This window comes from Magnolia sinica, chromosome 13 (assembly GCF_029962835.1).
Source record: "Magnolia sinica isolate HGM2019 chromosome 13, MsV1, whole genome shotgun sequence".
Classification (NCBI taxonomy): Eukaryota; Viridiplantae; Streptophyta; class Magnoliopsida; order Magnoliales; family Magnoliaceae; genus Magnolia; species Magnolia sinica.
The window spans coordinates 2,457,475-2,529,563 of record NC_080585.1 but is presented as its reverse complement, the minus strand read 5'-3'; the positions used below and the strand labels follow the sequence as shown (position 1 = coordinate 2,529,563).

The following is a 72,089-nucleotide window of genomic DNA, read 5'->3' as shown; positions in this document are numbered from 1 at the left end:
CTCTTGCAATCACGAGGCTATCCTAGTTCTCTCGATTGCAGACTCCTCAAGGGCGACCTTCGTTGCCTTTAGCTCGGCCTCCGCAGAGGCTGCCCGAGACCCAGCGGATGATAGCCGAGCCTCAACCTCTCCCACCCGCCTATTGGCCTTGGCAAGCTTGGCACGGGCCCTCAGCACATACGGCGCGAATTGCACAAGAAAAGAAGAAGATCAGCACTAAAAAGATAGAAGTCGAACGAATAAGGACTAGCGACAGTTACGCTCTTACCTCAAGAAGCGCCGTCTTCATCTTAGCAAGTGTCTACTCCATGGGCGATTCAAAGAGGCCGATGAATTCTTCCTCGACCCCTTGGCGATTCACCCAGGGAATAATCCCTTCAACATGTCGACGGAAACTCCCCCTCTCTTCCTCAACTGTCTCCCTCCTCGAAGGCTCTTCTTCCCTCCTTGGGGGCCTCCCGAGGCTAGCCTTCCCCTTGCTTTTGGAGGACATCTTCTGCTTCTTCGAAGCCCGAGGGTCGTCCCGAGGAGGGGCTCTAACTTTGGAGGGGGGACGAAGTACAGGCGGAGCCTCAGACATCTCTACATCAAGACAATATGACCAAACGTCAGGAAAGATACTATGAAAAATCCTAAGTTTAGAGGCATCGGTTGAAAGTCTTACCATGTGTCGTACCTATCAGAACTACGTCCAATCCCAACTGAAGAAGACGCTCTGTTTGGAGAAGCCTTCTCCAAGATCTCCTCTCCGGGCTCAGAGCTCGCAGGTCCCTGATCCGAGCTATGGAGCCAAAGCCAAGCTTTGGTGGTTGTTTAGGGACGACTAAAAAGAAAAATATGCAAACAGTCAGAAGATGCAAAAAAGAAGACTACTCAACCAACCATAACGATAAAAAGGAATTAATGATAAAGTCACCTGGCTCGGAAAAGGCTCGGGGGACAAGACGTGATTGGTCCTGGCTCGGAAAACGCTCAGGGGACAAAACGTGATTGGTCCTGGCTCGGCCATCTCTCGGTGGCCACAGGCTCAGAACCACTTATCCCTCCAGTTTTTGTTGGAGGAATAAGGGTCGGTTATCAGAGCCTCGCCAGTGTTCCGCCAGGAGTAGAAGTAGTACCAGCCGAGCTGCTGTAGGTTCGACCGTACTTGATATAGATGGAGGAACTCATCCACGATCAGCTCGGGTTGCTCCATCTCGGCCCACAAAACCATGCAGCCGAACAGGTCCCTCCACCTGTTCGGGGTAACTTGCCCCGGGGCCATGCCGAGGCAACCTAGAAGACGTTGAGCGACCCCCTGGAGTAGAAGACACAAGCCGCACTGCATCGCGACTTGAAAAATCACGACCGCCCCATGAGGGGGCTAGTCGGGCAGCTCATTCGACAGGGAAGTCACAGGATAACAGAGTCGAGGATGTGATACCCGAACCTGATCCAAACCAAGTCTTCCCTGGACCAGGTCGAGGACACTGGCTAGACGTTTATGCCACAACTCAGTCTCATCAGTATGGATCATGTAGCATAGTTGATTAGATGAGCTAGAATCACTTACGATATAGCAGTTTTCAGAAGTTCTACGACCAGTTAATATTACTGAACCATTTTTGTTTAAAATTTCACACCCTAGGTTAGAAAATTTAACACTATGATTTTTATCGCATATTTGAGAAATGCTTAACAAGTTATGCTTTAAACCTTCAACGTACAAAACATTCTCAAATAAAGGAAGGTTAGAAAATTGAACTGTACCTTGGCCAATCATCCTACAGTTGCTATCATCACCAAATATGACTGAACCATCAGTCGTGTCTTTAAGAGTGGTGAACAGACCTTTGTCACCAGTCATGTGCCTGGAGCATCCACTGTCTATGTACCACTTTGAATGGCTTGAAGCTTTAAAAGCCGTGTGGGCAACCAAGCAAGTAACCTTAGGAACCCATTTCATAACTGTTTTGGGTTTAGGAGTATAGTTGGTCTTCTTTTGTTTATAGTTGTTGTAAGAGTGACCTACTGAGTTAGATTTTAAAAGCTCCTTGAGTAAATCAACTATTTTTTCAGCTAATTGCTTTTAGGTTTTTGAAAAGTTTTAGTATTTTTAGAAAAATTTTGATTTATACTTTTCTTATCATTTGAATTTTGAAATTCAACCTTCTTTTTACTATTGAAAATCTTGTAAAACTTTTTCGCTAAAAGAGCCATATCATCTTCAGAATTTTCTTGAGAAATACATTTAGAAGATTTAAGGGTAATAGATTTACCTTTAAAAGCTTTAAATTTTAACTCATAGGTTTGTAACGACCTAACTAGTTCTTCTACCCTCATATTGTCTGTATCACGAAGTTCCTGGATCACGGTAACCTTTGAGTTGAACCGTTCAGGTAATGAGCATAGTATCTTTGCACACACTTTACTTTCTGGGATTTTATCGCCAAGACCCCACATAGAGTTCACAATGTCATTTAATCTTGTATAAAAGTCCATGAACATTTCATTTTCCTCCATATATATTTCCTCAAATTTGGTTGTGAGGAGTTGGACTTTAGATTTCTTGACAATAGATGTTCCCTCGTGTGTCATCTTTAAAATATCCCAAGCTTGCTTTGGAGTATCACAGGATATAATTCTTTTGAATTCATCCAGTGATAGTGCGCAAGTGATTGCATTTAATGCTTTTGCGCTGGCACTACTCTCACTTTTCTGAAGTGTGGTCCAAGAAAAATAAGGTGAGACTTTCATTAATGTGGATCCATCGATACCAGTTACTTCAATGGTAGGAGGGGTCCATTCAGTCACTGTGGCTTACCACACGCTCTCATCTATGGATTTAAGGAAAATTCTCATCCTGGCTTTCCAATAGGCATAATTGGAGCCATCAAAAGCTGGAGGCCTAATGACTGAAAGGCTATCAAAATTTGACATCTTATAAATAGCTTAGATCGATTAGCTCATGAAATAAATTCAAAAATATAACAATTAAAACGAGTTATTAGGCTTTGATACCACTTGAAAAAGGCCTAGTTATATGTCATAGAGGGGGGGGTGAATAAGACTATGCGAAATTTAAAATAATAACAACGGAATTAAATAATAAGATAGCCATGTAAGAAAAAGAAAGATATCAATCCACAATTCAGAATGTAAAGCAATCACAAATTCTAGTTGTTCTAAGGACCACTTTTCACCATAAAAATTAAGGGTTTATGGCAGGACAACCTTACTAGAACAATTAGAGAATTAAAAGCTAAAACTGAAAGGAAATAAAGGAAATAGTAAGAAGTAAATTCTAAACTATTACAACACTCCACACAGTGCTTGAAATGTAAATATTACAACATTCACATCCACACATACATCTCACAACTTTGAATGATAAAATATAGAAAAAATAAATCACACATCCACAAAACACAAGGAGTTATAGTGGTTCGCCTGTGTGTACACCAACTGTTAAACAACAGCCACACAGCTTGCTACTTCACTCCTAATATCCTCACAAAGGGGATATCAGCGTTACTATGAAAATAGGTTTCACAGGTTCACCTAAAACCTTCACAATTGTGTCTTTCAAATAGGCTTCCACAATTTAAAAAACCCTACTTCTGAGTTTTCTGGCTCTCCTCAGATAACCAACAAATTGAGATTTTTTCTAGCTCAATCTCAAATAAAACCAAAAGAAAGAAATTTACAATAAAGTAAAATACTTGGATTTCTCCTTTTGTAGCAGCTCGGAAGAACCAATCGGAGTAGAAGTTCGAATGTAGAAGTTCAATGTCCAATACTCACTTTCAAATAGTTCTAAGTTCTAATTGATTTTAAATTAAACCAGATGGGCTAGCTATATTTGATTTTGATTCTAAGAAGAAGGAATACAACAATTCCTCTTTTCAATTCAGATTGAAATATAGAAACAAAATCAAATCAATAAAGCTAACAAAAGAGAATTTTAAATATGCACGAAGTAGCTTAAAATAAACGCAAACTTATCTCAGAGTGAAGCCTTGATTTTACTTAAATTAGATATGAAACTCTGAAATTCGTGTTCTATTTATAGTTGAAGAAATCGCTTCTACGACTGATCCTGATGACACTACGACTGGTCATAGAAGAAACAGATTTTTGAAATTTTAAGCGCGATCAGATAAAACCGTTCCACGACTAGTCGTAGGCTGTTCACGACTGGTCATGATCCCTCCATGACTGGTCGTGACAAACCCACGACTGGTCGTGTGATACCAGGTTTAGTCGTTGTAGATTGAGTCGTAAGTGCACAACTAGTCCTGGATCAAGTCGTCACTGTTCCTACGACCGGTCGAGCAGACTTTAGGACTGGTCGTAGCTCAACCAAAAAATTTTGAAAATTTGCAACAAACCTAGGACAGGTCCTGGAATTTCTTGGACTAATCGAGCCAGTTCCAGGACTAGTTAAACAAGGTCCAGGACTAGTCTTAGAACAGACCAAATGCATATAAAAAGATTTATCTTGAATTATGTATACAAATTGACCTACCCTAAGCTCATTCTAAAGTCATTCATACCTTAAATGTGAAGTATGGACATTAACACTTCATTTCTTCAGATGATCATTGACAATTGAAAATTGTGAAGCTTGAGATCTCTATACTTGATGTAGCATTGAACTTGAGATCTTCTAGAGCTTGAATTATACTTCATTTTGAGTTGTATACTAACTTGAGTCTTTAAAAAAAATCACTTCTTTCGTTGTAGCTTGTACTTGTATTTCTTGAAATGGTTTGAAGTAGTTTTTCGTTCTTGACTTGAAGCAAAGTGTTTAGAGAGGTGATGCAATATCTTGAACCCATATGCAATGTCTTAAACATATATACCAATGAGCTACACAAGATATAGATTAAGGTTTTGGCACCACAAAATTTAACAACCAAAGGAGCATAAAACCATAGCACTTACATAACCGATTAAGAGTCGGCCACCATCTGTTAACCATAATACGGTCGATGCACGAATTGGCTAGCATGAGCTTTCTGGAAATAACCGACGGTACAGAATCAGTCAACGATCGGGAGAGGTGAATCCTAATCTATCGAACCGAGCAATGCCAGTTGTTCCCAACTGGACACTCGCCACCATATCCGACCCAGAGCCGAGCCAAGGACTCGGCTAAATCTTGAAGATCTGTCTTCTGAGATTACCGGAAGATAACATCCGATCCCGGAGATCTAGAAGATCTAGGATCTTGGGATTAACTTAAATAATAATCAACCCCCTACATGCCAAGGAAGGATCACGAGATCATATCTCCTCTATAAATAGGAGACGCCTAAAGGTGAAAGGTACGCACACACTCTCACCCCTAACCCTTACAAAACTATTAGACCTAGATTCTAGGCCTGACTTTGGCATCAGAGGGTCCCCTGTATTAGTCAGGGTCTCCTTTGTCCTCTTCCTATGCAGGTGTTTGAAAGTAACAAAGGGGGTGAGCCAATAACTACATCAACAAGTTAGTTGCTCAAATGTCATCTTATGCTTATGGCTCATCCAAGACTTTGGAATTTCATCATTTTCCACCAAAGTATATATTTCAACAAGCTTATTACATTAGGGATATTAAAGTTGATTTAATAATTAAATTCAAACCTCTGTAAATATATCATGCACAAATTCTTTTGGATTAGAGGAGATTTTAAATCTAGAGTGCCAAATATAACCCCGAGGATCCTGAGTAATGTTGCCCCCGCTAAAGGTTAAGAATTCTGAGTGGCGGCCTAGTGGAAAAGAGTGGCCTGAACTAAGATGACTTGGGCTCCTAATATATTGAGGCCTTAATGTTTTCCTAGTGTTTATTTGCCTTGTTAAGGTTCTATAAGCCTATATGGGAAGAAGAAGAAATATGTGTGTGTGTGTGGGGGGGGGGGGGGGGAAGGTATTATACGCTCGACCGTATTATACCTTCCATAAGGTCGAGTGCTGGTAGCACATTATTCGTCGAATGGTAAAAGTTTTAAACAATGGGGAGATTTTACAGGAAACCGAAGAAACACGGTGTGGATTAGATACTAAAGTAGTTTTTAATGTTAATGAAGTGACATCACCAAGTTCCGTGGAACCCACCATGATGCATGTTTTATATCCACACCTTCCATCCATCTGGAGAGATCATTTTAGGGCAATATGCAAAGAATGAGTTAAATCCAAAGCTCTAGTGGACCCAACATAGAAAACAGTGGGGATAGTGAGGCCCGCCATTGAAAACTTCTAAAGGCCATGAAAGTTTTAGATCAAGCTGATATTTGTGTTTTCTCTTATTTCATGTCTTTTTTAACTTTTAAACAGGTTGGATTTCAAATAAACATTATGGTGGGCCTTGGGATAGTTTCAATGGTGGGAATCACTCTCCCTACTGTTTTCTGTGGTGGGTCCACTACAGATTTTTATCTGCCTCATTCTTTGACTGATGCCCTAAAATGATATTTCAAAATGGATGGACGGTGTGGATACAACACATACATCATAATGGAGCTCACAGAACTCGGTGACGTAGCTTCAGTAGCCGACTCGCTACTCAACCGTGCGTACATCTACTTCTAGATTAAAAGGGGAAGCGGATTGGCTGGTGTACCTCACCCTATCTTAACGTTAGCAAGTTTTTTTGGTCTAATCATGAGGTATGTGTTATATATATCCAAACCGTCCATCCATTTGGTGAGCTCGTTTTAAGGCTTTAGACGAAAAATAAGACAGATCTAACTATCAATTGGACCACACTGCAAAAAGCAATGTGAGATTGAACGTCTACCATTGAAACCCTTTTTGGGTAACAAAAGTTTTGGATCAGTATGAATTTTTTTTTCCTCTTCATTCAGGTCCTTTTAACCTTATGAACAGATTGGATAGAAAATAAACGTTATGGTAGGCCTACAAATTTTTCAACGGGGAAAATCACTATCTCCGCTACTATTTGTGGTGTGGTCCAGATGATCTTTCGATATGATTCATTTTTTTGAATAATGCTCTAAAATGATCTCTAAAAATAGATGAACCGTGTAGATATAATAAATACATCAGTGTGGGCCATGTAACTTTGATCTCCTTTAAACCGTTCGTACAACTCGGAGATGGAGGAGCATCAATGCTCATCTCGCACGACACGTACCTACAACAACTATATGGCTGGTGTGAGGTACACTAGTCAATCCCAATCTACTTCCATTAGAACGCGAATTGTGTCCTACCACCTCCCGGATGGTAATCCGTCTGGGCAGGGCTCTGTGGGGCCCAACGTGATGTAAGTGTTTTATATCCATGTCGTTCAACGATTTTTTCAGATCATTTTAATATATGAACCAAAAAATGAGGCAGGTCCAAGGCTTAAGTGGACCACAGGGTGGGGATTGAACGTCCACCATTAAAAACTTCTTACGAGTTGGAGAAGTTTGGGATCAAGCTAATATTTTTCTTTTCACTTCATCCACGTCTACATGACCCTATGAATAGGTTGGATGGTAAAAATTCAATAACAACTTATTTTTCTCTACATAACCATTACAGTGTGCCATAGGAGTTTGTAACGGTAAAAATTCAATAACAACTATTTTCCCATGGTGTGGTCCATCTGAGATTCAGATATAACTTATTTTTGGTGTAAATCCTTGAAAATATATTTCAAAATGGATGGACGGCATGGATAGAAAATATACATCATGGTGGGGTCCACATAGCACCAGTTTTGTTTCTTCAGTTTTCCTATAACTTATTTTCTAAAAATTTTACCATCTAACTAATAATGTGCTGCCAGCACTTAACCTTATGAAAGGTATAATATGGTTGAGCGTATAGTACATTTTTCCTATATATATATATATATATATATATATATATATATATATATATAGGAAAATGTTCACCTGCGCACCAGTTTACACCAAACTGGTGCGAATCTTTTTTGAGAACCCATTATACATGATGTGGATTCAAAATTTGAACCGTTCATGTGAGGCAGCATCTCGTGAAACCCCTCGGGCCCAAGTTTTACTTTGATCTAAAACTTTGAGGGGCCATGAAAAATGAAAATAGTTTCCTCCCTTAATTTACATTTCTCTTTTCTATGGCCTACCAGAATTTTAAATCAGGGTGAAAATTTGTCACATGGGGTTTCATGGGATTCCGCATCACATGGACCGTTCAAATTAGACACCCATGACACTTGTGCAAAGGTGCGCACGTGCGTAGGTGCACGGGTGAGCATCTCTCTCTCTCTCTCTCTCTCTCTCTCTCTCTCTATATATATATATATATATAAAGTTGATCTAAGACTTTTGTGGCCTATTTATAATCAATTTCCATACTTTTTTATGGAATGGTCCACCTAATAATTGCATCTGCTTTAATTTTTTAGGATAATACCTTAAAATGATCTGAAAAAAGGATGGGCGACGTGGATACAGACATGCCCGGCCGAAAGGAATGCACCGGACGCGGATTTCATGCGAAAGCCCTTCGCAGAAAGTTCCTACACTGGGAACTCAGATGGGGCCAACTGTGATGTTTGTGAGAAATCCTTCCCTTTCATTAGTTTTGTGAGTTTATTTTAGGATATGATGCCAAAAATGAACCGGATCTAAAGCTCAAGTGGGCCATGATAAAGGAAAATGTGTTTAGGGAAATTCCTACCGTTGAAACCTACCTGGTTCAACAGTGATGTTTACATGCCATCCATACCGTTAATAACTTCATTCCTACTGGGATGAACTGAAATCACAAATATTAGCATGATTCAAAGCTTCTGTGGCCCAGGAATATTTCAACTGTAGACATTTAATTATCACGTTTTCAGCCTACTTGAGCTTTGGAAACGGTTCATTTTTGGCATCATGTCTTAAAATAAACCCAAAAAACGGATGGACGGGTAGGATTTCTCACAAACATAACAGTGGGCCCCACCTGTTTCCCAGCGCACGAACTTTCTGCGAAAGTCTTTCGCAGGAAATCTGCGTCCGACTAACTTGGGTGAGTCCGGGGTCTCACCTAATCTGCTTCCATCCCTTCCGAGTACGAGTCATCTCCGTTCCCGTAGGACCTCTCCGTATTAACGTCTCACCTACCCTGGACGGCAAGCTGTTGAAAATCATACCTGTCAGCCAATCAGGTGTTCGGCACTTTAATGAACGGATCTAATGGAGAATATGCACCATGGTGCTCCCTGAATGCGACGACTTATAGATGACATCAAGTCTCTCTTCTTCTCTTCGGTGTGTTCCACCTAAGTTGTCCATTGGGCTGAGTTTTAGCCTCATTTCAGAAAATTGAGGGACATACAAGATGTACTGAGTGTAGGTCACACACTCAATACTACGGTACTGCAGGGCTTGATTGTTTCATATTGACAATTGAACAGTTAGGGGGATGATTTAAGTCCTAACATGAATATCAGTCGCCAGTATTCTACGAATGCATTGACTAGGGGCGAATTTCAATGAACTGAAATCTTCTATTGCAGCTACGTTACGCACATGTCCAGTCACGATAAAGCTATTTTGTGAGGCTGACATGTTGCCTTTGTAACGTCTCCATTAATTAGTTCCCTGTATTGGACGGTGGAAGGATGGTAAGAAATTTTCAATGGACGCTGATTGAGCTACCTCGGCGGTGCCTTGACGTAAGGCAAGCTCAAGTGGACCACACCATATAATGTATGTTTTTTTTATCAACGCCGTCCATCCATTTTGAAAGATAATTTTAGGGCTTTTTGCGGTAAATATAAATCCCAGATGGACCAAACCATGGGAAAACAGTAGTGATTGAATTTCCACCATTAAACACCTCCCAGGGAACACTGTAATGGTTATTTGACATCTAACCATAGCTGAAACTTTTGTGGTCCCAAGAAGTTTTAAATGGTGGCCGTTCAATCAACACTTTTCAGTCCACTTGAGATTAGGATCAACCTCATTTTTTTGGATCATACCATAAATTGATCTGTAATAATGGGTGGACGGCATGGATGAAACACATATATTATGGTAGGGCCCACGGAGCACCAACCACTAGCTATTGGCTAGAAATGGCTAGTGGTAGGGGGAGTAACCCATCCGATAACGACGGTGAAAGAAAGTGGCGAGCAAGCAGAGGATCCGATTCTTCTGGTCCAATTTCTTGTACAAGCTCAGAGGGACGTGTGGGTGGGATACATAAAGCCGACAATCAATCAAAACAGACGGAAAGAATCAAAGACGACGTGGAATTAACACCGATCAAACACCTGTTTGGAGAGTACCCCACTCAGCTTATCGCAATATGTTGGGAATGTTCAGCTTCGGCCAGTGAGCCCATGGTCCTCTAATCCAGACCATCAGCCTAATCAAACTTTCTATGAATAGATCGTGGCCACAAAATCTCTCAAATTCAAAGATTACAGAAAAAATCTTGGGCTTTTCTTAAATTGAATATGGATGCTGTTGTACTCCTCTTGCTAACCGTCTAAGCATAGGTTATACATTGAAAGGTTAGGATTGTCTTTATTCCTTGAGTTTGTGTAGTGTACATGTACAGTGGTTCCCAGTAGACCAACGGGTAGGATCATCTAACCATGGGCCCACCTTTATAAACTATAGACCTGAGTGCACCGCACATACTCTTCCATGTTGATACAAGAAATACGAAGCCGGATTCAGTGGATCGGGGGAACCACTATCCGTGACTGTGGGGTCCACAACAATCAATGAGATGCCATTGTCGTCCGGTCCCCTCCGCGTTCTTTTTGACAATTCTCCCATCAATCGGTTCATATCTCTAATGCACGCGTGTCTAGGTTTCATATCAATCAGGACCGTCCATCTAAGTTGAGCCTAGTACGGGTGATTCCTCTTGCAAAAATCATGCCTAGTGACTCTGGGGATCCCGTCAGCAGCTACATCAGAGCCTCACCGAACTCCGTGTTTCCCGGCCTCACCGAATCCTGGCCTGTTTGGCTGGACCCATCCCACAGTATTAGGAGGGATGGAATCGCGATATCCAATATATGCATGACGATCCAAACAGGCCCGGTGAACTTGTCCCGGGATATAAGCAATCCCATGGATCTTAAAACAATCGACTGACATCACCATCATTCTCTTAAAATTGATCCCATCCCTTGGTTGGACAGATTGAAAGGTAAAATCCCAGAATATGCCGGGCGTGCCAAACAGACCCAGTGAACTTTTCTCAGGATATAGCAATCCCATGGATCTTAAACCAATCCTGTTGATGAAAATATCCGGTTCATCCTCTTAGACCTTCGTATACCTGCACAGAGAGAGGACAAAGGAGACCCTGGCTTGAGCAGGGGACCCTCCGATGCCAAAGTCAGGCCTGGATTCTGGGTCTTAAGTATATTGAGGAGTTTTTAGAGAGAATTCTTTCCGTCCCTCTCAAGGTGACAGGGGTCCCTCTTTTATAACTGCTGGGGCATTTAATCGCACGAGGATTCTCTTCCTGATATTGTGCGCGGGATCTTCTCCTGGTATCACGGGGATAGGATCATGCCCATCTCGAGCCTTCATCCGATCCCGTGAGCTTCGGGGTCGGAGATTTTATCCTAAGATATCCGGGATGAGACTTGATCTTGTGATGGTCGATCTGGTAAGGAGGTCCGCTCGACGCATGCCCGGAATGCTGATGAGTCGTCCGAACCGACTCAACCTTTGTCTCGGTTCGACGCATGCCCGGAATGCTGATGAGTCGTCCGAACCGACTCAACCTTTGTCTCGGTTTAGCGAATCATGCCTCGGATTTGGCACATCCTTTGGTGATCCGAGGCATTAAGTCCAAGTCTGCGGACTTGTACTTTTTGTCCCCAACAAGCTTCTTATAAGACTATATGAGCCAGGATGGGTCAAGACCAACCCTCAAATTAGGTAGTCATTTAATGCGTTCCGTGTCGCCTTTGACGGGAGGCGGTTCGGTTCCTGACATCGCATGCGCCGTCAGCCGTCAAATCGCTCATCCCCCCAATGAGGGTTGGACACGTAGCAGGGGCATTATTGTCGTCAGTCGACGAGCGCCACGTGTCGAGTGGGGGAATCGATGCAGGCGTCGAATCATTTCCCCATTAATTACTTCCGCCGTATGGCAATCTTATAAATTGGTGGGGGTCCCGCATTTTGAACTTCTATTGTCATTCCTACTTTTCATTCCCTTTGGAGCCTTCTCAGTCTTTCATCTTCTTCCTTTCCTCTCTCTTAGCCATCAGCGCTTCCTTCCGCCATTTCCGTTTTCCTTTCTCTCTCCGGTGAGTTTCTCCTTCCTCTTTATTAAGTAATAATGGTGGATAGGGGTTCTCGAAGTCCCCAGGGGGGAGCTTCCGGAGACGAAGGCGAAGCGCAACGTTTTTGGAATGTTGCGGAATCGCCTTCCTTACTGATGGAGATAGCAGTGGATGTCAACGCTGCTTTTCTATCTGAGAGAGTCACTGAAGCTCCGGCGGAGCGCCCTGCTTCCGTTGTTCCTTCTCGTGGTGGGTCGTCTTTATTAACCCGCCCGGGAAGGCCTAACTTTCCAAGGGGCATGGAGGAAGATGAGGAGGAAGAAGATGAAATGTTGATTGCCGAGGGAACCTCTGACCCAGTTCCTGTCGATGAATCGGCGCACGCCGAGTCTGAAGGAGAAGGATAGGGGGAAGATTTAAGCGGTCCGGTTCCCTCAGTTTTAACTGAGGCGGACTTAGACAGAATCCGAATCGGGTATCACATCCCCGAGTCGGTCATCACCTATCTCCCCCATCCGAATGACTTGCCGGATCACCCTCCTGCTGGGGCGATCGCGATTTACCAAGTGTCGATGCAATGCGGCTTGCGTCTGCCCCTTCAGGCCATCGTCCGGGGAGTTTTGTCTCGCATTCAGATTGCCCCGGGGCAGATAGTCCCGAATGGGTGGAGGAACTTATTCGGGTGTGCGGTGTTGTGGGCCGAGATGGAACAGCCACCGCTTACAGTCGACGAATTTCTCCACCTGTACCAAGTGCGAGTGAATCCGAACTACCCTGGCTTCTACGTCTTCGCTGCTTGGCGAGGCGGAGGCGGTTCCCTGATAACTGACCCTCCCACTTCCAACAAACATTGGAGAGAGCGTTGGTTTTGGGCATGTGGTCGCTGGGAGACGGATGAGTCCGGGTCTTGCGAGGCTCGTGTTCCTCGGACATACCAGAGAGCAGGTGACTTAGGTCTTCTCTCTCTCGCCCTTTTTCATTTTTTGTAATATTCTGAGTCTGACGGGCTTGTGTCTGGCAGATATTCCGAAGAAGCGGCCGAAGCTCGGCTCCAGTGCCTCGGCTCGGATCAAAGAGTTGAGGACGTTGGATCCGGCAGATAGGTCTTGGAAGGTGCTTTTACAGCCGAAACGCCTTCATCTTGCAGGTCTAGACTCGGAAGTCACAGGTAATTGAAAATGTATCTTCTGAATTTTCTAAATTTCCCCTGACTTACTTCGTTTTTTTTTTTATAGATCTGCCCGAAGCCCGTCCCAATCTCAGGATTGTTCCCGAACCGGTTCCCTCAGAAATGACTGGAGCTCGTCCTCCCCTTAGGGCAGTCACGAAGTTGAAGGCTCCTCCGCGGTCAGTTCTTCTGTCGGAGCCTCGGCCGCCGAAGAGGCAAAGGGTGGTGCGGAAGGAGAAAGAGCCAGCGAGTTCTTTTGCCCCATCCGTCGTCGTAATTCCCGACCCGGAAGAAAGGGCGGAAGAGACGGCGGTCGCTGCCTCGGAACCTCAGGCGGCACCCGACTCGGTACACGTTGAGACGGACGTTCCGAGACAGGAAGAAGAGGCCAGGGCCGCGTCTTCCAGAGGGGAAGGTGAGACGAGGACCGCATCCTCTAGAGGGGAAGAGACGAACCAGGAAGGGCCGTCTGTCCTGCAGCAGGTGGTATCGGGGATGGTTCCCTGGGCCTTAGCCCACGGGGGCGAAAGAGAGTTCGTGAGGCTCTACAACGCTCCGTCATCGCAAACCGTCAGCCATGCAGCAAGGGTGCTTTTTGAACTCGCTCCCTGCTTGATTAAGGCCAGCAAGGAGCTATCCTCGACTCATCGGCTGCAGACTCTTCTGTCGGAAGCCGAAGGGCGACGCGAGGAGGCCGAAATCCGGGTCGGCATCCTGACAGGCGAGGCGGCCCTTGCCCGGAAGGCTGCCGAAGATGCGAGAGCAGAGGCGGCTTCCTCCAGAAGAGCCTTGGATGAAGCGAAAGCAGAGGTTGCTCGGGTACTGGCTCTTCTCTCCGAAGCTGAAGAAGAGAACCGGCGAGTTCTCGCAGTTCATGCTTCGTGCGCAGATGACTTAGCTCGGGCTAAGCTTGAGGCGGCGGAGCATATTCAGCAGGCCGACGAGAAGACTCGGGAGGCTGAGAAGGCCAGGGACCAAGCCGTCCAAGCTTTCCTTGAGTCGGCGGAGTTCGAGGACGAGAGGGACCGCTTGTTCCAAAGCGGATATCTGGAATGCGTCAAGGATATAAAGAAATCTTTTCCTGACCTTGACCTTTCAGAAATCGAGGGTGGAGCAGCCTCGGAATCCGAGAACCCGGACGCCGCTGCTGAAGACACTGCTGCTGGGGACGAGGCCGGTGCATGAGGACAGTTACCAGGGCCCTTCGATTTGTTTTTTTTTTACTTTGATGTATTCACACGTTGTATTTGCATGTGTTTTGATAAATGAAAGAAAAATGCTTAGCTTTATTCATTTGACTTGGCTTTAATCTTTCTTAGTTCAGAATCTTTAAACATTGAGTACCGAGCTAAGGATAGTAGACCTTGAGGTGTTCAGCGTTCCAAGGGTGAGGCAATGGTTGTCCGTTTAGGTCTTCTAGCCGATACATTCCTGGTCGGATGGTGCCCGAGACGATATAGGGTCCTTCCCAATTGGGTCCCAGCGTACCCGACCCAAATTCCTTGGTGTTGGAAAATACTTTCCGAAGAACCATATCTCCCACTCGAAACCTTCTAATCTTAACTCGGGTATTGTAGAACCGAGCCACTTGTCGTTGCCGCGCCTCCATGCGCAGCCGCGCCACTTCCCTTTGTTCGTCCAGAAGGTCGAGTCCGAGTGCAAGGAGTTCTTCATTCTCTTCTGCATTGAATGAGGTGATTCGAGCCGAAGGTAATCCGATTTCAACGGGAGTGACGGCTTCCGAGCCATAAGCTAGTGAAAACGGAGTCTCTCCTGTGGCTGTTCGAGCTGTAGTTCGGTAAGCCCAAAGAATTTTCGGGAGCTCTTCGGCCCATGCTCCTTTCGCCCGGCCAAGCTTGGTCCGAAGATGTTGCTTGATAATCTTGTTAACCGCCTCAACTTGTTCGTTGGTTTGAGGATGATGAGGTGAAGAATAAACGTTTCTGATTCCGAGGTTGTCGCACATCTCGCGAAAGCTCCTATTATCAAATTACCTTCCATTGTCTGTAACAATGGTACGGGGTACTCCGAATCGGCAGATAATATTTTTTCATACAAACTCGGTGATCTTCTGCTCGGTTATTTTAGCTAATGGTTCTGCCTCGGCCCACTTCGTGAAATAGTCCACTGCTACCACAGCAAACTTGGTCTGACCTTTTCCCATAGGGAGCGGTCCTATAATGTCGACGCCCCACTGTGCGAAAGGCCAGGGACCAGTCATCGGTGTCAGTGCCTCGGGTGCTTGCCTCGGAATTGCCACGAACCGTTGACATTTGTCGCATTTTTGAACGAGCTTGCGAGCGTCATGTTGGATAGTGGGCCAGTAGTATCCCTGTCGTAGGACCTTATGGGCGAGAGATCGCCCTCCAGAGTGGTTTCCGCAGATTCCTTCATGGATTTCCCGTAATACATAGTTTGCCTCGCTGGGTTTGAGGCACCGCAGCAACGGGGCGTAGTAACCTTTCTTATAGAGGGTTCTGTTGAGTACGGTGTAACGGGAGGCTCGGATCTTAATTCGTCGAGCCTCGGCGCGATCCTCAGGCAACTTTCCTTCGTCAAGGTATTGGCGGATTGGATCGATCCAGAATGGTCCCGAATCGATTGTGTTGACGGCCTCGCCAATTGGTTCATTTACACTCGGCTTGTCGACGTATTCGATAGGGATGGACCTGGGTATATCATCTTCATCGGCGGAGGCGAGCTTTGCTAATAAATCGGCTTTGCTGTTTTCTGTACGAGGGATCCGAGTGACACGACAGAGCTGAAATCCATTGACAAGTTCTTTCGCTTTCTCCATGTATGCTCTTAATTGGTCTTTCCGTGTTTGGTATACACCGGTAACTTGATTAACAACCAACTGAGAGTCGCTGAAAACGCTTAGGTGGGTAACTCCCATACTAGCGGCGAGTCGGAGGCCGAGTAACAATGCTTCGTATTCTGCCGTATTGTTCGACGCTTGGAATCCAAGTCGTAAGGCATACTGTATATAGGTATTATCGGGAGTTTCCAGCACAACCCCAGCCCTACTGGCCTTCGAGTTGGAAGAACCGTCGACATACAGTTTCCATGGAATAGGGCAAGGGGGAGCGGTTGATGTCGGAACTGCACCGTCCTTCGGCGTATCGTTTACTGAGAGTTCGGTCGGAGGCGTCCCTTCGGCGATAAAATCAGCTACGGCTTGCCCTTTGATTGCTGCCTTTGGTCTGTATTGAATATCAAACTCACTCAGCTCGATAGCCCATTTAGTGAGTCGGCCGGAAGCCTCTGGTTTCTGCAATACCTGGCGAAGCGGAAGATCGGTCATCACGATGATGGTATGGGCATGGAAATACGGCCTGAGTCGGCGAGATGAAGTTATTAAAGCCAAGGTGACTTTTTCCAAGCTTGGGTATCTCGTTTCTGCTAGCAGTAACGCTTTGCTGACGTAATACACCGGCAGTTGCTTTCCTCCGAATTCTCGTATCAAAGCCGAGCTGACCGCTGCCTCGGATACTGCTAGGTAAAGGAGTAGGGACTCCCTTGACTCGGGTTTTGTTAAGAGAGGTGGAGAACCGAGATATGATTTTAACTGTTGGAACGCCGCTTCACATTCTTCCGTCCAACCCATCGTTTGCCTTCCTTTCAATTGTTTGAAGAAAGAGAGACATTTATCCGTGGCTCTGGACAGGAACCGATTAAGTGCTGCGACTCGTCCGGTTAACCTTTGGATGTCCTTAATGGTTTTGGAGGATTCCATATCAATCAAAGCCTTTATCTTCTCAAGGTTTGCCTCTATTCCTCGCTGACTGACCAAGAAACCGAGAAATTTTCCGGAGCCTACTCCAAAAGCACATTTACTCGGATTTAGCTTCATCCGGAACTTCCGTAGGATTAGAAACATTTCTTCCAAATCATTCACGTGATCTGCCGCGTGTATGCTTTTGACAAGCATGTCGTCGATGTATACTTCCATGGTTTGGCCTATAAGCCGAGCAAAGATTTTGTTAACTAACCTTTGATAAGTTGCGCCGGCATTCTTCAAACCAAATGGCATCACTCGGTAACAATAAAGGCCTTTGTCGGTGACAAAGGTAGTTTTTGATTTATCTGTTTGATGCATTACAATTTGATTATACCCTGAATATGCATCCATGAAGCTAAGGAGCTCATGTCCGGCGGTACTGTCTACTAGCTGGTCTATCCTCGGAAGCGGAAAGCTATCCTTGGGGCAGGCTTTATTTAAGTCGGTATAGTCAATATAGACTCGCCACTTCCCGTTGGATTTCTTTACAAGCACGACATTCGCGACCCACTCTGGATAGTGTATTTCTTCTATGAAATTAGCCTGGAGGAGTTTGTTGACTTCTTTTTCAATGATGGCGTATCGTTCAAGGCCGAGCGGTCGTCGCTTCTGTCGGATCGGTCGATACGACGGATCGACGTTGAGTCGGTGAGTCACCACAGAGGGGTCGATCCCGGGCATATCTTCATGACTCCAGGCAAATACGTCGGCGTACCTACGGAGCAGGGCTATCAGCTTTTCTTTCAAAGGGGACTGCAGAGACGAGCCAATTCGTACCGTCTTGGATCCATCTGTCTCGACCAAGGGGACCGAGACAAGATCTTCGACCGGCTATCCTTGTTCATAATTCTCGCCCCGAGGGTCCAATGATTCGATCGTTAATATGTTGGTCGGACTCTTGTCGGCGGCTCCTTTTACAGCTATCATGTAACATCGCCTCGCATCTTGCTGGTCTCCTTTGACAATTCCGACTCCCGACTCGGTCGGGAATTTCATTGAAAGATGGTATGTGGATACCACGGCCTGGAGGAGACTCAATGAAGGTCGGCCGAGTATTGCGTTGTATACTGAGGGTTGATCGACGACCAGGAAGTCAACCATCATCGTGGTCTGATGTGGGGCACTACCAGCAGTGAGTGGTAATGAGACAGTCCCTTCGGGCAGTACTTGTCCTCCGGAAAAACCAATCAACGGGGTCCGAACTGAACGTAACGTGGATCGTTCGATCCCCATTTTGTCGAACGCCCGGGTAAGCAACACGTCTGCAGATGATCCCGTATCGACGAGTATTCGGAACACTTTTCGGTTAGTGATCGCCAGGGTGACGACCAACGCATCATCGTGAGGGTGATGGATACCTCGGGCGTCTTCCTCAGTGAACGATATGCAATACCTTTCCCTTTTTTTCTCCTTTGGTGGCCGATCTATAATCATGAGCTCGGACTGAGGCTGACTAAGTTTTCTCGCATGATTCCTTCGTGCATTGTTTGAGTCGCCCCCACCTTGTGGACCGCCGATAATCGTCCGGATTTCTTCCATAGGCTGACTCTCGGTCGGGCGTGCCTCAGCTGCCCCTGCTTTAACCATATGTTCTCTGAGTCGGCCGTCTTTTATGAGTCGTTCGATCTCTTCTTTTAGGTGACGGCAATCACTTGTGTTATGCCCGTGATCACGGTGATAATGGCAGTATTTATCCTTGTCCCTCCGATTAGGATTACTCCTGAGCTTACTGGGCCAGTTAACAAAGCCTTCGTTTTTTATTTCCATCAATACCTCTTCCCGAGTCTTGTTCAGGGGAGTATATGTGAAAAATCTTCGATCCGGCCGTTTGTCTGACCTTCGCTCATCACGCGCTTGATCATCCTTGCGTTTCCTTCCTCCGGCCGAGTCGGCTTCCTTTTTGGCCGACTCTTTGGCCAAAGTTTTAGTTTCACGCAGGATTCGCACTTCCTCGGCATTCGCATACTTATCCGACCGTGCCATAAATTCTGCCAGAGTATCGGGCGGAGTTTTGTCTAGAGATGCCAGGAATGGCTTATCTCTAACTCCTTGCATGAGCGCATTGAGAGCCGTTTCTTCTGAATATTTTCGAACCTGAAGGGATTCGAAATTAAAACGCTTGATATAATCTTTCAGTAGCTCTCCCTGCTTTTGAACTACGTTGTTCAGATGTGCCGGGGGCTTCAATTTCTTCTTTCCGCCGATGAAGTTGGTGAAGAAGGCGTCGCTCAGCTCAGCGAATGAACTGATGGACTTTGGTTTCAACTGTTTGAACCACAGTCGAGCTACATCGGTCAATGTAAGAGAAAAGGCCCGACACATTACTGCATCCGAGGCATGTGGAGCTCCATATAGGTTCTGAAGCATTCAATATGCTCGGTCGGGTCGGTCTTGCCGGTAAAAGGAGTGATTTGAGGTAATCGAAACCTCTCGGGCAACCGGGCCTTCAGTACCGAGTCCACAAAGGGGGACGCCTTCGCTTCTGACCCAGTTGAATATACATTCCGGCCGTGCTTCATGTCCGCCATCTCTTTCGCCATCTCTTCCCGCACTTCTCTTTTAAAATTTTGAATATCGGCTTTCCAAGGTTCACTGCTCTCTGCCGTGCCTTCCATGGATGGGCGATTGCGCTTTCTTCGCTCTATCTCGTGCCGAAGATCAGTCGGGGGTAGGGAAGCGTTGGCTGACTGCGCTGGAGATGGTTCTGATCCGCCTCGGGGTTGGCTCGGCCGGAAAGACTGCGGCGCGGAAGGTTGAGGATCAACCGCCGTAGTTGGTACGTGGGCTGTCTCCCCTTGAGGATGCGGGAGCGGCTGCATTTGTTGCTGATACATTCGTTCCAGCATCTGCTTCATCATATTCATATCAGACCGGATTTCTTGAACCTCCTTATCCAACCGTCCATCGTCGCGACCCCGCTGATTGTTGCTTGTCCTGGTCACTCCTCGTTGGCGGTTGTTAGGTGGGTTCTGTGCTGCGGGGACCGCGACTGGACCCACCGGCCCTTCAATCTCATTCAAATCTTCCTCTGAGACCGTCCTTCTAGTCATTACCATTGAAATCAATATAGAGATATGAGATGGCTTTTTTGTACGGTTCCCACAGACGGCGCCAAGCTGTTGATGAAAATATCCGGTTCGTCCTCTTAGACCTTCGTATACCTGCACAGAGAGAGGACAAAGGAGACCCTGGCTTGAGCAGGGGACCCTCCGATGCCAAAGTCAGGCCTGGATTCTGGGTCTTAAGTGTATTGAGGAGTTTTTAGAGAGAATTCTTTCCGTCCCTCTCAAGGTGACAGGGGTCCATCTTTTATAACTGCTAGGGCATTTAATCGCACGAGGATTCTCTTCCTGATATTGTGCGCGGGATCTTCTCCTGGTATCACGGGGATAGGATCATGCCCATCTCGAGCCTTCATCCGATCCCGTGAGCTTCGGGGTCGGAGATCTTATCCCAAGATATCCGGGATGAGACTTGATCTTGCGATGGTCGATCTGGTAAGGAGGTCCGCTCGACGCATGCTCGGAATGCTGATGAGTCGTCCGAACCGACTCAACCTTTGTCTCGGTTCGATGCATGCCCGGAATGCTGATGAGTCGTCCGAACCGACTCAACCTTTGTCTCGGTTTAGCGAATCTTGCCTCGGATTTGGCACATCCTTTGGTGATCCGAGGCATTAAGTCCGAGTCTGCGGACTTGTACTTTTTGTCCCCAACAAATCCTATGACACCGCCATCATTAACGTAAAATCCCTCCCATCCCTCCTAATCCCATGGGATTCGCCCGGCCAAACAAACAGGCCCTTAGTGATTTGAAATCCTCTTGTTGTGTTTGGCACCTTAGACAGAGGATCAACTTTAATCCAAAAGTAGCTATTCATGGTATATTTGTAGGGGTTTGAATTTAATTACTAAATCAACTTTAATATTTCTAATTAGTGAACTTATGTAATTTTTGACACAATGTTTGTAATAAGCCCACTGAAGTATATATTTTGCCAAAAAATAATGAAATTCCAAGTCTCAAATGGGCCACAAGCACAGGATCATGTTTGAGTGACTACCCAATGATTTTTAACCATTGATTTACATGGACAATGTTTGGACGGTGCTGATCATTGTATTAAAGTAATTATTGTGATGCAATTAATAATCTAATTATTTTAAGATATCATTAGTGGGTCATGTGTCTAATAAATTAATAGTTTGGTGATAAACATGTTACACATGCAACGATGGGAATGATGTTAGATGTAAACAGAGGTCTCACCTTGGATTTCAAACCCCATGGATTTGAAACCCAGTTACTTAAAGGTGCCAAACAACCAAGGAGATTTGAAATCCCCTCAAATCCATGGTGCCAAGTGACCCCTAATGCTTTGCGCATTTAATGCATCACAAACCGACCATTTAGTGTGGTCCATTACAGCATTGGATCTGCCTCATTTTAAGCCCAAAACTTAACATGATCTTAGAAAAGGTATAGACGGCCTAGATAAACAAATACATCACAGTGGTACCTACACAGATCTAGGCGTATGCTTGAAGGTTCCACCGGGATCATTTGCAGTCCGTTTCCGTTCTATGATGCCTTATCTATCGACTGTTGTAATCAAAACCCGAAGTTTGCACTCTCTGTTAAATGCCCTCTTTTATGTCCTGTGAGTATACTTTCGTTTAAGATTTTTCATGTGTGCTCCCTCAACGTATATCTATGCCTAACTTAGGTCTGATGGTTCCCTCAGCCAATATCTGTGCCTGATCTGAAGCATACATCTGATGAATCGCAATTAAAGCATGCTGTAGCCCAAAAGCGGAGGGAATGAACATGCACTGTGTGGAGAATTCTCATAAATTCACTCTCATCCATCCGTTTGTTTCACAATATGGGACAACCCAACAAGATGACTGGCTTGATTTCATTACATATGAATTTTTATAGCATGACTTTCAAGATGGATAGCGCGGATCCTTATCTCACGCTGCAACTGCTTCCGCGTGTACATGAGTTGCCTCTTACATTCATCCAATCAGGCTCCACACATGGCACATCTTTTGTTAGTTTTCTGAATATGGTGGTCATCCTCCTCGCGTATCTAACATACAGCTATGCATATTATCGAATTTGTGGGTCCAATGTAAATAGAGTATATATCTAAAATCATACTCATCAAGCAGTCCTAACCGTCCATTTTCAGTGGCTATCAATTAAATTGTTAAACATAACATTCAGAGTGGTTCAAATTCAAAGTATTAGAAGATTGACATCATCTCTATGTAGATTTCCTGGTAAGCTTCGTGAATAGTTGGTAAGGGACATAGACAGTCAATATTGCCCGTGGAACGATGACTTGTGTGGTTGAATAGTTACCACTAATTATTAAACGGTGCTAAACCAGTTCTGCGCAGCTTGCACACGCATACACCGTGTTTACCAATCGGCTAGTTGCATTGATCTAGAGAGTTCTACTTTTCAAGAGTTATTTGATACTCTGGTTGCATGTGACGCTTGATAGACAGGCACTTAGAAATTGTAAAGTGGCGGATATTATATCAAATTAAAACCGCTAAATTGTGAAACCTACTGTTTTTAAGTTACAATGTAAAAATCAGCTTGAATGAAAAATCTTGGACGCTTGATTTTAGAGATAAGATTAATAGATTATTATTTTTTTCATTTCTAGCAGTCGATTAAATGTCCAACAATCTAATTTTTCAAAAACTTATCAAAGTAATCTTTTATTCATGATATATCTAAACCGGTCCTCATAATTTTGAGAGATTAGTTTGAATTATTTGCATGCTACGAAAGGAATTGCTGAGTAATTATTTAGATGCGCCTTTGGATGAGTTGAAAGGCTGAATTAGACAAAACCCAAACACTTGACCCAACTGGATATCCATGAGCCAGGCTGCCCAGCCCCTTAGGGCCAGGGCTTGGGCCCCTTGATTTGGCCTATGGTTGGGATGAGGCTGGAAATTAGGCCCAGCGTTTGGTTGGGCTGGGCAAAGTCAAGCCAATGGCTGGACCTGGTCAAATCATCAAGTGGGTTACCAGTGTAATAGCAATGAAGATTAAAAGATATTTGTGAGCAGTCCCATTTCACACACATGCTAGTTTAAAAGTTTTTTTTTCCTGAGTCATATTCTACAATCAAACCATTCATATAAATGGGTTTGTTGTGGATATAATGGATACCTTAAAACATTTTAAATTTAGACTTGCAAATCTTTGATCATTCACCCTTTTTCCTTGTAGAGCCCGGCCCAGCCCAAGTTAGGCCTGGCCCTAGGGTCCAGGTTAGGTCCTTTTTAGCCTAATTAGGGCCAAGGCTAGGCCAAAGCCAACTCCGGCCGGCCCATTTGCCACCTCTACAGCTGAGTCCAATTGATTCTACTCTATATTTAATAATTAACATAAGAAGTGACTGATGCCAGTAAATGATGTTCTATCCTATTTGAGAACGTGAGTTGGAACAACAACAACAACAATAATAATAATCATAATAATAGAATTACCCACTAGATTATTGGCCAGCTCAAAGTTAATAACAAAACTTGCAACTACGTCCAAAGTCAGACTGGGCTTGTGTAGTCAGGCCCTGCCCATTTACACCCTTAACAAGGGCGATACATCAGAAGCACTTTCTAGGTTGTATCGTCTTAAAAGAGTTTAATCATTTACCCTTTAACGCCACATTGGAGGAAGAATATACATGCTCGTGATTTTATCTAAAAGTCAATTATGATTCAGAAATCATGCACTGATATAGATGGAGCATGCATGGTCATCTTACTGAATTTGGATACATCAAAATTTGATATCTAACTGTCCATTTAATAATAACTAAATGAATAGATAGGATTAATACATCCAATTAATTTGGCTTCTTGCTATATTGATGCAGCTCTAATACCACTTGATATAGAATCCAAAGAAATATAAAGAAAAGAAAATAAAAACTTTGTTACTATAATTTGGATAAAGAGTACAAATGTCAAATGAGAATAAGAAAAAAGATAGATTGGGAGACTCACTCACCCAAGGGGTTGAGAATCACTCACCCAAGAGGGATTACTTAGGGACACTCACCCAAGGGGTTGGGGAATCACTCCCACGACGAGCCGATAGCCCGGGGACTCACTCACTCAAAGGGCTGGGGAATCACTCACCCAACAATGGATAGGTTGGGGATTCACTCACCTAAGGAGATGCGGAATCACTCACCCAACAAGAGATGAATCACTCCACTCACACTCACACTCACAGATATAAAGCTTATAAAAAAATAACTCTAGAATATCATCTCTCATGAAAAGACTATTATATATATAAGAGGAAAATTTGAGTATGATATAATACTTCTTGATACACTTGCTTCTTGGTGAACCAATGGCTACATAATACACCCCATCTGTCATGTACCCTACAATTTGAATGGTCCAGATTGATGGAGTGGGTGACCCTACACAGTGAAAAAAGTGATAAATTAGTTGGCTTGTCGGGGCCTCTGACCGAAAATGTTACGTAAAGGGCTGTAATCAGAGTTTGGTTCTTTTAAACCACCAAACCTGTTTATGTGATTGGGCTCCTCTTGTATGAGGATGCCGGAAATTTCCCTCATATAGAATCATTCACCCCTGTGATTAACCATTGGTTATCCTCAGTGTCCATTTTCAAAGCAAAAATTATGAATTTCAAAATATTAAAATAATTGAATTTAAAGATTTTATTCTTGTCAATCCAGATGCATTGGAGCAAAACTCCTGACTGAAATACCCCTAAATTAAATTACAGGCCTACTAATTCAGACATCCACACAAGGGTGCAAGTGTATTTTGACATATATTATTGCATGAATTTAAAGGTTTAAGGTATAATACTTTTTTTGGGTGGCCCACCTGCGTGTTTAATCAACTGATTAGGGGTGGCATACCTAATGGACAGCGTGGATTTCATGCATTTTGACTCGACTCAAAACTCGGTTATTGCTTCAAGTACTGGTCTGAATTCGGAACTACCTTAAACTACTAATCACTGAAGAATTTCGAGTAGCTGGGATGCAGTTGATTCGTGCTCAAGTGAAAAACAGCTCTATGGTCTTGCAGAAGGAACTGATTTCTCGTAGAGCACAGTGCATGATTGTATTTTTCTTTGGCCATAAAAATCGACTTCTGCTAATTCTTCTCTGTCAGAGAATCATATCCTTTAACCTTCTGAAATATGATTTTAAACATAGACGATTTAATTGATTTTAGTCAAGATCTAAGATCTTTAAACAAAAACCTAGGTGATTGCAAGCAAAGTCCAAAATAAGCATAAGTTGAGTCAGTTTGCCGAGATTTATAGCTTTCCCTTGACAATAGGGCTGTCAATCGGCCAGGCCGATTCATCTGGATATGGGGCCTGGCCCATCTAGGGATGGGCTTGGGCTGGAAATTTAGACCACGACTGGGTCATGCTTAAAATTCAGGCCTACTTCACAATCGGGCCAGCACTTGGACTGTGTACAACAGCCCATCAGCCCAATCCACGCTCATCAGGACCAGCCCATTGGAGTTTGCAAGTGCAATTTTGTAACGTACACTGTAAAAATCCTCATTTACTCTGTTGCATAGCTCATATTTGATTGTAGCTTATGATCCATCAAAGAAACACTCAAGCTCTCACCTATCAGAAACATTTTGGACCAGGCTCAAGCTGGACTATCTTGACCCAGCTAGGCCCAAAGTATGTTGAATAATGTGGGTTGGGCTTGGACAGAGCTTAACCCAACCCTAACCAGGCCCATTGACACCCCTACTTGCCAAAATCATTCAACCTCAAATACGCATAGGCAAGTTGCATAGCTAATTCAGTTTATTTAATTTTACAGCCTCCTAATCATATTTTGTAACCTCTAATAGAGGATTACACGTTTTTTCTATGATTTCACACCTCATGTACCAGTGCTTCATCTAGTCCCCTTATTACATGAATTACACAACCTTCAGTTAATTTGTATTAGTATGGTAGTGACTTCTTTGAATGCTTTTTCAGACTTAACAAATGCAATCTCAACAGTACATTATCCAGGCAAAGTCCATATAAACCCAAGTTCCTCAGGGTACATCTTTTCTTTTTAACTGCAAATTAGAGTTCGTTTGAATCAAAGAGATGCCTATACAATGCTTTAATAACCCAAAAGGGCCTTGACAGGAGGTATGGAAAAAAAAAATGGCAAAACACAACTGAAAACCTCGATGGTATAAACAAATGAGAGTGCACACAACAACTCCGCGGGTGCATGGTGGAAAGAGAAGCAATCACTGTCTTCTTCTAAAAAAGAACCGTTGAATCTATAAAGAGAGAAATCTCAAAAAAAAGGAGAAACAAAACTGACATTGTTGGTTAAAAGTTTGTTTATAAAGCCTTTTAATGTAACTTATGTAAGTCATGAACCTTAAATTTATGACTAGAACCATGGTATTTATAGTTGTGATCAATGCAGTGGATTTGGGGCAGGACGCTTGAACCATGGTTCGTATACACAGTTATTCAAACGGATATAGAAACCTTACTGTGGAGACTCCAGAAAGGAGAAGTGTGATGGGTAAGCTTCTCTAACCCAATCTTTCCTATATATATATATTAATTTCCTCACTAATTTCATTGAAAAGTTTTAATAAAAGTATAAGATGCAGAATATCGATCACCCCCTTCTGATGACTTTGTGGTATCAAGAATGTCTTTTCATATAAGTGCAGGTTTAACATTTTAGCTTGTAATCTTCATTATTAATGCATAGATGGTTCTATTATTCATATTACACAGTTTCCATTGTCAAGAATTACAACAGATGAAAATCTCACCATTGTTGGACTCGCATGCCACATCTCTTGGCGTTGGTGATTGTTGAGAATGAGCCAGCCCTTGGTCGTTAGCGCAGCTATCGATCCTTTCTGCATTTGATTGTCTCTGCTTGCCAACCAAACTATTATTTTTTCAGGTATTTTATCAAACCAAATTTCTAGCAAGGAGATTTCTGTCTAGGAGAAGATGGAATCCAAAGGCAAAAGCCATGATGGATTTTCGTCAAGGGTGGAAAGAGAAGAGCCTAAGCTTATGTCAGGGTGAGTTAAACAATGGCAGAAAGAGGGAGAAACAGAAGCAAGAGAGAGAGACTATTAGAAAGAGAAAATTGCATTTTGTATTGGGGGTATTGCTGTAACGGAGGAGGAGATGCATTGTTAACGGTAGTTTGGTCAGTTGGAATTATTTGATACAGCGGCAATGTGTAACCCAGATTGTACGATTTCAATATCTAGTTGTCCACTCGAGAGTTGCATCAGCTTCATTTTTTGGTCTATACCTTAAAATGAACTGGGAAAACACATGGAGCATGTACATTCAGCACATACGTGGAGGTGGACCGCACAGTCACAGTCCCACAAAAGTGTGTGTCTCTTTTTGAGCCGCTGGATGCACAAAAATACAATCGAATTGAATATTTAAACCTTTTGAGTATAGAAAAATGATGATGACGGTTCATGCCTAATGCAAAAAGTGCCAAAATTACTCAATGGTTGAAATAATCCAATTAAGAAATTTATTCAATTGTTACCGTAAAGAGTCAGACTCCTTATAATGATCCAACTCAAAAGCGAAGCCCCATCTATTTTGGAGTAGAGAGGATGTATGATGTATCGGAGCAAACCTCAGGGTATTTTGGTCAAGACCCACGGCCTAATCGTCTACATAAGACTCGAGGACTTTTCAATGCCGCATCTTTTGCGAACTGAATTACGAAAGTACCACTGCTGGTGAAGTTCAAAACTGTAAATGTGAGCACAAACCCGACAGATAATTCACCACCATTTTCAAGATTGAGGGCCACTTACCCTGCACTTCACCTACACGCACATCAATCTGAATCGTTCAAATCGAAGGGGATGGGACGTAGACAGAACCCCAACTAAGTGTATGCAGTAATCCTAGCAATTCATTGAGCATTTTAAAAAAAAAAAAATTCTAATATTCAGGATCCAAATTCAGTTAGTGGGCTATGTTCCATCCACAACGGTGGTGTACGGTACAATGGATATGACACCACAACCTAAGAAGTGTTGCTGATCTATCTACCTGACTCTGCCAATGGGTCAGGAGGCCCCCATCCATGCCCGAGCATGGGTCTAGCTAAGAGGTACTGACTTGAGCCGGTTAATGATCAGTTGGGTGATCACATTTTGAAAATTGTTCAAGTCAGATAGATGAATGGATCAATCTGGACCGTTTATTCACTCCAGAACACATTTTGTTACTGCTATCTGTCCAAGTATCATAGTTTTACAAGTGTAGGATCATACTTTTTAAATACTCGCTGAAGCGAAAATTACAAACATGAAACAGTGATGATGAACGGCTGTAGATCGGATTCAACCTAATGACCTAACAAAGGAAGACGGATCAGGTGGTGCAGAAACGTCGACCGCTCCTTCTAGCATCTGTGTCACCTTCTTCATGGAAGGCCTTAGACCTGGCTCTTCTTGAATACACCAAATTGCCACCTTCACCAATCTCTCCAGCTTTTGTAGTCCGTAAATCACCGCATCTTCGTCGTTCTCCACTAACAGATTCAGCATCCTTTCTCTGTAGCAATCGTAAACCCAGTCAGACAGTATCACTTCCTCTTCGTTCCCCCCCTTCAATTCAACGTTCTTCCTGCAGCAAATGATCTCCAACAACATGATCCCGAAGCTGTAGACGTCGACCTTTGCTGTGATCGGCATGTTCTTGAACCATTCAGGCGCCATGTACCCTCTAGTTCCTCTGATGTCCGTCTTGGTTCGGGTCTGATCCGTCTTCAAAAGCTTCGCCAAACCAAAGTCAGATATCCTTGGCGTGAAACAGTCGTCTAGAAGTATGTTCTGAGGCTTTATATCGCAGTGTATGATTTGAGTGCTGCACTCTTCATGTAAGTAAGTGAGCCCTCTTGCAATTCCGAATACAATCTGCAACCGTTGGTACCATTTGGGCTTCGACCTCCCAAATAGGAAGCTTGATAAAGGTCCATTGCTCATGTACTCGTAGACCAGAAGTCGGTGTGGCCCCTCATCGCAGAATCCAATCAGTTGGACTAGATTCTTGTGATGGGTCTGTCCAATTGCGATCACTTCTGTTGTAAATTCCTTCTCGCCATCTTCTATCACCTTATCTAGCTTCTTGATTGCCACGGAAGTTGCAGAATCTGCAGAATCGCCGAGCGCTAGGGAACCTCTATAAACAGTTCCAAAAGCACCACTACCCAATTCTTCCTTGAATCCACCAGTCACTTCTTCAAGCTCTTTGTAAGTAAAGCAACGCAGATTCTTTCCCAACATGCTTGAATTTGTCTTAACTTCTGGTAGTTTTCTTCGATATGAGATGAAACCAAGCAATAAAATCACTAAAAAGAAGATGAGATTGAGAAATAATGAGCCACCCAAAAGCACTGATCCGGTGAGGATCAAAGTGGATCGATCTTTCTTCCTTCTAGCTACGCCTGGAATTGGAAGAGCGGACTTATTTTTTGATACTTTGATGAGAAACTTATTTCCAGCACTCGGATCCATCCTCCCATTGGAGAGCGGAAACTTCTTCTTATAACAATTTCCATTAGAGAAACTAGCCGCCATGCATAAACAATCATTCAAGCAAAATTCCCGACACCCATCTTCATTCACATAATTATATCTTTCATAATCCGATCCCATCCAATTCATGTTAAGCAACTCAGTCATCTCGAACTGAGGTTCTTTTTTGGATCCGTTCTGACTGCAACTCTGCGGTTGGAAGTCCTGTTCGCACCCTTTGTATTTGTCGTTTGGATCCAGTAAGGAATACCCGGGCAGGCAATGACAACTCGGCCTTTGATTCTCATCCATCTTGCAGTAGCTGTTAAACCCACAAGCGCCAGGACCCATCTTACCGAAATCAGCAGAGCAAATGTCCTCTGGCACAAACCACACAACGGACCATGACATGGACCATCTCCCATTGCTAATTTGGGTCTTTGGTCGGACGTATTGCCTGAAAACCCCATCGAAATCAAATACCGCTCTCTGATAGAATTCCGTTGTTGGAGCTCCGTTCGCCGCTGCAAGATCATAAGAGCCTCCATCCCTTAGCTTGAGGTGAATGCGGCCAGATGAATTGAAAACCAGCTCGGTAACGTTCCCTACCGTCATGCTAGCCCAATAAACAAAATCTTTCCAGGGGAGAACAACGGGATAAAGAACCAAACCATCACTTTGTACACGGAGTAAGAACTGTCCCCTTGAGTAGTCCATCTCTGTTACACGAGACCGAAGTTCGGTGTCTAGTCTCAATACCTGGGTAGGCAAGATGGTGTCGGTCGGTTCGTCGAAGCTCTCCCATGTAATAGTAGAATCCATGCTCATGAGCACGAAGCTCCCATTGTCACGCATGGCGGCCGATACGACTGTCTCGCCGTTGCTGGACCTGGTCTCCCACACCACGTTGCCTTGATGATCTTTGAGAATGAGCCCACGGTTGGTTAGCTCGACTTTTGATCCTTTCTCCACCAGCGGATTTTCACTTTTTGCCCACCAAACTATCGTTTTTTCAGGTATTTTGTCGAACCAGATTGCTAGCAAGAAGAGGTTTCTTTCTGGGAGAAGACGGAATCCGAAGGCGAATTCGCCGGAAGGAGAACGCCATGACAGGTTTTCGTCTTGGGTGGAAAGAGAAGACTCTAAGTTTATGTTATGGTCAGTTTGAGAGAGGGCAGAAAGAGGGAGAAACAGAAGCAAGAGATGGAGAAGAAGAGAAAGATGAGAAGACATTTTCAAGTTGAGAGAGATTGCTTGAATCAGAGAAAGCGTACTTTAGCAAGCTACACCAAGAGAGGGAGAAGACAAGAAGATGATAACTCGTATTGGGAAGGATTACGTGGGATGGGATAAAAAAACGTAATTATTATATACGGCAGGGATGGTCCCTGTTAACATTGGGAGAAGCTTAATTCCATGATATGTTTATAATAGGGTGGTACATTGAATAGAAATACCCACCATCTTTTTGAAACGATTGAGAATAACACATGTTTTATATCCAAATCATTTATCTGTTTTGTAACCTCGTTTTATGGCATAGGCCTAAAAATGAGGCAGATCGAAAACTTATGTGGCCCCAAAGAAGTTTTCAAAGGTAGGTATTCAATCCCCGCTGCTTTCTTGGTGGGGTTCACTTGAGCTTTAGCTCTACCTGATTTTTTGGTTCATGCTCTAAAATGATCTCAAAAAATGGGTGGACAGTGTGGATATAGCCCACACATCATGGTAGGACCTACACAACTTGCTAACATTGAGTGGAATTGGAACCAACCAATGCAATTCCATCTAATTCCCCATCTAATCTAAATCCGAGCATTTCCATTCTTCCCAAACATTGGGGGCCCGTTTGATTTTCTAATTACAGTAAATGGGTTTACCTTTGTATTTCTACTTAGATTTCCAGGTGATGTTGACCGCCACTTTTCATTTATAGCACTCCTCACATTGAAGATAAAAATGTTAAATTGTGAGGCCCACTATAATGTTTGTGTCATAGCCACACCGTCCATCCCTTTAGCCAACTCATTTTAGGGCATGATTCGAAAAACGAGGCAAATCCAAAGATCGAGTGGACCACACCACAGGAAACATGGGAATTGAACCTTTGATGTTGAAAGTTTCTTGAGGACCCTAAAAGTTTTGGATCAAACTGTTATTTTTGTTTCCACTTTATCTAATGACTGTGTGACCTTATGAACAAGTTGGATGACAAATAAACATCAATGTAGGCCCTAGGGAGAAAGCAGCTTTCAACCATTGACATCTTAATGATCATTGTTTCCTAAGGTGTGGTCCACTTGAGCTTTTGAATTACCTCGTTTTTGGGCGCATGCCTAAAAATGTATATTTTAAAAAAGAATGGATGGTGTGAATAACTCACATATATCATTGTGAGTCCTAATAGCAGGGTTTGTAGGGACCGATTTTCGAAATGCAATTCCCCATGAATTTCGAACAGGTCGGGTAAGTAATAATTACTGATTTTCATCCCACCTAATCCCATGTAATACCATGCACCAAGCGACCCGGGAGCGGATTCGGTGTTATCTTGATGACACGTTAGGGCGTGGCTTTGACTGCTACCTAACCCAGGCCCGGCCCTTTGACAGCTCTACTTTTAAGAATATCAAAATGTAACGTATGGTCATTTGATAACGGATCGGCTACTCCCCCTGACACCCCCCGGGCTGGTGATGGATGCTCTGTGGGCCCCACCATGATGTATGTGTTTCATCCTATCTGTTCATCCATTTTTACCGATCATTTTATAGTTTGATCCAAAAAAAAGAGGTATATAAATCTCAAGTGGACCACACCACATGAAAACAATAGTGATTGAATATCCATCATTAAAATCCTCCTAATGCCCACTGTACTGTTTATTTAACATCTAATATATTGTTTAGGTCATACAGGCTCAGATGAAGGGAAAAAAACAAAAATCAGCCTGATCTAAAACTTTTATGGCCCCAAAATGCTTTTCAATGGTCGACGCTCATTCAACACTCTTTCGTGTAATGTGGTACTAAGATTGAGATATAACTCATTTTTTGTCTCAATTCATAAAATGATCTGTAAAAATAGATGGACGGCATGGATGAAACACATACATCATGCCCGGGCCCACGGAGTACCGACCCCCAGCCATTGGCTGGTGTCAAGGGGAGTAGCCAATCCGTTTCCTGAGTCGGGATCCTCTGTTTGCCAAAAGCACGACTTTTCTGCTTTCCTGTATTTTCATTGGTCCATGTCAGCGGCATGTAAGGCAGGTAATGGTGCCGTCCAATTAGATTGCAATAACCTTGATTTTCGCTTGACGCAAACAGAGGATCCGTATTCCTACTTTTTTAGCCACAGAGCATTGAGAGCCCAGCTTCCTGCCTGTTACACTAGCAATTCCTTCCTTCCATCAATGGCTTCTGCTCTTTCTCGTCTTCTCTTCTTCTTATCCCTTCTGTTTCTTCCACTCTCGGCCACCGGCCAAACTGGCCGCAACATAAGCTTGGGATCATCTCTCTATGTGAACGGTGAAAACTCTTCATGGGTCTCGCCCTCTGGCGATTTCGCTTTCGGATTCTATCCTATCGCCAAAGGAAATTTCTTCTTGCTTGCAATCTGGTTCGATAAAATACCAGAGAAGACGATGGTATGGTTCGCTAACAGAGATAATCCAGTGCAACAAGGATCGACGGCTCAGCTCACAAAAGATGGACGGCTCGTGCTCAAGGACCATCAAGGCCGGCTGATATGGGAACCCAACTCCATAAATGGTAGTATCTCTTATGCTGCCATGCTCGATACTGGCAACTTTATTCTATCAAGCAGCGATTCCGTCGTTAGATGGGGAAGCTTCGACGAGCTGACCGACACCATCTTGCCAACACAGGTGTTGAATTTCGGCGGCAAGCTTTCGAGCCGTCTGACAGAAACCAACTACTCCATCGGAAGGTTCGAGCTCCGTTTTCTGCCAGATGGTAATCTTGTTCTTAATCGCTTAGCTCTCCCGACTGGAAATGCTTACGAAGCTTATTATTGGAGCAATACATATCTGTCGGGTTATCAGGTGATCTTCAATCAGTCGGGCTACATTTACGTCCTCCGAAGGAATCAAAGCATACTCTATCTCACGCCGTCAAGCCCTGTTTTAACGGAGGACGTCTACCATAGGGCGACGCTTGATATAGATGGAACATTCAGGCAGTATACATACCCAAAGGCCGGCGCAAGAGATGGGAGTGGGGCTGCCGTATGGTCTGTCGTGTGGTCTGCTCCCGATGACATCTGCACAGCTGTCCAAATCAACATCAACGGCAGCGGTGTTTGTGGATTTAATAGCTATTGCAGCCTAGACAATGATAGATGGGCTGTCTGCCAGTGCCTTCCTGGGTTTTCCTTCTTCGATGTGAGTAACAAATTCAAAGGTTGCAAGCCGGATGATGTTGTACAAGCTTGCAAGCTTGATCCATCGAGGCGGCCGAGGGATTTGTTTACACTGTGGGAGGAGGAGGATTTGGATTTTCCTGGGCATGACTACGAAGCGCTGGCTTCCGTAACTGAGGATGAATGTAGAGATTCTTGCTTAGATGATTGTCGTTGTACGCTTGCCCTCTTCCGCGGTGATAGTACCTGTTGGAAGAAGAGGTTTCCTCTCTCGAATGGGAGGATAAGTCGTAGTTCCAGTAGAAAATCTCTCATTAAAGTATTGAAAGCGAATTATTCACAGCTTCTTCTTCTTCCAGAACCGAAGCAGAAAGATCAAGAGACAACAATCCTCGTTGGATCAACGCTTCTAGGCAGCTCCATGTTTCTCAACTTGGTATTCTCATTAACTATTTCTCTGTATGTTTGGTACAGATACCATAAGAGATCGCGGAAAGTTCAACGGAATCCGAATATGCTGCAATCAAATTTGCGGTCTTTTACTTACAAAGAGTTGGAAGAAGCGACAGATGGGTTCAAGGAAGAAGTGGGTAGGGGCGCTTTCGGCACAGTTTATAAAGGAACCATGCAATTAGATTCCATGGCCACGTCCGTTGCGGTCAAGAAGCTCGAGAGGGTTATAGAAGAGGGCGAAAAGGAGTTGAAGACAGAGGTGGGAGCGATCGGCCAGACCCATCATAAGAATCTAGTCCAATTGCTTGGATTCTGCGACGAGGGGGCCCACCGTCTTCTGGTGTATGAGTTCATGAGCAGTGGATCCTTGGCAAGCTTGCTCTTTGGGACCTCAAAACCCACCTGGAATCAACGGTTGAAGATGGTGTTCGGCATTGCAAGAGGGCTCAGGTACTTACATGAAGAATGCAGCTCCCAGATCATACATTGCGATATAAAGCCTCAAAACATACTTCTAGATGATAATCTAATGGCCAAGATTTCTGATTTTGGATTGGCAAAGCTATTGAGGACAGACCAGACCCGAACAAGCACAGGCTTCCGAGGCACCAGAGGCTATGTTGCACCGGAATGGTACAAGAACATGCCGATCACGTCCAAGGTCGATGTGTATAGCTTCGGTGTAATGCTTTTGGAGATTGTTTGTTGCAGGAAGAACGTGGAATCATTTTTGGGGAATGAGGAGAAGGCGGTCTTGACGTATTGGGCCTATGGATGCTATCGAAGGGGGAGATTGGACATGTTAGTGATGGAGCACCAAGATGCAATGGAGGATATGAGAAGGGTGGAGAGACTGGTGAAGCTAGGGATTTGGTGCATACAAGAAGAGCCATCGATGAGGCCTTGTATGAAGAAGGTGACACAGATACTTGAAGGTGCAGTTGAAGTTTCAGTGCCCCCTCACCCTTCTTCTTTCATTAGTTCACTTGGCTGAGTTGAAACCTTCCACCTAGGCCTGAAAGTCGGGTGGGTTCAAACCGACCAACCCATGACCGACCCGACATTGGGTTGGGCTCGGGTAGGATGTACCGGGTTTGGTCTTGAGCTTGGGCTATATAAACACCACCCCGATAAAGGTTGGGTCGGGCTTGGGTTGAGGTCTCGGGTTGCCCGACCCAACCCGAACCCGATCAATATGTCATATATAAATTGTAGTTGATTGTGGATCATCTATGTTGAAGGCATAGGAAATTCCAGCTTTGGTTGAGGTCTCGAGTTGCCCGACCCAACTCGAATCCGATCAATATGTCAGTTATAAAATGTAATTGATTGTGGATCATCTGTGTTGAAGGCATAGGAAATTCTAGTGCCATCGGGTCTCATTGGTCCATGCCATTTCCAATTATTCGAGCTAACAAGATACGCCAGATTTCTCTCTCTCAAATAGATTGCATACTACATAACACGGCCTTTAAAGGAGTAGTCCTTTATTTTAGCTTGTTTGTTTAGAAAAAATAAAGTTCTTTACCATAAATAACTACTATATGGCTAATAAAATCACAGGTACGAAAAATAAGAAGTGTATTGGAATATAATAGACTAATGGAATAATGAAAATATTAGCATGTATCCGCCTGACCAACCCGACCGAGCCCGCTTGGGTTGGGCTTGGGATTTCCAACCCAAGGTTGGGTTGGGTTGGGTTGGGTTGGGTTAGGGTTGAGGTATAGGAACCTTAGGTAGGGCTAGGGTTGAGCACCAACCTGACCCAACCCGCCTGACTTTCAGCCGTACTTCCACCTCCCTCCAGTGCATACGCAGGATGTTCGGTATATGCGAGTGTATGGGTGCATGTGTGCGTTCGTTCTCCTTTGTTTATTTCATTGAAATTTTGTGTTGTGTTTTGCCAAAGTATCTCTTTCACTTTTTGCCTCTTGTCAAGACCCTTTTGCGCAGTAAGGTTTCTACAACTAGCATCAAAGTATCTAGCTATTGCACAACTACGAGTACTTTGATCATTTAGAAATTATAGTTGGCTGGGTATATATATATATATATATATAGACACATATGTGTGTGTGTGTTGATGCAAAAATCTAGACCACCCTCCACCAAGCGTTGTACCTTCAAAACGAACCTTGGTCCTGCACAGAGAGGAGACAAAGGAGACCCTGGCTCAAGCAGGGGACCCTCCGATGCCTAAGTCAAGCTAAGGAAACTGGGTCTATGTAGTGTAAAGTAGAGAGGATGCGAGATGTTACGTAACTAATCTTGTAGAAATGACCTGTATTTATACCTGAGGTTCGTAGTGAATGTGTCTAACAATCTCGGCATGGTCATAACCATCATGCGAGGATTACGCAACCGCAGTAGTGAACAGTTATCCGAAGATCGTGCGCTGGGCATAACTTCAGTCGCGTGTTACTCGAGTTGTACATTAATGATGTCGTTGATCGAGCTCTCATATGACTTAACCTCCTGGCTCGGATCACGCTCCACGATCCAAGCGGAGCCCATGGAGTGATGACACGTTCAAGTAAAGAGGATCGGGTCGGTCAAGCATAAAGTACGGTCCAGCTCGGATGTGAAGGACGAGTCAACATATAGTTCTACCAGCTGAACCCTTAGGTCGGACATTATCCTTGGCTCGGACGTTACCCATCCAAGGCTTTCTTCATCGACGCCGAAGTTAACTTGATGCAGCTCGGTTTGGATTTACCCATAACAATATATATATATATATATATATATATATATATATATATATATAGTGTCTGTGTGTGTGTGTGTGGATATGGAAAGTTATGTATTTCAATAATAATTCGTTATATTTTTCATTGCTTCTTTATAAAATCTTAAACAAGGACAGCAAGTTCCACCCTTTTATTTCTCGGAGTCTGCAAATCGTTTGTGTCAGAGGTTCCCGGAAAATTCAGAAACAGATTGACTACTCCCCCTGACACCAACCCCGTGGCTAGTGGTCGGTGCTCTGTGGGCCCCAAAATGATGTATGTATTTCATCCATTTTTAAAGATCATTTTAGGGCTTGATCCCAAAAATGGCTTGATCCCAAAAATGAGAGGGATATAAATCTCAGGTGGACCACACCACATGAAAACAATAGTGATTGGATATCCACCATTAAAATCCTCTTAAGGCCCACTGTACTGTTTATTTGACATCCAATCGGTTGATTAAGTCATACAGGCTCAGATGAAGGGAAAAAACAAAAATTAGCTTGATCCAAAACTTTTATGGCTCCCAAAATGTTTCTAATGTTCAACGTTCATTCAACATTGTTTCCTGTAATGTGGTCCACTTGAGATTTGGATACACCTCATTGTTGGTCTCATACCGTAAAATGATATGTAAAAATATATGGACGGCATGAATGAAACACATACATCATGGTGGGGCCCACAGAGCACCACCACCAGCCATTGGCTGGTGTCAGGGGGAGTAGCCAATCCGTTTCCGAAAATTCAGCTCAGCCGATGACACGAGGTCACAAAACAAGCCTATTTTCTATCTCGTAAGTGGATTGCCTACTACACAACCCAACCTTATACGTGTAAAACTTCTCCGGCCATCATGTTTTGTATGTTATATCCACACCGTCCATTCATTTTTACAGATCATTCTAGGGTATGAGGCCAAAAATGAGGCACATCAAAAGCTCAAATGAACCACACAACAGAAAAAAGCGGGGATTGAATGACTACTGTTGAAACCTTCCTATGGTACAATGTAAAACTTATTTGATATCTAACCACTTCATAATATCATACAGACTTAGATGAAGGGAAAATATTAATATGGCCCTAAGAAGTTTTCACTGGTAGGCAACGTCTAATGCCTACTTTTTTCTGCAGTGTGGCCCACGAGAGCCTTAAATTTGCCTCGTTTTTTGTTCGATGCCCCAAAATAGTACGTAAAAATGGATGGACAGTGTAGATCCTTTGCATAAGTGAAGTTTCACATGCCAATACTTCTGATTTTCTTTTATCTCTACTACATCACCCACGGTGATGTATTTCTTAGATCCATACTGTCCTTCCACTTTTTTCAAATCATTCTAATTTATGAGACCAAACACAAGGCAGATTTACAACTATAGTGGGCCACACTTACGGAAAATAGTAGGAATTGATACTACTATTGAGAACTTTTTATTGCAACTGAAGGTTGTGATCAAGCTGATATTTGTGTTTTACTTTCATCCCGTATTTGTGACCTTATGAACATGTGAGATGGAAAATAAGCCTCACGGTTGGTCTTAAGAAGGTTTCAATGGTAGCTTGTTCAATCCCCACTCCTTTATGTGGTGTGGCCCACTTGATCTTGGATGTATCTCAGTTTTGGGCTTATGCTCTGACATTATCTGAAAAAATTGATGGACGGTGTGGATCTAATTAACATAAAAGTCATGGTGGGACTGGTAACAATTTTACACGATAAAAGTTGTGTTGTGCAGCACGCAGTCCATTTAGATAAAAATTCGGTGCATTTTTGTACCTGGAGTTATCGGAAATGACGTGGACCAATTCGAAGGGACATCGCTAAAATTTCGTGGGCTTTCGACACAGACGGTCCACTCTTTCTAAAATGGAATTATATTCATATTTTTAGAAATTCAGAGTTAGTAAGGACCACCATAATGTGGTATAGACTTTTGTAAACTCGATTCAAAGGTGGATTTTGATTTTCCAATTGTCTGTTTGGATTCCAACTTCATATCTATTCCACCTGCGGTGACTGGGTGGCTTCTCTATGTAGAAATAGATTTTACGTTTTCTTTCAAGGGAAATGAATATCTGCCTTTTGAAATCGACTTTAAAGACCTTTCTTTCTTCCGATTGGGTCGGTTGTGCCCCACTGGGTCGGTTGTGGAATAGCTATGTTGACCCTACCATGATGCACCTATTTTATCCATGTTGTCCATCTATTTTGTCAGCTCATTTTAGGACATGAGTCCAAAAACAAGATTGATCCAAATCTTAAGTAGACCACATCACATACCACATCATAGGAAATGGTGGTGATTAAATGCTTACTGTTAAAAATGTCTAAAAGAGCACATAAAATTTTGGATCAAGCTGATATTTGTGTTTTCCCTCCATCCATGTCTATGTGATCAAATCAACAAATTGATGACAAATAAACATTATGGTGGGCCCTGGGAAGTTTTTAATGGTGGGGTTCAATCACCATCATTTCCTATGGTGCAGTCCACCTGTTAGATCTATGTTATTTTTGGGCTCATGCCAAGGAGTTTATAAAACACACACATTATTGTGGGGCGCACAACACCAGCCAGTACCAAGATCTGGGTACTGAATGGACCCGATTTGGCTAGCAACCAAATAATCATTTTTCCAGTAATGTGGTCCAATTGAATTTTGGATCTGCCTCATTTTTTGGCTTATGCCCTAAAATGACCTAGCAGAATTGACAGATGGCGTTACAAAATACATACATCATAGTGGGGCCATAAAGGATCGATGTGTGCAATCTACCGTTGGGAGTGGATTAAGTGAGACACGGACTCACTGAGACAGAGCAGTCCACACCGTGGGGCCCACCTTGATATATGTATTCTATATCAACCTGTCCATCCATTTTTCTCATATCATTTTAGGGCATTATTCAAAAAATGAAGCGAATCTAATTATCAAGTGGACCATACCATATGCAACAAATTTAAAAGAGGATTTGAAATCCAAGGTAAAAGTTATAGTTACACCTTAAAATCCTTCCATAAGTCGAATGTGTAACATGTGTGTCACTAGGCTGCTAATCTATTAGGCATGTGGCCCACTCATGACATCCCAAAACAATCAAATTATCAACCTCATCACTAAAATTACTTGAAAAGAATGATATGCACAGTCCAAATTACATTGTCCATATAAATTAGCAGTTAAATTTTATTAGTTAGTTGCTCAAATGTCATCCTATGCTTAAGGCTCATCCAAGACTTTGGAATTTCATCATTTTCCACCAAAGTATATATTTCAACAAGCTTATTACGTTAGGGATATTAAAGTTGATTTAATAATTAAATTCATACCTTTGTAAATATATCATGCATAGATACTTTTGGATTAGAAGAGATTTTAAATCTAGAGTGCCAAATATAACCCCGAGGATCCTGAGTAATGTTGCCCCTGCTGGAGGTTGAGAATTCTGAGTGGCGGCAAGGCCTAATGGAAAAGAGTGGCCTGAACTAAGATGACTTGGGCTCCTATTCTATTGAGGCCTTAGTGTTTTCCTATTATTTATTTGCCTTGATAAGGTCCTATAGGCCTAAATGGGAAAGAGAAAAAAAAAAACAAAAAACAAAACAAAACAAATATTAAGTTGATCTAAGACTTTTGTGGCCCATTTATAGTCAATTCCCATAATTATTTATGAAATGGTCCACCTAATAATTGCATCTGCTTCTATTTTTTGGGATAACATTTTTAAATGATCTGAAAAATGGATGGGCGACGTAGATACAGAAGTGGTGGGCCCGACCAAAAGGACTGCACTAAATTGGGTGCGTCCGGAGTCTCACCTAATCTGCTCCCATCCCATCCGAGTATGAGTCATCTCTCCGTATTCCAAAGGTGACACTTCCATCAGGATCCATGCATTTAGTCTCACCCACCCTGCACGCCTAGCTGTTGAAAATCATACCCGTCAGCCAATCAGGTGTTCGGCACTTTAATGAACAGATCTAACGGAGAATATGCACCATGGTGCCCTGCATGCGACCTATAGATGACATCACGTCTCTCTTCTTCTCTGCGGCTTAGCTGTGGATTGGGCTGAGTTTTAGCCTCATTTTGAGAAAATTGAGGGACATACAAGATATACTGAGTGGAGGTCACACACTTAATACTATGGTACTGCAGAGCTTGATTGTTTCATGTTGATTATTGAACAGTTATTGGGACGATTTAAGTCCTAACACGAATATCAGTCACCAATATTCTGAAATTACATTGATTACGGGCCAATTTCAATGAACTGGAATCTTCTATAGCACCTACGTCATGCACACGTCCAATCGCGATAAAGCCCTTCTAACGTCTCCATTAATTAGTTACCTATATTCCACAGTGCAATGATGGTAAGAAATTTCCAACGGACGCTGACTGTGCTACCTGGGCGGTGCCCTGACGTAAGGCAGGCCCAAGTGGACCACACCATATAATGCATGTGTTTTACCCACGCCATTAGGGTAACAGGAATTCTCTGTTTACATGATAACAGAGGATCCCGACTCATCCGGGGAACGACTATCCGTGGCTGCGGGGTCCACAACAATCAATGGGATGCCATTGTCATCCTGTCCTCTCCTCTCCCGTACTGTCCTCTCCTCTCCGCGTTCTGTTTGACAATTCTCCCGTCAATCGGTTCATATCTTTAATGCACGCGTGTCTAGGTTTCGTATCAATCAGGACCGTGCATCTGGTTGATCCATGATGCAAAAATCACGTCTACCTAGTGACTCTGGAGATACGGTCAGCGGCTACATGAGCCTTACTGAACTCCGTGTTTCCCGGCCTCACGGAATCCCTTTTAAGATTCTGATCAAACCTGTGGGGAGACCACCGTGATGTATCTGTTTACCCGCGCCGTTCATCCCTTTTCTCGTATCATGTTAGGTCCAGAAATGAAGTAGATCCAACGCTCGAGTTGACCACACTAGATATGACTCTTGCACTTAATACAACTCGGATTAATGCATTGTAAATTTAATGCAACCCAAACTTACCATTTTATGGTCCACTACAGTGTTCTATCTTCCTCATTTTGGGTCCCTACCTTAACATAATCTTAGAAAAGGTATGAACGGCCTGGATAAATAGATAGATCACGGTAGGGCCCACACAAATCTAATTGTACGCTTGAAGGTTCCACTGGGATCGGTTGCAATCCGTTTCTGTTTTATGTAGAGCTGGGCAAAATAGACCTGATCCAGTGGATCAGACCCGATCAGACCCGATCCGACCCGATCAGAACCGATCCGACAGTCTGGGTCGGTGGTGATCGGGTAGCCCCATCCAGATCCAAAATGTTTTCGAGTCGAATTCGGATTGGCCCTGATCCGACCCGACCTGACCCGAAAACCGATCCGAATGGATCTGGACAAATCCGATCCTATCCGATCCGGAGTAGTTCTTTTGATACTTCCACCTTTTCCTGTGATATGGTCCGCTTGAGCTTTGGATATACATCAATTTTGGGTTCAACCACTAAAATGATATGCAAAAATGAATAGACGGCGTGGATACATCACATGCATTCAAGGTGGACCCCAACTGAGATTGTTGTGTACAATAGCAAAATGATTTGTTGTGTACCGCACACTTCACAAAGCTACTACATAGCTGGCTTTCAACCTAGGTGTAGGTACGTGTCGTGCTAAGATGATGCTACTCTATTCAAAGAGATCAACGTTATATGGCCCCATAGTAATGTTTTTATTATATCTACACCGTTCACATATATTTACAGATTAATTTAGAGCATTATACAAAAAAAAAGCAACCTAAAAAGGTTTCAATGATAGACGTTTAATAGTCACTGCTTCTTTCAGTGTGGCCCAATTAATAGTTAGATCTATCTTATTTTTCGTTTCAAGCCATAAAACAAGCTCGAAAAATGGATGGACAGTTTTGATATAGCACATGTACTATGATCAGACCCCACCTAACTTGCTAACACGAAGTCAATACCGTGTACTACCAATGCACGGGACAGTCCCACTGACGCCATTCACAGCTGTAAACAGCTGTAACTTTTAAACGTCAAGCATTGTACAAACGGTTGCCCACCTCTAGTTCTATGATACCTTATCTGTTGTAATCAAAACCCGACGCTTGCACTCTCATTTAAATGCCTTCTTTTATGTCCTGTGAGTATACTTTCGTATAAGATTTTTCATGTGTGCTCCCTCAACAAATATCTATGCCTAACTTAGGTCCCATGGTTCCCTCAGCGCATATCTGTGCCTGATCTGAAGCATACATCTGATGATTCGCAATTTAAGCATGTTGTGGCCCAAAAGCGGAGGGAATGAACATGCATTGTGTGGAGAATTCTCATAAATTCACTCTCATCCATCCGTTTGTTTCACAATATGGGACAACCCAACAAGATGACTGGCTTGATTTCATTGCGTATGAATTTTTATACCAGGACTTTCAAGATGGATAGTGTGGATCCTTATCTCACACCGCAACTGCTTCCGCGTGTACATGAGTTGCCTCTTACATTCATCCAATCAGGCTCCTCACACAGGGCACATCTTTTGTTAGTTTTCTGAAAATGGTGGTCATCCTCCTCAGACATCTAACATACAGCTATGCAAATCATCAAATTTGTGGGTCCAATGTGGATAGAGTATATATCTAAAATCATACTCATCAAGCAGTCCTAACCGTCCATTTTCAGTGGCTATCAATTAAATTGTTAAACATAACATTGAGAGTGGTTCAAATTCTAAGTATTAGAAGATAGACATCATCTCTATGTAGATTTCCTGGTAAGCTTCATGAATAGTTGGTAAGGGATATAGACAGTCAATATTGCCCGTGGAACGATGACTTGTGTGGTTGAATAGTCACCACTAATTTTTAAACGGTGCTAAACCAGTTCTACGCGGCTTGCACACGCATACACCGTGTTTACCAATCGGCTAGTTGCATTGACATAGGGAGTTTTACTTTTCAAGAGTTATTTGATACTCTGGTTGCATATGACGCTTGATAGACAGGCACTTAGAAATTGTAAAGTGGCGGATATTATATCAAATTAAAACGGCTAAATTGTGAAACCTACCCTTGTTAAGTTACAATGAAAAAAATCAGCTTGATTGAAAAATCTTGGACGCTTGATTTTAGAGATAACATTAGTAGATTTTATTTTATTTTTTTTCAAATGTCCAGCAATTTAATTTTTCAAAAACTAAATTATCAAAGTAATCTTTTGTTCAAGAGATTAGTTTGAATATTTGTGTGCTACAAAAGCAATTGCTGAGTAATTATTTACATACGCCTTTGGATTAAAAGGACAAAATATTGTTTGGCTGAATGAATTATTTCATTACTCTTTGTAATATATATATATATACACACACACACACAAACACACACACATGTTTACAGATTTTTCAGAATCAATCAAATATTATCCTAACTAAATATAGTTACGAATAAGTATGGAAGAGATTTTACAAAATCAATCAAATATTATCCTAACTAAATATAGTTACAGATAAGCATTGAAGAGATTTGTTACTAGCTGGACTGATTTGTTGTGCTGGACGGAATCTTGGATGGTGTATTCTCTACATACCCCCGCAAGATGGTGCTCCCATTGGAGACACCTATCTTGGACAGAAGAAGAGATAACTGTTGGCGAGACAGTGGTTTGGTGAGAGCATCGGCAAGCTAATCAGCGGTGGCAACATGAGCAACACGAGGGAGGCCTTGAGATACTTTGTCATGAACAAAATGAAAGTCGATAGCAATATCTTTCATGCGAGAGTGAAAAACTGGGTTTGCGCACACATAATTTGCCCCCAGGTTATCACAATAGATGACTGGTGGTTGAGAGACTGAAACTTTAAGTTCATGTAATAGTGATTGAATCCAAGTGAGTTCAGCAGCAGTGGAGGCTATGGCACGATACTCGGCTTCGGTGGAGGAGCGAGCAACTGAACGTTGTTTGTGGGAGCTCCAAGAGATGGCATTGCCACCAAGATAAACAATATATGCAGTGGTTGGTGTGCGATCATCAAACCCGAGAAAGTAGTGAAGTGACCCCAAATCTTTGACAGAGAATCGCTGGGAGAGAGCATCAATGAAGCTGGAGACAAGGCTTGCATTACTACCTGTAACTAGTAGATCATCAACATATACAAGAAAATATATGATAGCACCATTGCAGGTATAGATGAAGAGTGAGGTATCTGATTTAGCATTGGTAAATCCAAAGGAGAGCAAAAAGGAACTAAGCTCTTGGTACCAAGCGCGTGGGGCTTGCTTGAGGCCATAGATTGTGCGCCGAAGCTTACAAACATAAGAGGGAAGTGTCGGATCAGTGAACCCTGGTGGTTGAGATATATAAACCTCCTCGGAGAGTGAGCCATGAAGGAATGCATTATTTACATCAAGTTGATGTATTTTCCAACTGTGGTGAAGGGCAAGGCTAAGTATTGCATATCAGACCCCAGTAATTGCCTAAATTGACGTACATGATGAGGCTTAATGGAGTGTTTTACTCGTGTTTTTATTACAGGATGAAATCAGGAGTGTGTATTGAAAATTGATGTTAAAGGCATAGATTTTATGATCCAAAGTCTCCAGAGCAAGGCACGCACCCCAGAGAACTAAGACTGAAGAATTTATATGCCAGGGACCCGAGGAAATCAAGCCGTTCACATTAAAAAGGCCCGAAAATGGTCCAGAATGCAAGATCACATGGTTCCCGCCATCCGATTGACTCGAAACTTCATATATGGCCTGGATGCCATAAATAAACCGTACATATTAAATTTCAACCATTGGATATCTCGAGAAGTGGGCCAACGGACAAATTAGCCCATTAATCTCCAATTTTAGGTCCGCTTACAATCTAGATATACTTCAAAATTGACCCAGACGGTTTGAATAAGATGTGAAACAGGATGGATGGATTAGATTTCTCTACAGCATCGTAGTGGACCCCGCATGGGTGGCGTGTGTATTGAAGACACGCGTAGCCGCGCCGCACCCGACAACTAAAACTCGTCAAAGTCGGTTTGACCGACCGTCTTCAGCAAAAACGGCAACTGCCGTTACAGCGTTCGCATAGGCGTTGATCGGTTGCAGTTGTAGGCCCCACCCATCGTCCGTACGGTTGATCCCGACCGTTCATTCGTTCCCTTTGGTTCCATGCATGTGTACGGACGTTGACCGCTGAAAAATGCAAAACGGACGGTGAGTTCAAAATTCTGTGGGCCACCGCAACTCTAACTCGAAATTGGGCATTCCTAGCCGTTTTTCATCCTCCATGCAATGGACGGAGTGGATTATTGAAATAATTATCAAAATGAGTCCCACCATTGCCACGGAAGTTGGTTTGGCGTCCGCGAAACGCACGGACGCTGCCAGTTTTTGCGGAAATTAGTGGGCCCCACTCGTCAACCTTCCGGAAGATCTAATCCTTGTGATGTTCAAAACTGATCTTTTTGTATTTTCTTCTCTGGGCCGTGTCAATGGACATTCAAAACCACCCATTCTTAACTGAAATTTCATTCTGAATCCAATGGACGGGGTGGATTTTCCAGAAAATACCTCTGTGGGGCCCACCGATCACGGCTGCGAAAATTTGTACTCCGAGTTTCAGAACGAGAGGGGATTCCAAATCTGAAGCAAGGGAGAGAAGAAAGAGAAGAAAGAGAAGAAAGAAGAGCGAGAGAGATTGTTTGGTTTGACGTTTCTTTTATGAATTTTATTTAATATTTTTATGGATTTTATGGGTCCTGAGATGAAGTCCCTAATTTGATTAGCTCTTGTATTGGTTGATTTACTTTGAATTTCAATTAATTTGTTTCTTTCTTTAAGTGGGCTTTATGGGTTTAAATTCTATACTTCTCCATCTATGAACTTGATCAAAGTATATATATGGATGTTGTTTGGATGCTTATTATAGGTGCTTGTGTCTGATCAAGAACAAGTTTCCTATATAGGAAGAAACAGGGTGCTTTAATGAATGTACATTACATGTACCCGACCAAGTACATGGGATATGTCATTCATGGCATTGCTTAAAGGAATTAGACAGTCTATATGCCCGATTAAGGACACAGATTGTGCTTTCTCTGTATAAGTGGTATCAATCTAGATCAAGGTGAATCAACAGACAAAACAAAGGTTAGGATAATTAGGGGTGGATTCGAAAGTCCTAGTGCTCTCTCTCTAATTGAATTTTCTTCCCTGTTCTTAATTAATTGTTTTTCATAAAATTGTGCTTAGTAATTCATTCCATTATTTGTTGAATTAGTTAAGGAGAATCATAGATTTGAATTGTGACGAACAGTCCTCGTGGGAACGATCTACATCTGATTCGTATACTTGCGAGTTTAAAAATCATTTAAATCGTGTTGGTTTAAATAAAACATCATGGTGAAGGGCAAGGCTAAGTACAATCCGAATAGTAGTGGGTTTTACAACCGGACTAAATGTCTCCGTGTAGTCAATGCCCAGACATTGGTGGAAGCCTTTGGCGACAAGGTGAGCTTTGTAGCAATTAATGAAACCATCTAGGCGGTGTTTGATATGAAACACCCATTTGCAGCCAATAAGATTTTGAGAGGAGTGAGAAGGAACAAGATCCCATGTGTCGTTGCGGAGTAGGGCATTAAATTCAGCGGACATGGTACGTCGCCAGTGGGGTGCACGAAGAGCCTGTGTGACACAAGTGGGCTCAAGTGATTCTGGCATGCTATGCTTGGTGGTGACATTAAGGAACTTGGGATTGGGTTTGAAAATATTGTGTTGGGCACGAGTGGTCATGGAATGAGTGCGAGGAGGGGAAAGATAGGGCTCAACCACGAGTTGAGATACAGGTCAAAATAGGGTAGTCTCATATTCAGGGTGGTTGAGAGGGGTTGGGTTAGGTGAATCAAGAGGCATTGAGAGTGATGTAGGAGTAACGCATGGAGGAGATAAGTTTGCAGCACTAATAAGTAGAGGTGTGGTAAGTGGAGGTGTGGGGTATGAAGGCATAGAGGTATTAGGGATACGCAACCCATGAGTTGAAGAACCACGGAAGACGGGTACACGGATAATAGGTGCTGATGTCGTATCGTGATAAGGAAGCCAAGCAGTGGATGGAGTTAATGAAGATGGATCGGAGGAAGAAAAGGAAGGATATGGAAATACAGATTTATCAAAGATGACATGACGGGAGATAAATAGGCGGTTGGTGGAAGGATCAAAACATTTATATGCACTTTGAGTGAGAGAATATCCAAGGAACACACATGGGCGAGAATGAGAGTCAAGTTTATGGCGAGAGTAGGGGCGGAGCCATGGATAACATAGACAACCAAACACATGCAACTTGCAATAATTGGGAGTGTCACCAAAGAGAACAGTGAAGGGGAAGTTATTATCAAGAATAGGTGTGGGAAGGCGATTTATTAAGTAGGTTATAGCTTGAAAAGTATAAGACCAAAATGAAAGTGGTAGAGGGGAATGATGAAGTAGGGAGAGTCCGATTTCAACAAGATAGCGGTGTCGACGCTCAGCAGAGCCATTGTGTTGAGGTGTGTGGGGTGGAGTAGTTAAGTGCGTGATACTATAACTAGAGAGAAGAGAGCCGAGTTTTTTATACTCACCCCCGCCATCGAAGTAAATGGAGACAATTTTAGTTTTAAAATAATTTTCAACTGTAGCTTTAAATGTTGGAAAAAGAGAATAAACATCCGATTTATTTTTAAGAGGATATAGCCACACATATTTGGTAAAATGATCAACAAAAATAATATAATATTTAAAATTATCCATTGATTCAAACGGAGTCGGTCCCCATACATCAATGTAAATGAGATCAAGCGGACCACGACTTTTAAGAGAAGATACATGAAACGAAAGTTTATGGATCTTAGAACATTGACAGGAGGAACACAAGGTAGAGATAGTAGACAAAGATGACAAGGGTAAAGAAAACTGCTTGACAAGATATTGAAGAGTGCGAGACAATGGATGACTAAGTCGTTTGTGCCAGTCTTGCATGGGAGCCTTAACACCAATCATGGCGAAGGGCTGAGTAGCAGAAATGTGCACACTCGTAGGCCATTCATACACATCGTTTTTATTCAAGCCGCGGATGAGAATCTCCCCCGTGAGTAGGTCCTTGACAGAGGGAAAAAATTCAATAGATGTAAGATTAGTTTTACAAAATTGAGAGACAGAGATAAGATTTTTTTTCATGGAAGGAACACACAAGGTATTGGATAAAGAAAAGGATTTGGAAGGACTAGAGAGATGTAGATCCAGAGTGAGTAATACGTAAACCTGAGCCATCACCAATAACAATATTGTCGGGTCCATCATAGGGGGGGTGAAGGGATAAATTTTGCAAGTCAGAGGTGACATGGTTTGTTGCAGCAAAGTCGACAAGCTAAGGTTGAGAAGCAGAAAATCCGGTGGCTGTGTAGTTGGTTGTTGGTTCCGAATGGGAGAAATGACGAACCTGAGGGCATCGTTTGGCAATGTGGCCCTATTGATCACATAGTTGACAAAACCCTTTATAGCCACGGCCTTGAGAGAGGTTGGTCCACTGATTTGGATTGTATGAGTTCCCTTGATTGGTATGATTCGAGAAGTGATTAGAACGATTGGAGTTATATGGAGAGCCTTGATTAGCAGGGAACCGAAATTGTTGGGATTGAACACAAGTACCACCACGTTTGGTGGGAAAATGGTGAGGAGAATTGTTGCCTGTACGGTGAGTTACATTGGCGGAAAGCACTGGAGATTCACTGCGGGCTTCTTGTCGTTTGAGATAGGCTTCATAATCAACAAGTTTATCATGTAGATCTTCAAAGGAGATGGGATTTTCCTGAGCACAAATGTCAGCAATGATTTCTTTGAATTCATCACCAACTCCATTGAGGATGTGAATAACAATATCATCATTAAGTAGAGGAATATCAATGAGAGCTAACTCATCAGAGATGGCCTTGAGGCTTTGCAAGTATTCAGTAATAGACTTACCATCATGGGGTCGAGTGAGTTGTTCCTTGAGACTCATAACACGTAAGCGAGAGCAATTCGCATAGAGGCCTTTGAGTTTGTCCCACTCTTTTTTGGAGGATTTGCTAGATGCAATGAGGGTCGCAATCGAGTCAGAGACTAAGATACGAATAGCATGTAACAGAAGTTGATCTTGGTGCTTCCAATTAATTGATGTGATTAAGTTGTCAGAAGGACATGGTTTTGAGCCATTTATGTAGCCTATTAGGTCTGACCAATCAAGAGAAAATCAAATTGGGCACGCCATGTTGGATAGTTTAAGGGCGTGAGTTTGAGAGGGAGTTGTGTATTAGCAATGGCGATCAACAATGTAACCATGGGAGTTGTGGTGATTGATTCTTGTGCATCCATTGATGAAGGATCAAGGTTTCTCGTTGGAGATGAAGGCTCTGATACCATAAAAGGACAAAATATTGTTTGGCTGAATGAATTATTTCATTACTCTTTGTGATACACACACACACACACACACACACACACACACACACACACACACACATATATACACACACACACACATATTATCTTAACTAAATATAGTTACAGATAAGCATGGAAGAGATTTGTTGCTAGCTGGACTGATTTGCTGTGCTTGATTGATTTGTCGTGCTGGACGGAATCTTAGATGGTGTATTCTCTACATGGATGAGTTGGAAGGCTGAATTTGCCAAAATCCAAACACTTGACTCAACTGGATATCCGGTTGAGTAGGGATGGCAATGAGCCAGGCTGCCTAGCCCTTTAGGGCCGGGGCTTGGCCCCTTGACTTGGCCTTTAGGTTGGGGTGAGGCTGGAAATCTAGGCCTAGTGTTTGGTTGGACTGGGCAAAGTCAAGCCAATGGTGAACAGCTGGGCCTGGTCAAATCATCAGGTGGTTTATTTTTATTTTTTTTAACACACTCACGCCTCAGTGGGATTTCACCACCTATGGGTACTCGAACCCTTAACCGGGTGTTGAAACTCCTGAGAGTCTACCACTGGAGCAAGAGTAAGGACCCAAATCATCAGGTGGGTTACCATTGTAATAGCAATGAAGATTAAAAGATATTTGTGAGCAGTCCCATTTAACACACATCATGATAGTTTAAAAGCTTCATTCATATAAATGGGTTTGTCGTGGATAGAATGGATACCTCAGAAGATTTTAAATTTAGACTTGCGAATCTTTGATCATTCACCCTTTTCCCTTATAGAGCCCGGCCCAGCCTAAGTTAGGCCTGGCCCTAGGGTCCAGGCTAGGCCCTTTTTAGCCTGATTAGGGCCAAGGCTTAGGGACTAAGGCCAGGCCGATCGAAGCCAACTCTAGCCAGCCCATTTGCCACGTCTACAGCCAAGTCCAATTGATTCTACTCTATATTTAATAATTAATATAAGAAGTGACTGATGCCGGTAAATGTTCTATCCTATTTGAGGATGTGAGTTGGAATAATAATAATAACAACAAAAACAACAACAATAATAATAAAAAAAAAAAAATTACCCACCAGATTATTGGCCAGCTGAAAGTTAATAACAAAACTTGCAACTACGCCCAAACTCAGGCTGAGCTTGAGTAGTCAGGCCCTGCCCAGCACTTTGTAGGTTGTATTGTCTTAAAAGAGTTTAATCGTTTACCCTTTAATTCCACATTGGAGGAAGAATATACATGCTCGTGATTTTTATCTAAAAGTCAATTATGATTCAGAAATCATGCCCTGATGTAGATGGAGTATGGCCATCTAACTGAATTTGGATACCTCAAAATTTGATTTCTAATTGTTTATTTAATAATAACTAACTGAATAGATATGATTAATACATCCAATTAATTTGGCTTCTCACTATATTGATGTATAGCTCTAATACCACTTGATGTACAATCCAAAGAAATGCAATAAAGAGAATAAAATAAAAACTCTGTTACTATAATTTGGATTAAGAGTATATATGTCAATGAGAATAAGAAAAAAAATGGATGGGGGACTCACTCACCCAAGGGATTGGGGAATCACTCACCCAATAAGCATAGCTTGGGGACTCACTAGCTCACCCAAGGGATTGGGAAATCACTCACACGACAAGCGACAAGCGATGGTATGGGTACTTACTCAAAGGGTTGGGGAATCACTCACCCAACAATGGATAGGTTGGGGATTCACTCACATAAGAAGATACGGAATCACCCACCCAACAAGAGATGAATCACTTCACTCACAAATATAAAGCTTATACAAAAATAAAAATAAAACTCTAGAATATCATCTCTCACTAAAAGACTATTATATGTGTGTGTGTGTGTGAGGAAAATTTGAGTATGATATAATACTTTTTGATATACTTGCTTCCTGGTGAACCAGTGGCTACATAATACACCCCATCCATCATATACCCTACGATTTGAATGGTCCAGATTGATGGAGTGGGTTACCCTACACCATGTCAAAAATGGTAAATTAGTTGCCTTGTTGGGGCCTCTGACCGAAAATGTTTAAGCTCGAATACATCCGAGGTTAAGGGGCTGTAACCAGAGTTCGGTTCTTTTCAACCACCAAACCTGTTTATGTGATTGGGCTTCTCTTGTATGAGGATGCCGGAAAATTCCCTCGTATAGAATCATTCACCCCTGTGATTAACCAATGGTTATCCTCAGTGTCCATTTTCAAAGCAAAAATTATGAATTTCAAAAGATTAAAATAATTCAATTTAAAGATCTTATTCGTGTTAATCCAGATGCATTAGAGCAAAACTCCGGACTGAAATACCCCCCATTTAAATTACAGGCCTACTAATTTTCTTTTGTTATCAATAAAATTTGGTGGCGCAATTCCACCTTCCAAAAAAAAAAAAAATTTACAGGGTGCAAGTGTATTTTGACATATATTATTGCATGAATTTAAAGGTTTAAGGTATATTTTTTTTTTTCGGGTGGCCCACCTGAGTGTTCAATCAGCTAATTAGGGGTGGCATACCTAATGATCAGCATGGATTTCATGCATGTTTACTCGACTCAAAACTCAGCTATTGCTTCAAGTACTGGTCTGAATTCGGAACTACCTTAAACCACTAGTCACTGAAGAATTTCGAGAAGCTGGGATGCAGTTGATTCGTGCTCCAGTGAAAAACAGCGCTATGGTCTTGCAGAAGGAACTGATTTCTCGTAGAGTGTGCATGATTTTATGTTTCTAGGCCCATAAAAAGCGACTTCTGGTAGTTCTTCTCGGCCAAAGAATCGTATCATTTAACCTTCTGAAATATGATTTTAAACATTGATGATTTAATTGATTTACTGTCAAGATCTAAGATCTTTAAAAATAAATAAATAAATAAATAAATCTAGGTCATTGCAAGCAAAGTCCAAAATAAGCATAAGTTGGCCCAGTTTGCCGAGATTTATAGCTTTCCCTTGACAATAGGGCTGTCAATGGGCCAGGCTGATCCATCAGGCTTTTGGGCCTGTCGCATCTTGGGATGGGCTTGGGCTGCAAACTAGGTCCGAGGCTGGGCTCATGCTTAAAAGTCAGGCCTACCTCACAATCGGGCCAGCACTGGGACTGTGTACAACAACCCATCAGCCCAATCAACATTCATCAGGACCAGCCCATTAGAGTTTGCAAGTGCAATTTTGTAACGTACACTGTAAAAATTCTCATTTACTCTGTTGAGTAGCTCATATTTGATTGTAGTTTATGATCCACCAAAGAAACACACAAGCAGAAGCATTTTGGACCAGGCTCAAGCTGGACTATCTTGACCCCAGCTAGGTCCAAGCCTATGTTGAACAATGTGGGTTGGGCTTGGATAGAGCTTAGCCCGACCCTAACCTGGCCATTGACACCCCTACTTGCCAAAATCATTTAACCTCAAATATGCATGGGCAAGTTGCATAGCTAATTCAGTTTATTTGATTCTACAGTCTCCTAATCATATTTTATAACCTCTAACAGAGGATTACATTTTTTTTTATCATTTCACACCTCGGATACCACTGCTTCATCTAATCCTCTTATTACATGAATTATTCTACCTTCGGTTAATTTGTATTAGTATGGTAGTGACTTCTTTTGAATGCTTTTACAGACTTAACAAATGCAATTTCAACAGTACATTATCCAGACAAAGTCTGTATAAACCCAAGTTCCTCAGGGTACATCTCTTCTTTTTAACTGCAAACTAGAGTTAGTTTGAACCAAAGAGATGTCCATACATTGCTTTAATAACCCAAAAGGACCTTGACAAGAGGTGTGGAAAAAACATAGCAAAACACAACTGAAAATCTCAATGGTATTAACAAGCGAGAGTACACACAACAACGCAGCGTGTGCATGGTGGAAAGAGAGCAATCACGGTCTTCTTCTCAAAAAGAAGGTTGAATCTATAAAGAGAGAAATCTCAAAAAAAGGAGATACAAAACTGACATTGTTGGTTAAAAGTTTGTTTATAAAGCCCTTTCATGTAACTTATGTATAGTCATAAACCTTAAATTTATGACTTGAACTATGGTATTTATAGTTGTGATCAATACATATGGGTTCTTGGTGGGATGCTTGAATCATGGTCCCTGTAGACGGTTATTCAAATGGATATAGAAATCTAGAGTGTAGAAACTCTAGAGGGGAGAAGTTTGATGGGTTTTTCATCTATAATAGTAAGGGAATTAAGACATATAGTTATAGGAAAAATAGGGTTTGGAGAAGCTTACCCATCACACTTCCCCCCTCTAGAGTCTCTACACTCTAGTAAAAGAAATCCCATATAAATATATGACTTTGTGGCATCAGGAATGTCTTTCGATGTAAGTACAAGTTCAAGATTTCAGTTTATAATCTTCATTATTAATGCATAGACGGTCCATTTATTCTGTTATTCATATTACACAGTTTCCATTGTCGAGGATTACAACAGATATGAAAATCTCACCATTTTTGGACTCGACCTGCTACATCTCTTGGCTTTGATGATTGTTGAGAATGAGCCAGCCCTTGGTCGTAGCTCAACTCCCGATCCTTTCTGCACAGGATTGTCTCTACTTGCCAACCAAACTACCCTTTTTTCAGGTATTTTATCGAACCAAATTTCTAGCAAGGAGATTTCTGTCTAGGAGAAGATGGAATCCAAAGGCAAAAGCCATGATGGGTTTTCGTTGAGGGTGGAAAGATATTGATAGATTTTTTACCATACATGTACAAAATCAAGACTTGCACAAAATCTGTAATTAGATTATTTTTAGAACTCAATCAAATATATTTTTCCATACATAGCTCATTGTACATCTATTTATTTGTAAAGCTCAATACGAAATATACAACAATTCAATCAAATATTTCTTTCATCTTTACATGGTATCAAAGCCTAAAAAGATCAACCCATTCTGTCATGGCCAACAACAACACCCCATCCATCCCCTCCTCTTATCTTCTTCACCCCTCAGATTCTCCTAGTTTAATTTGCGTCAATAGCCTTCTCACAAGCGACAACTACCCCAAATGGCAAAAAGCCATGATAAGAGCCCTTAATGCCAAGAACAAACTTGGTTTTGTCGATGGCACCCTCACACTTCCTTAACCGACCAAACCAGAATACACTCAATGGAACCAAACGAAGGATATGGTCCTTACCTGGATCCTCAACTCCATCAGTCCTTCTCTCGTCAATTCCCTCGAATATCATACAGATCTCCATGATGTTTGGCTCGACCTCTCTTCCCGTTTCTGTCATGGAAACAATGCCCGCATCTATCACCTAAAACGAGCCCTCTCCTCCCTGCAACAAACCACAAATTTTGTCCATGATTATTACAACCAAATCAAACAAATTTGGGATGAACTTGGTTATCTCCAAACCACAACTAACATCAAAGACCTGCAAAAACAGGTTGATGATGAACGTGTTTTCCAATTTCTTCTTGAGCTCAATGATTCCTTTGCTCCTCTTCGCACCCAAATCCTAGCCATGGATCCACTTCCCTCTATAAGCAAAGTCTTCTCAATCTTGTTTCAAGAAGAATAATAGAGACTCCTCAACCTTTAACCATCATCCTCTGAAACGATGGCAATGGCTACTCACACCACTACTCGCCCATGACCCCCTCTGAAATGCACAGCATGTGGCAAAGATGGCCACACTCGTGAACATTGCTGGACCATCATCTGGTACCCTCTAGGCCGAGCGCCTCGCACCAACAAATCGCGGCCGTCCATCTTAGGGCAACCTCCGTCGACTGCAAATATGGTCTCTCTCACTCCATCCACTTCAAGTCCGGTCCCTAGATTGTCAACGGAGTTTTATCAAAAGTTACTCAGCCTCCTCGCATCGTCGCAACCTCCAAATGATCCATCCCCTACAAATTTCGCTGGTAACCTCTTCTCCCCATCTGATTTCTCCTTCAATCGGCGCCTTCATTGAGTGGTGAACAGTGGTGCGAGCCACCACATCTGCCACCAACACGATGCTTTTGCCGATTTGAAGCCTCCTGCCTCCCCTCACCACATTCGGCTTCCAACAGGACAAGATATCCCAGCCGAAGGGCTGGGTTCTTACATTTTTTCTCCTTCTCTCAAATTGAACACATTTTCTATGTTCCACTTCTGTCCTTCAATTTACTCTCAGTTTTTCAAATTGCCCTTCATAATTCTTGTGTTATCTCTTTTTCCTCTAACACTTGTTTATTTCAGGATCCTCAATCGATGAAGCCGATTGGAGCGGGTGATCTATGCAACGGGCTCTACGTGTACTACCCCGACCCTCCTGTCATTTTGCTGCTCAATCTACTGCTAATAAGACCTTATGGCATCAACGTCTAGGACATCCCTCCAGTTTTACTATTCTCAGTATTTTTAATTCTCTTTGTACTCTTTCTGAATGTGATGTTTGTGCTCGTTCTAAGCATACAAGATTACCTTTTTCCAATTATGCCAATAAAAGTGATTCTCGTTTTAATCGTATCTTTTGTGATATTTGGGGTGGTTATCACACCGCATCTTTATGTGGTGCTCATTATTTTCTCACAATTATTGATGATTTTTCTCGCACCACATGAGTATATCTTATGCGTTTTAAATCTGAAGCTTACATCCATTTAATGCACTTCTTCGCTCTTGTCCACAATCAGTTTAACACCACAGTCAAAATTATTAGAACTGATAATGGACAAGAATTTCTTTCCCATCAATTTCAAACATACCTACATAATCACGGCATCATTCATGAACGTACCTGTGTCGAAACTCCTCAACAAAATGGCGTTGCGGAGCGCAAACACTGGCACCTTCTAAATGTTGCCCGCAGCCTTCGTTTTCAAGCATACTTACCTCTACCTTTTTGGGGTGATTGTGTCCTCACCGCAGCCTACCTCATCAATCGCACCCCTAGTCGCACTCTTCAAAATAAATCACCTTTTGAAGTTCTACTCAATAAACCTCCAAACTATGATCATCTTCGGGTATTCGGATGTCTTTGTTATGCACAAACCCTCAGTACTCATCGGGACAAATTTTCACCCCGTGCCACTAAATGTGTCTTTCTTGGCTACCCAAGCACACAAAGCTTACAAGCTCTACAACCTCAATACTAAATCTGCTTCTACTCTTGAGATGTTACCTTCTACGAACAAACATTCCATTTTCAAGATCTTCCTGACACTCCTTCCCTTCCCACTCCTATCATTCCTCTTCCCATCACTGAATCTATTATGTGTCCTTTTTCTGATTCCCCAACCTCTCCTAACTCTCCTAACTTTCCTGATTCCTCAACCCCTACGATCTTATCAAACACATCTCCACCAGCTCCTCGCCCTTGCCGCACCATTATTCGACCTGCCTACCTTTACGACTATATCCGTTACACCTTACATGCGGAGCCCACGGCATCTACACCTGCTTCACCGGCTTCAGGTACTGCTCACCCTTTGTTTGTTTTTCTTTCATATTCCCATTTTTTCCCCTCACATATTACTTATTTGACTGCTCTTACCTCCTGTACTGACCCCCATGCTATTCTGATGCTATCCACTACTCTCACTGGCGCGAGGCTATGTCTACTGAGCTTCGTGCTTTAGAGGATAATTCCACCTGGACTCTTGAGCCTCTTCCTCTTGGTAAGAAACCCATTGAGTACAAATGGGTTTTCAAAACCAAACTCAAAGCCGACGGATCCATCGAGAGGTACAAAGCTTGGCTCGTTGCCAAAGGATACACTCAAGTTGAAGGACTTGATTACCATGAGACTTTTGCTCCGGTCGCCAAAATGACCATGGTCCACTGCTTACTGGCAGTTGCAGCTACCAAAAATTGGATTATTCATCAGCTTGACGTCAACAATGCTTTCTTGCACGACGATCTTGATGAAGAAGTTTACATGACACCACCACCTGGATATTATCCTCTAGGGGAGACCCGTGTCTGTCGCCTCAGAAAATCCCTCTATGGCCTCAAACAAGCCTCCCGAAACTGATTTTTTAAACTAACCTCTGTGCTTCTTAATGCTGGTTTTCATCAGTCTCAGGCGGATCATTCTTTGTTCACTCTCATCACTTCCACCAACATCACTCTTGTCCTTGTTTACGTTGATGACATCCTAGTTGCTGGTAACGACATCTCTCAAATCGAGCTTTTTAAGAAAATTCTCTCCACTCACTTCAAGACAAAGGACCTTGGTTCCTTGAAGTACTTTCTTGGACTCGAAGTTGCTCATTCTCCCAAAGGCATATTTCTTAATCAGCGCAAATATGCTCTCGACAGTCTCTCTGACAGTGGACAACTTGGTGCACGGACTACTCTTTTTCCTATGGAGCAACATTTGAAGCTTAATACTCAAGATGGTGACCTTCTCCCTGATCCTGGCCTTTACCGTCGCCTTGTTGGCCGTCTCATTTATCTGACCATCACCAGACCAGACATTGTTTATGCAGTCAACATACTTAGTCAATTCATGCATGTTCCTCAGGTCCCCCACATGATTGCAGCTACCAGAGTTCTCCACTACATCAAAGGCTGCCCCGGCCAAGGCATCTTCTTTCCTTCATCCAACAGTACACATGTTACAGCTTATACAGATTCTAATTGGGTCAGCTGTCCCACCACCCGCCGCTCCACCACCGGCTACTTTATTCAGTTAGGTACCAGTCCGATCTCATGGCGCACCAAGAAGGAGAATACAGTTGCTCGCTCTTCCGCTGAAGCTGAATATCGAGCCATGGCCATCACAACCTGTGAACTCACTTGGTTAAAACAACTTCTCACTGATCTTGGTATCTCTCATCCCGAGCCATTCACTCTACATTGTGACAATCAATCTACACTATATATTGCACACAATCCTGTGTTTCATGAGCGTACCAAACACATTGAGATTGATTGTCATATTATTCATGACAAAATTCGCTCGAGCCTCCTCAAAGCTATCCACACTTCTTCCAGTGAGCAAGTTGCCGATATCTTCACCAAAGCTTTAGGACATGAACTTTTTCATCATTTTTCGCATAACTTGGGCATTACGGACCTCCATGCGCCAACTTGAGGGGGAGTATTGACAGATTTCTTACCATACATGCACAAATCAAGACTTTTACAAAATCTGTAATTAGATTGTTTTTAGAACTCAATCAAATATATTTTTCCATACATAGCTCATTGTACATCTATTTATTTGTAAAGTTCAATATGAAATATACAACAATTCAATCAAATATTTCTTTCTCTCTTTCATCTTTACAAAAGAGAAGAGCCTAAGCTTATGCTAGGGTGAGTTTAAGCAATGGCAGAAAGAGGGAGAAACAGAAGCAAGAGATTGAGAGTACTATCTAAAAGAGAAAAATGCAATTTGTAATTGGGGGTATTGCTGTATCAGGGGAGGAGGAGATGCATTGTTAACGGTAGTTTGGTCAATTGGAGTTACTTGATACCCTGGCAGTGTGTGGGGGTTTTTACTCATGCAGCCATATATTCTATACTTGCCAATGTGTAATCCAGATTGGACGATTTCAATATCTCTTTGATTTCAATTGCTTGTTGGGTTTGACTCATTGACTTTTTCCACCTTAAACGTCCATTAGATGTCCACCAATACGACATGGTGTTATTATTTTTTATGTTATTTTTATTTCTGACCCAAGGTATGGCCACCATTTGGCCGGTTTTACTTGAAATCACATATGCCATGCCATGCATGCCAAACGTTCTACTTGAAATCGTGCACCGTTTTATATGTACAGTGAACCAGAATCATTTTTGTTTGTGATGTATAGCGGGTTGTGGACAATTTCATGACCCATATGGATCAGATAAGGCCCGATCGAAAGCGGAGGTGATTCGAACCGTCAGAACTTAAAATAGATGTATCTCACAGACCAAAATGAGCTATCGAACATACCATATATGATTTTGGGTTACGACGAGCTATTTTAGCCACCTACCCATGCTAAATTTGCGAAATTCGATCAGATTGACTGTCAAATTCCTGTTTTAATTTCTTTTTTAATATTTATACTAAATTTTAGTTTCAGTATAACTCTTCATCCGTTGAGCTTTAGGAGTTGCGCCCAACATCAAAAGTGCTTAGAATAATTAGAGGAACATCATAATTCGGCCAAATAGGACAGTTACTATTTTTGGCCTGTGCACTTGTAGAGATCATGATTGTCTTTAAATAGTAAGTTTACTATTTATAGTAAGTCACAAATTCTAGGAGTTTTAATTGTAGTTTGATTCCGAAACTTCTTCCAAGACTTAGTATCCTTATTTAAAGGGATGTAAACTCGTTTATTCAATCATCAATCAAATTACAAATTTTATAGAATTTATTTTCTATTTTCCATACTTTTTTTCTGGTAAATTCAAGAAGTCTTTGTGAGGAATTCAGAGAAGCTCCGTGATTTTGGAGTAGTAATCCTTGAAGAAGACATTGACCGACCTAATCGCATTTATACCTACGTCAGTTTAGGTAGTCAGTTTAGGTAGTAAACTATTAGATTGACAGATATCTTAAGGGTCTTATTAAAAATAAATAAAAAATAAAAAATAAAAAAAGTGCCCACAAATCAGAGGTTAGTATTGCTCAACCAATCCGATTTTTATAATGTTTAAAGTTCACAATCATTAAGTTTAAGATTTTCAATGGCCGGCTGCTGGTTTTTGTAGTTTCCGCGGCAGTACGCAAAAAGAAAAATAAAAACCTATTTAATATAGAATTTACGTCTCAATGCTCTCTTTTTAAAAGTTTTCAATAAGGTACCTCAATAACGTAATCAATTATTACCAGGGTACCCTTCATTATATTTATTAACGCTAAACCGATAAGTAGATGGAAGCAAAGAGGCCTGTACCTCCGGTGAACCCGTAATATTTATGTGTAATCTATCCTACATCAAGTGAGTCAACTCAGGCTCAGGGCCAAAACATCATGTGGTCCACATATAAATCATGAATGGAGCTGAGTCCGTGTGCTTAACAGGGGTGACGCACCTAGTGATTAGGATGAATTTTACATAATCATTGCTGGGCACAAACTAGCCACCGATCTCTTTGCTCACACCATCTACCCATGTTTTTTTCTTCTAATAAGAATCAATTAGATTAATGATGTAGCTTTTTGAAAAGGTACCATAATCATGTAGTAAAAATTATACTTGACTTTCACACTGCTCGTGGGCGTGACCCAAAACCAGCAGATTAATGGGAAATTTAAATTAAGAAATACTATGAAACCCGTGCTCATGGGATATATATTGACATGTTTGGATTGTGTGGTAAGAAGGCAAGGGAAAGGACGCTTGTGACCATAAGTTAGCCAATTCGGCTTAGCACTGAAAAATATAAATAAAAATGCAGCCATAAAATAGAGAAATGACAAAAAGTAGAATATGGTATGACGATTTTATTTTGAAAAGTTGGGGACTAAAATTTCGGATACACTAAGAATAGTTTTATAAATAGGGGTATTTTGATAAACACCACCGAACTTACCTTCTAATGAATAAATAGAAGTATGATGACCTTGAAAAGGAAAAGGACAAAAAAACAAAAGGGAGACCAGACTTTCCAACGCGGTGTCCTCTGTAAACCCAAATGCAGGTTCCATGTTCCATTCAAAGAAAAGAAAATTTTGAAAATGATCCTGTTAATGAGAACTCACCACCCTTTGGAAGCAGGGATGATCGTGATGAGGTCGATCACTATCTTCCTCAACAATAACTACTTCGAATCTACCATGCTTCTCTGGACTCCTCACACAAACTTCTTGAATCCACGAGAAAAAAACAAGAAAATAGAAATGGTATTTATGAAAATTCGTAAATTGATTAATGTTTGAAATAAACGACTCTACAACCCTTTAAATAGGGATACCAAGCTTAGAAGAAGTTATGGAATTAAACTACAACTAAAACTCTTTAAATTTAATAACTTACTATAAATAGGAAATTTATTATATAGTAAGTGTCCTTTGCAGCGTAACCACGTTATTCTCCTAATTATTCTAAGCACTTTTCGTGTTGGATACACCTCCTAAAGCCCAATGGATGAAGAGTTACAATCAAATCAAAACTTATTAAAAATAATAAAAACGGAAATAAACATGGACTTCGACCGTGGAATCTCGTAAATTCGGCATGGGCAACCTGGCATAGCTGAGTTGGTTGTCTAAAGTAGCTCATTCTACCCCAAAATCATATATGGTATGTCAAGTAACTCATTCCGATATGTGATATATACCAGTTTTGAGGTAGGTTCTGGCTGTCTTGATGACTTCCGCCTCCAATTAGGCCTTCTCTGGTCCATCTTAGACATGAAAGTGTCCACGACCCGCTCTACATCACCTTTACTATTAGACTAATGACATCAAACTGAAAAGCTCCTTTAAAATAAAATCACTATTGTATTATTGCACTAATGACAGAGAATGTAACCGTCGATCAAGCACCAAAGTTCATAGCTATCTTGACCATGTTCTTCGTTCTCTATGCACCCAGTCAAAGATAATGTTTCTTCCCAATCTCTCTCTTCCTTCCCTAACCCAGAGTTGGATATCGGGATTAATGGTGGGTAGGATCCAGCTCAACCTGTTCGATCTCAAATCTATTTGATTTCGCGAACATGCATAGCTAGAAAATCATCCTAACCATCCAATTGGTGACTATGAAATGGATGGTTAAGGCTATCTGAATGGGAAAAATCACATGGTTACTATCACCTCCCCGGTGAGATTTTTTGGGTTATGTTCCATCCACAAGTGAGTCCACCATTTCCATAGTCTGATTGGCACACGTAAAGAAAGATGATCCGATGATCAGAATCGACCATGTTTTGTGTGCTACGCAAGACTCTGTGTTTCAACACTGAGGTCTTGGTTTCGGGTGCTTTTTTTTTTTTTTTCATTTTAAATCGGCAATCACCCACACACATTTCATGAGCACAAGAACCCATGACCTGAGTATTGAAATTCACAAATTAAGTCTACGACTGAGCCATGAGTAGGGACCCAAGGAGTGCTCATGTGGGGTGTGTGACAAAAACAAAATAAAATCAAAAGGACATTATAGGCGGTAAACAGTGCAATTCCTGAAAATTACAAACAAGCAACAGACACATGCAAAAAGAGAGAGGGGAGGGAACAATGGCATCAGCCCAATGAGCTAAAGAAGGAAGAAAGAGAGAGGGGAGGGAACAATGGCATCAGCCCAATGAGCTAAAGAAGGAAGACGGGTCTGGAGGCACTGAAACTGCAACCGCTCCTTCAAGCATTTGAGTCACCTTCTTCATGGAAGGCCTAAGGGTTGGCTCTTCCTGAATGCACCAAATCGCTACTTTCACCAATCTCTCTACCTTCTGTTTGTCTACCACCGCATCTTCGTCACTTTCCACTAACAAATTCAACTTCCCTTCTCTATAGCAATCATAAGCCCAATCAGACAGTATCTCTTCCTCTTCGCTTGCCGGCTTTGATTCGACGTTCTTCCTACAGCAAACAATCTCCAACAACACAATACCGAAGCTGTAGACATCGACCTTTGCCGTGATTGGCATGTTCATGAACCATTCGGGCGCCACATACCCTCTAGTCCCTCTGATGCCCGTACTTGTTCGGGTCTGATCCGTATTCAAAAGCTTTGCCAATCCAAAGTCAGAGATCCTTGCCCTCAAACAGTCATCTAGAAGTATGTTTTGAGGTTTTATATCGCAGTGTATGATTTGGGTGCTGCACTCCTCATGTAAGTACATGAGCCCTCTTGCGATCCCGAATGCAATCTGCACCCGTAGGTTCCATTTAGGTTTCGAGCCTCCAAAGAGGAAGCTTGATAAAGACCCATTACTCATGAACTCATAAACAAGAAGCCGGTGCGGCCCCTCATCACAGAATCCAAGCAGTTGCACTAGATTCTTGTGATGGGTCTGTCCAATTGCGGTCATTTCTGTCGTGAATTCATTCTCGCCCTCTTCAACCACCTTCTCTAGCTTCTTCACTGCAACGGAAGTTGTAGAATCATCAGGCATCATGAATGACCCTTTATAAACAGTCCCAAATGCACCATGACCCAGTTCTTCCTTGAACCTTCCGGTTGCTTCTTCGAGCTCTTTGTAAGTAAAACACCGTAGATTCTTTCCCAGCATGGTCAATTCTCGCTTAACGTCCCGAAGTTTTCTACGATGTAAGATGAAACCAAGCAATAGCATCACCAAAAAGAACGTGAAATTGAGAAACACAGAGCTGCCCAAAAGTACTGATCCTACAATGATCAAAGTCGACTGATCTTTCTTCCCTCTACCGATGCTTGTGGGTGGAAGAGCAGAATTATTTTTCGGTACTTTGATGAGAATCTTAGCTCCTACACTAGGGTCTTTCTTCCCATTTGAGAATGGAACCTTCTTCTTATAACAGCTTCCATCTTTATAAGAGGCCGCTATACATAAACAATCATTCAGGCAAAATTCTCGACATTTGTCTTCATTTATGTTAGTGTATCCATCATAGTCCGAATTCGGCCAATCCGTATTAAACAATGCCTTCATCTCAAACTGAAGCTTTTCTTTTGATATATCCTCATCGCAACTCTGCAGAGGGAAATCTGGCTTACACCCTTTGTATTCGTTGTTCGGATCCAGGAAAGAGTACCCAGGCGGGCATTGACAACTCGGCCTTTGATTCTCGTCCATCCAGCAGTAGCTATTAAACCCACAAGCTCCAGAACCCAACGTACCGAAATCGCTGGCACACATGTCCGGTGGCAAGAACCACACAACAGACCATGACATGGCCCATCTCCCATCGCTGAATTGGGTCTTTCGCCGGACGTATTGCCTGAACACTCCATCAAAATCTAATGTTGCTCTCTGATAGACTTCGGTTGTTGGAGCTTCAGTTGCTGGTGCAAGATCATACGAACCTCCATCTGTTAGCTTGATGTGAATGCGACCTGATGAATTAAAGACTAGCTCGAAACCCTTTCCATTCGTCATACTAGCCCAGTAAGAAGAGTAAACGACTTCTGTCGGGAGAGCAACGGGATAAAAAACTAAATTTCCATCGCTCTGAAGACTGAGTAAGAACCTTCCCCTCGAATAGTCCGTCTCAGTTAGACGGGAGGGAAGATTGCTGCCTAGTCTCAATATCTGTGTAGGCAAGATGGTGTCCGTCGGATTGTTGAAGCTCGCCCATATAATAGAATTCATGCTCATGAGCACGAAGTTTCCGCTGTCAAGCATTGCTGCAGATATAACGCTCTCACTGTTGTTGGAGTACTCGGCCTGCCACACCAGTTGGCGTTGATGATTGTTGAGAATGAGCTGACCGCTGGCCGTTAGCTCCACTCTCGATCCTTTCTGCACTAGATTGTCTCCATTTGCCGACCAAACTATTGTTTTTTCGGGTATTTTGTCGAACCAGATTGCTAGCAAGAAGAGATTTCTGTCTGGGAGAAGATAGAATCCGAAGGCAAATTCGCCGGAAGGCGAAAGCCATGACGGGTTTTCGTCGAGAGTGGAAAGAGAAGAGCCTAAGCTTATGTTAGGTTGAGTTTGAGCAATTGCAAAAGGAGGGAGAGAGAGAAGCAAGAGATAGAAACAATAAAAAAGACAAAATTGCATTTTCTAGTTGAGGGCTACTCGAATCAGAGAAGATAACTGAAAAAGCCAGCTAATACCAAGAGAAGGAGAGGGAAGATGTTCAGGGAGAAATTTGCGACTGTACGACCCATTTCCACTTCTTTTTACCCTGCAAGAATAAGCCTCATAAGTACGGACGGCTTCCCAAAGGTCGAAAATGCCCCTACTTTTCCTTCCGCAAGATGATCGGCTGGTACTCGAAGACGAGGCTGACGCTCCTCGAACTCGGAGTTGTACGAACGGTTCAAAAGATATCAAAGTTACATGGCCCCACGGTTATGTATTTATTATATCCCCAACGTTCATCCATATTTCGAGATCATTTCGGAGCATTGTAAAAAAAAAATCATACCCAAAGATCAACTGGACCACACCACGAAAAGCAGCGGTAAAATTGATTTTCACCGTTAAAACTTTTGCAGGGCCCACCATGACATTTATTTTCCATCATCTATTGATTGGTAGAAAAACAAATTTGATAATGATCCAAAACTTCTGTAACCTCTATAAGAGTATCAATTTTAGCCGCTGAATTCCCCGATGCCTTTTCCAGTGTGGTCCACTTGATAATTAGATCTGTCTTATTTTTCGTCTCAAGCCTTAATATGAGCTCGTCAAATAGATGGATGGTTTGGATATAACACAGACCTCATGATGGGACACACAAAAGCAACAAAAATTCAACGGCAAAAAGAAAAATGCCCTTACATTTTTATTTTATTTAAGGAGAACTTTTTCCCCGTTACATTTTTCTCTAATACATAATTATATAAATACATATATATATATATATATATATATATATATATATATAAGTATATAAAAATATTTTTCTATCATTTAATTCATTTCTTTGTCGATTAATTTAACAAGCATATCTCCTAAGCTAGAATGAGTTACTTAACGTACCACATATGATTTTGGGGCATGAGAAGCTAATTTAGCCAACCAACGTAGTTATTTTCCAAGATTCCATCGGGTCGATGGTCAAAAATCAATTTCATTCACCTTGCGGTCAATTTCATTCATTTTATTCACTTCGCGATCAATTCGCTTCACTTCACGGTCATTTCCATGCATTTTACGGTCATTTACAGCAATTTCGTTTAGATTCACGGTCATTTCCATGCACTTCACAGTCAATTCCCTTCACTTCATGGTCATTTCCATGCATTTCACAGTCATTTCACTTCACTTCACGGTCATTTCCATGCATTTCACGATCAATTCTGGCGATTCCATTTAGATTCACGGTCATTTCCATGCACTTCACGGTCAATTCCCTTCACGGTCATTTCCATGCATTTCACAATCATTTCTGGCGATTCCGTTTAGATTCACGGTCATTTCCATGCACCTCACAGTAAATTCCTTCACTTCACGGCCATTTACATGCATTTCACGGTCAATTCACTTCACTTCAGGGTCATTTCCATGCATTTCACGGTCATTTTCGGTGATTCCATTTAGATTCATGGTCATTTCCATGCACTTCACAATAAATTCCCTTCACTTCACAGTCATTTCCACTTATTTCACAGTCAATTCACTTCACTTCACGGTCATTTCCATTCATTTCACGGTCAATTCTGGAGATTCCATTTAGATTCACGGTCATTTCTACGCACTTCACAGTCAATTCCCTTCACTTCACGGTCATTTCCACGCATTTCACAATCAATTCGCTTCACTTTAGGGTCATTTCCATTAATTTCACGATCATTTCCGACAATTCCGTTTAGATTCACGATCATTTCCATGCACTTCATGGTAAATTCCCTTCACTTCACGGTCATTTCCATGCATTTCATAGTCAATTCACTTCACTTCATGGTCATTTCCATGCATTTCACGGTCATTTTCGGCGATTCCATTTAGATTCACGGTCATTTCCATGCACTTCACGGTAAATTCCCTTCACTTCATGGTCATTTCCACGCATTTCGCGGTCAATTCGCTTCACTTCACGATCATTTCCATTCATTTCACGGTCATTTCCAACGAGTCCATTTAGATTCACGATCATTTCCATGCACTTCATGGTCAAATCCCTTCACTTCACAATCATTTTCACACATTTCACGATCAATTCACTTCACTTCAGGGTCATTTCCATGCATTTCACGGTCATTTTCGGCGATTCCGTTTAGATTCACGGTCATTTCCATGCACTTCACGATAAATTCCCTTCACTTCACAGTCATTTCCACTTATTTCACGGTCAATTCACTTCACTTCACGGTCATTTCCATTCATTTCACGGTCAATTCCGGCGATACCATTTAGATTCACGGTCATTTCTACGCACTTCACAGTCAATTCCCTTCACTTCACGATCATTTCCACGCATTTCACAATCAATTCGCTTCACTTTAGGGTCATTTCCATTAATTTCACGGTCATTTTCGGCGATTCCGTTTAGATTCACGGTCATTTCCATGCACTTCACGGTAAATTCCCTTCACTTCATGGTCATTTCCATGCATTTCACAGTCAATTCACTTCACTTCATGGTCATTTCCATGCATTTCACGGTCATTTCCGGCGATTCTAATTAGATTCACAGTCATTTCCATGCACTTCACGGTAAATTCCCTTCACTTCACGGTCATTTCAAGGTCAATTCGCTTCACTTCACGGTCATTTCCATTCATTTCACGGTCATTTCCGACAATTCCATTTAGATTCACGATCATTTCCATGCACTTCATGGTCAAATCCCTTCACTTCATAGTCATTTTCACGCATTTCACGATCAATTCACTTCACTTCAGGGTCATTTCCATTCATTTCACAGTCATTTTCGGTGATTCTGTTTAGATTCACGGTCATTTCCATGCACTTCACGTTCAATTCCCTTCACTTCACGGTCATTTTCGGCGATTCCGTTTAGATTCACGGTCATTTCCATGCACTTCACGGTCAATTGCCTTCACTTCACGGTCATTTCCATGCACATCACGGTCAATTCCCTTCACTTCACGGTCATTTCCATGCATTTCACGATCATTTTCGGTGATTCCGTTTAGATTCACGGTCAATTCCCTTCACTTCACGGTCATTTCCATGCATTTCACGGTCATTTTCGACGATTCCGTTTAGATTCACGGTCATTTCCATGCACTTCACGGTCAATTCCCTTCACTTCACGGTCATTTCCACGCATTTCACGGTCAATTCGCTTCACTTCATGGTCATTTCCATGCATTTCACGATCATTTCCGGTGATTCCGTTTAGATTCACAGTCATTTCCATGCACTTCACGGTCAATTCCCTTCACTTCATGGTCATTTCCACGCATTTCACGGTCATTTCGCTTCACTTCACGGTCATTTCCATTCATTTCACGGTCATTTCCAGTGATTCCGTTTAGATTCACGGTCATTTCCATGCACTTCACGGTCAATTGCCTTCACTTCACGGTCATTTCCACGCATTTCACGGTCAATTCGCTTCACTTCATGGTCATTTCCATGCATTTCATAGTCATTTTCGGTAATTCCGTTTAGATTCACGGTCTGTAACGTCTCAGAAAAATCCTTATAAAGACCCAAGTACCACCTCTAGTAGAAATCACAAATGACCAAATCCTTTTAAAAAAATTAGACGAGAATTAACTAAGTGTTAAACTAGGTTACCTGTGAAATTAGTACTAATCACTTTAAATACGATCCGTAAGACCTAAAACGAGTAAAACCATTAACTCTACATTACCTTAAAACTTAGGATCCATCTCAAAACCCAATTGCTCTTAGGAGCACTTTGAAACTCCGTATCGGACCTGGACCACGCGTCGAAGGTCCGATTACCCTGAAACTATACGGTTATGACCGCTTTGTTGGACTTGACTACCACCTCGGAAATCAAGTCCAGATAGTATCCCGAAACGCACAACTTAAGCCCGGAGCAAAGTGTGTAAGAAACGCGAATATATTTAGGAAATGAACTAAAACTTAAGTGAATTGAGTCGTTCACTTACAGTCCGAATCTAAGGATTCAGACCATCTGTTTCTGACCCAATTACACCCTCAGATCAGGAAAAATTTCCAACACATGTCAGTGTACTTGTGACCCTAATCGAGTGCCGGTGACCGTCGAACTGAAACTGGTCCTCCGCGGTCGATCTGTAAATCCGATCGGACCGAAAACTTAACCTGACTTAGATCTAACGTCAGGAAGCTTAAGTCCGACTGCATGTGGAAAAGGGACCTCCAGATGTGCTCCGTTGGATCGGAACAATCACTATTTGGTTATAACCTAAGTATACCATGCCCCTGGGGCCATTCCCATCTGTTCTGGGCCTATATAAGGGCCTTAAACCCTTTCTCTCTCATTCCATATGAATTTGAAACCCTAGGTGAGAGAAGAGAAAAGAAAGAGAAGGAAAGAGAGAGAAAGTGTGAGGGAAAGCTAAGGTTTGCTGCAGAAATTCTCTCATGCCACTCTACGTATCGTATCACTGCTACCATATCGCTACACCAGCGATTTTGGTTCCGTTTTCGGGTAAGAAATCCTAACCCTAACCTATTTTAGGGTTTCAAGTAGAGTAAAGGATAAAATAATAATCTATTTCATACTGTAGGTTGCAGTTGTGCCGTAGACAATGAGTTAGAGAACGAACTTAGTTCGTTACGTGTCTACAAGCGTAAGGTACAAACTATAAATGTTTAGATTATGATTTTCAAGGCTTTTAATGTCAGCAATGATTTATGTCTGACTTGATTACTATCACATATGCTAGATACGATATTTTTCATAAATTACACATATATGTAAACTATGTTGGTTTTAAATACATTCCATGTGTTTGTTGAAATGTTTGAATGCATGTGGAATTATGATTCATGTTTGATACGATTGTCGTTAGAGAATTCATGATTATTGTTGATATGACAACTTCTATGTAGAAGGATTTGCTATGATATGCATTTTAAACTAATTAAGTGCATGTGTGTAATATGTGTAGTATAAGTGTTTAATAACATGTCTGAATGAGAAAACGCTTGTTTAAATACATGTATGGATGGTGTTGAGATAGGATTCTCAATCCTCTTAACTATGGATATAGTACCATTTCTATAACCTATCTTACTATTATGTGTTGTATAAATAAAATGTATGTGTATGATAATATGTGTAATATGTGTGTGATTAAATTGCTCAAGTAAGATTTATATCTGATTTCGGTTGGCACATGCGGTTTTGGACTGGTACATATGAATGCCTAATGTACATGAAATGTGTTTGGGGCTACGACGTAGTCCAGGCGATCGGTAATGATTTTTGAGTTAGTGGCCGAGGTTGTTTCGCCACACCAGACACGTTCGAGGAATCCGAGTCATACGCTGCTAGTCGACAGTAGTTAGGCCACGCAGAGTGCTTATGCGCTCCATGTCAATCGGCTCGACGTATGCTCGTACCAGTCGAGCTTGTCGAGTAACCCGATTGGCCCGATGAATGTTCACCATGTATGGACGTTACTGCTTAAATCTAAGGTACCAAACTCACTAGTGGAAAATCCGTTTAACTTTGGTACCTCGATCTGCTAAGACTCATGAGCCGGGCATGGTGGTATGGGATACCATGATCGTGCTGTCGGCCTACGCTAGGGTGACGAGCCTCC

The 72,089-nt window shown here is 42.3% G+C and overlaps 4 protein-coding genes across 4 annotated transcripts; 2 read left to right on the top strand and 2 right to left on the bottom strand.

Annotated features, from left to right (window-relative positions):
- Positions 1-28,406: 28,406 nt before the first annotated feature.
- On the bottom strand, positions 28,407-31,098 carry LOC131222400 (G-type lectin S-receptor-like serine/threonine-protein kinase LECRK2). The gene has a single exon (XM_058217453.1). It carries the CDS (start codon positions 30,990-30,992, stop codon positions 28,584-28,586), a length of 2,409 nt encoding a protein of 802 aa, XP_058073436.1. The 5' UTR covers positions 30,993-31,098; the 3' UTR covers positions 28,407-28,583.
- Positions 31,099-33,040: 1,942 nt separating this feature from the next.
- On the top strand, positions 33,041-36,078 carry LOC131222399 (G-type lectin S-receptor-like serine/threonine-protein kinase LECRK3). The gene has a single exon (XM_058217451.1). The coding sequence runs from the start codon at positions 33,175-33,177 to the stop codon at positions 35,587-35,589; it is 2,415 nt and encodes an 804-aa protein (XP_058073434.1). The 5' UTR covers positions 33,041-33,174; the 3' UTR covers positions 35,590-36,078.
- Positions 36,079-58,402: 22,324 nt separating this feature from the next.
- On the top strand, positions 58,403-63,345 carry LOC131223956 (uncharacterized mitochondrial protein AtMg00810-like). Its single transcript, XM_058219553.1, has 3 exons — positions 58,403-58,768; positions 58,868-59,618; positions 63,263-63,345. Exons 1-3 carry the CDS (start codon positions 58,403-58,405, stop codon positions 63,343-63,345), a joined length of 1,200 nt encoding a protein of 399 aa, XP_058075536.1.
- A 693-nt stretch (positions 63,346-64,038) lies between these two features.
- On the bottom strand, positions 64,039-66,447 carry LOC131223955 (G-type lectin S-receptor-like serine/threonine-protein kinase LECRK3). Its single transcript, XM_058219552.1, has one exon. The coding sequence runs from the start codon at positions 66,445-66,447 to the stop codon at positions 64,039-64,041; it is 2,409 nt and encodes an 802-aa protein (XP_058075535.1).
- Positions 66,448-72,089: the final 5,642 nt, after the last annotated feature.

Bases quoted from the DNA above. Each gene is read 5' to 3' on its own strand.
- LOC131223956 (XM_058219553.1), top strand. From the start codon at position 58,403: ATGTCTACTGAGCTTCGTGCTTTAGAGGATAATTCCACCTGGACTCTT. The intron at 58,769-58,867 runs GTCTGTCGCCTC...GGTTTTCATCAG, and splicing joins ATCCTCTAGGGGAGACCCGT to TCTCAGGCGGATCATTCTTT. The intron at 59,619-63,262 runs GTATCTCTCATC...CACTAATGACAG, and splicing joins ACAACTTCTCACTGATCTTG to AGAATGTAACCGTCGATCAA.
- LOC131222400 (XM_058217453.1), bottom strand. From the start codon at position 30,992: ATGTCTTCTCATCTTTCTCTTCTTCTCCATCTCTTGCTTCTGTTTCTC.
- LOC131223955 (XM_058219552.1), bottom strand. From the start codon at position 66,447: ATGCAATTTTGTCTTTTTTATTGTTTCTATCTCTTGCTTCTCTCTCTC.
- LOC131222399 (XM_058217451.1), top strand. From the start codon at position 33,175: ATGGCTTCTGCTCTTTCTCGTCTTCTCTTCTTCTTATCCCTTCTGTTT.